The 71,185-nt window shown below is 49.2% G+C and overlaps 2 protein-coding genes across 3 annotated transcripts in view; one reads left to right on the top strand and one right to left on the bottom strand.

Annotated features, from left to right (window-relative positions):
- Positions 1-12,774: 12,774 nt before the first annotated feature.
- Positions 12,775-45,587, top strand: MYOCD (myocardin; the record flags this gene model as incomplete). Its single annotated transcript, XM_079544169.1, has 12 exons — positions 12,775-12,829; positions 21,344-21,409; positions 25,926-25,981; positions 30,067-30,142; positions 32,529-32,690; positions 36,838-37,013; positions 37,429-37,554; positions 38,049-38,323; positions 38,673-38,826; positions 40,197-41,150; positions 44,333-44,390; positions 45,019-45,587. The coding sequence occupies 12 exons, from the start codon at positions 12,775-12,777 to the stop codon at positions 45,585-45,587; spliced, it is 2,727 nt and encodes a 908-aa protein (XP_079400295.1).
- An 8,525-nt stretch (positions 45,588-54,112) lies between these two features.
- The window catches only part of MAP2K4 (mitogen-activated protein kinase kinase 4), a gene marked incomplete at its 5' end in the record, with an annotated part of 81,886 nt that continues 64,813 nt past the window's right edge, over positions 54,113-71,185 (bottom strand). For both annotated transcript variants that reach the window (XM_079544499.1, XM_079544498.1), the window contains 6 exons: positions 54,113-54,236; positions 55,239-55,284; positions 56,961-57,109; positions 58,059-58,136; positions 69,657-69,784; positions 70,191-70,242. In XM_079544499.1, coding sequence (XP_079400625.1) covers positions 54,123-54,236; positions 55,239-55,284; positions 56,961-57,109; positions 58,059-58,136; positions 69,657-69,784; positions 70,191-70,242 — 567 coding nt within the window. In that variant the 3' untranslated portion in view covers positions 54,113-54,122. The remainder of the gene's footprint in view (positions 54,237-55,238; positions 55,285-56,960; positions 57,110-58,058; positions 58,137-69,656; positions 69,785-70,190; positions 70,243-71,185) is intronic.

A 71,185-nucleotide genomic window follows, 5' to 3' on the forward strand; every position in this document is an offset into this window, starting at 1 on the left:
AACTGGTGACCAGGGCCTGGGTCAGGGCAGCTCTCGGAGCAGCAGGCGGTCCTGCCGTGCTCAGATTATGTCATTGGAAGCCAGAAAGGAACCCAGGTTTTTCACATTTTTTCCCCAAATGTCATTTCCATTAGATTGTCTGTTTCAGCCAATTTAAGCTCTCAACAGAATTCCCACCAAATTTTATATCAACTATTTTAGGGAAGGGTTTAAAAAAGTGAAAGAGTTTGACTAATTTTAAACCCAGCTTTCCCAGAGGACACTTAACAAAACACACAATGTCTAAAAACCTTTGCCGTTTCGAAGAGTTCAAAATAACATTCCAGAAGGGATCTTTAGAAAAATATTCCTGCACCGGTCCTGCTCCCACTGCTGGGCCGGGCCGCTTTGCTGTAATGCACTTTTGTTATTCATTTAGCTATCAAACGGACATTCACATTGAAAGCTCAGAGTAAAGGAAGTCTAACTAACCTGCTACCTTCTGCTTTCAGAACATTTAGGGGATGCTGAAGGGGCAGAGCCGACGTTCACTGGGAGCGGGGCTGAGCTTCCCCTGTTGCTGGTTCTGCACTCTGTGCTATGCAGGGCAATGGACTTTTGGATGTCTGCTCTCTCCCCTTCCCTAGTAGGAAATGGACGCGTTTAGAAATGGTTTTATTAAAAGAAAATAGGAAGGAGGCATTTATGTCACTCTCAGTGTTTCTTGTAGATTATCAGCTGTTGGTCTGGGCTGCTCATCACCTCGGTGGCACATTGCCTGCTTGGTGACCCCTGACGCTCAGGTGGAACTGCACGAGCGCTCTGAGCAGCCAGCCAGCTCCCATCCCCCATCACTGTTCTCCCTTCTAGAAGAAAGTTCCCAGCATGCATTTTCTGGGTAGCAAATACAAAGTGCTGTCTCCAGACAAACCCAGTACTCAGGACTCAGAGACTGACACTTTTTTGCAACTGCATATTAGACAGCAATGACAAAGAAATGCCAGCCAGAGGAATTGGGTTTGTCCCATTGCATATTCTTCAGATGAGGCTGTCACCAGCACATGTACTGGTGATGGCAGGCATTTGAGGCATTTTGCATTTGCATTGATTTGCCTGGTGATGAGTGTTAGTGACAATATTAGATGTTTTGGAAGGAAAATCTATTTTGTCTGTCTTATTGCTAGTTTTCATAGAGTGGATGCCCTTCAAACTAAAGCAACTAATTCTTAAATTTGTTGTTTTAAGAAGAAAAAAAGAAGCAAAAACTAAGATTTAGTATATTTGAGTCAACATAAGCCCTGAAAGTAATTACTAAAATACTAATGATAGAAGTAACTCATTACTTTATTTTCATTAACAGCAGACAATATTTCTTTTTGTCAACAAAGATATTTCAGATTTATTGAAACATAGTGGGATACGTCTAGGTCTTAAACATACAAACAAACTATAAATAGTTAGAGAAGATAAGAAAAGTAACTTACATAAATAGCCTAAAATTAATACAGAACCCAGGGATCCTTCCTTGCTCCCTGGTACATTTCACATTTCCAGATGTGCCTGGATGACCAGTTGGGGATCAGAGGTCTGAGACTGCATGACGTGAGGTTGCTCCTCAGACAGAACAAGTCATAATAAATGTCCCATGGCACATCCACTTTTCTATCGTATTCCCTGACCTGAGTCCTAGACTCACAGAATCTTCATTGTTGGAAGAAACCTGCAAGGACTTCTAGTCCGGCCATCTACTTACCACCCATATGAATAAGTACATGACATTCCATGGAGGCATCTTCCATTTCATCTTTCATGAGCCTGTCCTACCTGCAGACCCTTGTCAGGCAGTTTCATTTTCTAAGTGTGGCTTCAAACAGTTGTCGCTTTTGCACATCTGATCCCGCTCCCATCAGCACTGCATTGGTGTAGATGTTATGGTGTACCAAGGACCTCACTGTCTTTGTTGACCTTCACATTATTTTCTTGGGAGTTTAGTCAAGAGAAAACTTCTTGTCTTACAATCTGTGATGTTTTCCTGTAGGAGCTCTCTGACCCTATCTGGTTGCACTGCACAGAGACTTGTCATACCTTGTCTCAACACACATAGTTATTATTACCTCACATAAAGACCTCAAGACATCACCTGAGACCTTTGTCAGGAGATCTAGATTTATTAGGCTTAATGGCAGCACTTAGTACAAGACACTCCAGGTGAATTTTCTAGTGGCTCAAGTCAGGTTACAATTCATCACAGCCTCACTGTCCCACTGCCATCTGGAATAGTTGCCAGGCTGATGAATGTGTGCTGGGCCCATGAGAGTGCATAGAAGAAAGACATTCAAGACACAGTTAGCCACTTTGGTTGAAGCCATACTGGCCTGTTTTCAATTACCAAGTTTATTTCCAGCAGCTTATATCTATTCACCAAGTTTATATCCACTTAAGCTTTCCCATTGCTGTATAATGACTGCCAATTTTGTTCTCACTGGAACAGTTTGCCCAGGGAGATGTGGGTGCCCCATGCATGGAGGTGCCCAAGGCTGGATGGGGCCCTGGGCAGCCTGGTCTGATGGGAGGTCACCAGCCCACAGCAGGGTGGTGGCTGGATGGGCTTTAAGGCCCCTTCCGACCCAAACCATTCTGTGATTCTATGATTCCATGACAGTGTTGGGCCCACAGAAGGACTCTGCCATTAGCAGTCAACTTCACAGAATTTGGGCTGTAACTATATGGTAAACATTAAACACTTCCCTCTGGCCGTGATAAGATTGGGCTGAAGCAATACCAGCATACCTCACATGGCCATAGGAAGATGATGACAGGCTGTCCCAGCTAATGGAGCACAAGTTGGCAGTACCTCCACATCTTAGTTCTGTTAAGTCTTAAGACTGACAAGCTTTGTGCTTTGTTCATAAACACCACAGCTCTTTTAATGTATCTACATGGCCAGCTGGAGTGGATTTTAGGAGAGGGCTGAAGAAAAGGTGAGGAGAAGGCAAGACAGGGCTTGCTGCACTGTTCATCCCAGCTGCTTGTTACGTTGGTTATAACAAAACTGCCAGGTTTTCCTGACCTTTTTCCTTTACGTGCTTTCTAACAGCGCTACCCAGTACTGCTTGAAATCAGTTTCCACAACTTCATACCTGCTCATTTAGCAGGTATGCACTATATCACAGTACTGCCCTCGTTTCACCAGGAGTCTTTGGTCTTTATAACTTTCTCTACGCTCCTCTTCCCACACTGTATGGTGACCAACCTTCCCCTCTGTCCATTAGTCTCGGCCACTTCTGATGGGATTCTTCACTCGCATCCATTATCTGAAAGTTAGGATCTAGTCTTAGCTGTCATCTAGGCTTCCTCTCTGCTTGACGGAAGAAGAATGTTTCCTCCAAAGGCCCGTTGTCCCAGTCTGAGCTCAAGGTGCTAGATAAGCAAAGGGAATGGCCCTCTGCCAGCACCTGCTTTTGTCCCTGCCTGTACAAAAGAGAAGCTGAACTCTGGACCTAATTTGGAGACAGACACATTGGGAAGGATGAGTATGGATCTCACGAAACAGCAGACCTCATACTTTGAGGAGAGCAGACCCTTCTTACAGTGATGCCCAGAGCCCTTCTTCATCCCTGGGCAGCCCCCTTCCACCAGCTTGAGGACAGAACGGCACAGGTCAGGTGTAGACTTCTCACAGAGCCTCTTCCTTCCTACTTGGAGATGGGAGGCTCCAAAACCGCCTACAGAACTTTCAAGGAAGAAGTGAAAACATTCATTTCTAAAAGCAGATTTGTAGAAAATAGGATATTGTAAAAACCAAGGACACGGACCTCCTCTTGGTTCATTTTCCCTCAAAAGAGGCATGAAAATGCTTTTTAGCATCATGTGAATAATTATTTTCTTTCCAAGGGTTTGCTCTGCATCTGCGTTATTACATTAGGTCTGTGTTTACACAGTATTTCAGAGCCCTGTCCAAATAACTTTCCCTTTGTTTATGTGTCAACAGTAGGAAGCTCCCTGTTACCATCATTTTCCTGCTTTCTTACTGCAGAGGTATGGCTGCAAGGCCATGCAGCTAAGTGTTTTGAAGTGCCGTGCTGCGGCATCTCTAGCAGTGAGTCTATTCCTCATCACCCAGAGGAAAAAAAGCACCATACTTAAGTCTTCAAAGGATCTACCTAGCATTGCTTTCTGTTTTCATAATTTTTAAAGCAGTAGGTAAATCTGAGGATTACCTCAAACCTGCCCAGTTTGACTTTGTGTTTTTGGGGGTTTGATTATCTTGGAAGAAATTTTTTTGAAATCTCATGTCAAAGAGACCCTGAGGTGTTTTCCAGGGGGAGGATCAGACAGGGAGGAGTTTTTGGGGGGGAGGTGGGAAGCTCCACTGAGGCCAGCCCTGTCCCAGCAGCAGACACTGAGCAGCCGCTTGCTTGAGCACAGAGCTCCCTGCAGAGCCTGTGCTTGCAGCAGGCGAGCCAAGGTGCAAGACAGTAGCAGCCTGAAATCCTGTAAATAAACAACAGGAGCAGCTCGCAGCGCCCTGCTCTCACCACGGGCTGCTCAGCAGTGCTGTTCTGGCTGCTGCAAGGGACACAGTGCTCTGCATGGAGCACAGCAGCACCCGGCGCCCAGCGGCTCTGTACACAGTATCCTGACACATCTCAAAGTGCTCTGGAGGAGGCAGGGCCCTGCAGAAGTCTCTGTTTTTGAGCATCACCTGGGCACAGAGAGGTGGACAGGACTCATGTGAGAGAGCTGGGGTAAAAGAAGACAGGGCCTTCTGGGACGTTCTTGCAATGGTGAGGGAGCCCAGAGGGTTGGGAGTGGGGCTGGACACCATGGGCAAATACGTGCATCCATGGGCTCCTGTTCTGCCCTGAGCAGCCTCATGCACGCTCATAAATTCTTGCCAGAGACCCTGGGCTGAAGGGGCACTGAGGAATTTCTACACTGTGACAAGTCCAGGCTTGGGCATGAGGGGTGAGCAGCAGCAGAACAGGGAGCTGGCAGCATCTGTGACAGGGCCGGCAGCTCTGCGAGAGCAGGGACCCAGGGAAGCCAAAGGGAATCTCATCCTGAGCAGCTCAGGTGGGATCAGCATCCATGAGCCCCTGTGGCTGAGGAATGCCTCTGAGCCCAGAGGTCACCTGGGTGGGGACGGCTGGCAGTGCTGCCAGTGGGGTCCTCCAGGAATCTGACAATCAAAGTGAAATTTGGGATCCATCTGCACCCTCTTCCTTGGCCAAGGCAGGCAAGCAATGGCACAAGCTTCAGAGAAATAATGCATCTAATCCGCCTGAGTAATGCTAATGCAAGCCTCTTGATTAGTGTTTAGAAACCAGGCAAACAATTGATTTAAAATAATTGGTAAATTATGATTAAATAAAAACATTTATACAAAAGAGTTTGTCATTGATATGGTTAAATAAATATTTGTAGAAGTAACTTATACTTGGCCCCGTGCCTGGGCGATGAGCTCTCTTGGGCTGGCTGTGGTTTCATTTTAATAAAGACCAGAAGGCATTCCAGAAATACATAATGCTCCCAACCCATCCGATGTATATCAGGGGCTTTAGCTCTGCTCACCCCGACCAGCTTTGCACCGCTGGGCAGAGCCTGACACAGTCCCTGCCTCAAAGCACACTTCTCACTTAGGGCTGGACTGCAGAGCTTGGCGGGCAGGAGGAGGGGATGTAGATGGAAATGCTCAATTCACCGTCACTGCCCTCCCTCGATGCAGCAGAGGTAGGGCTGGGCAGGCTGCTTTGTAGTGAAACCTCAAGATTTAGAGCTGCTGCGGGACTTACAACAATACAGCCTTTATCTTACCCTTCTGGTGGGAGTTTTCCAAGTGCTTTGTGGAGGGGTTAGCCTCATTATCCATTGTTTAGAGATAAGGAAACAAAAAAGAGACTGTGACTTGCTCAGAGTCCCCCTGCAGAGGGAACAGCACCAGGCCACTCTGCTGGACGTGAATGCTCAGACACCTTTAGGTCTAAAGTCAGATGGTTTCTGCTATGCCTGGCCACAGAGACCCTCCCGCGGGCTAACAGGGCTTGTGCAGCCCCTGCAGACACCCATGTGCTGCCCAGCATCATTCTGCAGCATCTCAGCACTTGGAGGTCAGCAGAGGCAGTCAGCTGGGAGCTCCAGAGCTGACACTGCCTTTGCCATTGCTTTGCTCCCTTCCCATTTCCACTTAGCCAGCAAGCCACCAGAGCTCGGGGCGGGCGCATTAAGCACCTGCCTGCATCTTGAGCTCCAGCAATGCACTGCTCAACCTGACAGCATGTTCACAGCTCACAACAGCATGTTCCCGTCCCAGTGCCACCTGTCTGGTCACCTTCCTGGGCAAACTGGGCTTTGGGCCTTTTGCTCCCCACCACCTCTGTCCCACCGTGGCCCTGAGATGTGAGACAGAACCACTCCCTGCACACCCTGCTCTGTAAGCACAACAGGCAGAGTTTTACAATCAAATATTTACGCTAGTAGAAAACATTTTACATAATCTTTAAACAGCTATGTCATGTCCCTATTTTCATTCTCTGATCTTTCTGTTTTGAATTGGGATTGGAGAATTTAGAGCATTTGCAGAGAAGTAAATATTATGATGAAAACATCAGACAGCTTCATAGTAGCGTTAGTAAAGTGCAGAAGTATTTTTGTGTTCATGTTGTCAATTGCATAACATCTACCGGACCTTCATAAATTAAGAGACCTTGCTTGGATGTTTGTAGCATTGTGATAAATAGTTCACAGCTTGAATTCAAGCTGTCAGAACTGGGAAGAGCTCATGACATCTCCACTCTGAATTCCTGCCCTCGGGCTCACTGAGGACACAGAGAGGTGAAGGACCAGCCACAATGACTGGCAGTGGCAGATCAGCCAATTTAAGACAGGCAGAAGGGAAGGAGTGGGCTGCGTGGGACCATCCATACTCACAGCTCCCAACTGAAAAAATCTTAAGCTCTGGGCCAAGCCCTTAGCTAAGACCAAGCTAGGAACATTCTGAGTTTTTCCCTAGAGGCCACCTCTGCTTCACAGTGACAGAGACACTGCGGCTTTGCTGGCTCACACTCAGAAAAGCACTGCCTGTCCCAGATCATGGACAGGAGTATCCTACTGCCATATGAGACCCATAGAACTTCTTCTGTTACTCTCAGGCGTGCAGTAGACAGTCATTTGTTTGCAGGTTCCAGAAGGTCATGCCTGAAGCACAGCTGGAACTCTGCTGGGGCAGTCTCAGAGGAGGACGTTCCAATCTGCCCTAACTTCAGTTGGCTGCATTGGTCAGGGTTTCCATCACTGGGACCTATTAACAGGAAGATCTGCCCCCAGTCTCCCCATGGAGCTGTAGGGCATTAGAGAGAAGTGAAAGACAAACCACGCTCATGCTCCTGGAGAGAATGGTGTGCACAGACATGGCAGGGCACCAGCTTTGGGGAAGAATCACCTGCATGGACAGTTGTAAAATGTCTGCAGGACCTTTTTACTTGGCATTACATCTAACTCTATGCCCTGTGGTGAGTCTGGCTTGCTGAATTCAGGAGCTGCTGACACCACCACCAAGTGGCATCAACACCCACAGTAGCTGGGTTACACAAGCAAAATGGCAGGTGCAGGCTGTGCAGGCTGCAAGCTGCTTCTTGGGCACAGGGCTGGCTGGCTGGCTGGCTCTCCTGTCCAGTGCACCAGGCAGAATGGATCCCTTGCACAAAGGTGAAATGGCAGGAGGCAGAGCCCAGACTCATCTGGCAGCACAGCCCAGGCTGGGATCTAGGAGATATCACTGCTGTAGCTGCTGCTCTGCTGCTCTCAGACCTGCTGGACTCATGCTGCCCGTGGCACAGGCACTGTGTCACACACTGATCCTCTGAGTCCCCTGGGGGATCATGCAGAAACATCAGCTCCTTTCGGTCTTTTTCCCACAGATGCAAATCTACATAGAAACAAACAATCTGCTTTAAAATAAATCAGTACCATAAACAATAGGGTGTGCTGGGAGATTAGAAGGGACTGCTTCCTGGTATCTGGTGAGCAACACAGAGCTGATATCCTTGTGGCTCTGGGGTGTGACTTCTCAGTTCAAAGGAATTCCCTACCGTGAGTAATTTATGCTGGTATTTAAGGCTCCTTCACTCTTTCACTCACTGAAGTCAGTAAGACTTCATTATAGCAAAGGTGCCTATGGAAGTGCTGGAAACAGAAGAATGGGGAGCAATGCTGGACTTAGTATTTGCGTACCTACAGGCTTGTTTCATCTGCCAGAGTGAAGTGGCAGCAGTGGCCGTGCCGGCTGTGCTCAGAGCCGAGCAGTGCCATGGGGCAGCACAGTGCCTGGTGGCAAATGGGCTCACACACACAGAGGATTGGGCAGCATGAGCTCTGGAAACACATGAACACGTGTGGAACGGTATATGCTCTGTTCCCATGCTATCAAAAGCAGATAACCTCCAGGCAAATGGCTCAGTATCTGTGTCTGATCTCAGTTTCTGTGCACCCTCCTTGTCTCCGGTCTGAGATTTACTCGGGACAGCTTACCTCTGTTTCTTGAGGTTGTCAGGGATACATGCAGACAGGCTGACTCTCCCATAATGACCAGTGCAGGGGAACACCATCTCTGGACTATGAATTCAGCAGCTGAGTCAGCTGTGGAGACAGGTCCTCTCCTGGAGGTTGCACCATATTCTGAGAAATGTGGACAGTGACCAGAGACTTTGTGAGGTTTGGAGACAGGTTTTACTGGGCTGCTCCCCAGGGGTGGAGTGGTGGGGCAAGGATGGGAGGAGAGCACATTGGGCTTCAGCTAATTCTCTGAGAGGATGCCAGATGGACAGGTGGCCGTGGGCCACAGGTAGTTCAGAGCCATGTCTGATGGAGCGCATGAAGTGCCTTGCTGATCCCTAACATGTGTGCATCTTACCTGTCTTGTTTATCTTGCTGGTCAAGGGCAGAGCTCTGCTCTCATTTGGGATAAACAAATGGCAGACTATTTAAAGCATTCCAGGGAGAGAGGAACAGCCATTGCAAGCATCACCAGAAGAAATGAGGAAGGACAGGGAGCAGGGGTAACATCTCCAGGCATACCAGTATGCTGAGGACCGACTTTCCTAGCACTGTGTCTAAGGAGCTGTTGAAGTAGCATCAGAAGGGACTTCAGAAGAAATTTGCCATGAGTTAGCCAATGAGATCTCTGCTCAGACACCCCCAGCTCCAAATCTGTTTGTAGGAAGTGGAAGAGTCTTCCAGGTTTGAATGACTTCTAAGATATGGGAGTAAATGGTCATTTTTTAACACTAGAGTGTGGTGACTGTGGAGTGACAAAAGAATGTGTGTTTGGAGGGGACTGCTCAGCAGAAGCACCATTGAAGAGGGCTGATGATTCAAAAATGACCAAAGCAGTCAGAAGTAAATCTTCCTCCAAAGACTTGCAGAAGATTCTCTTCATGCTGAACACATGAAAGATAACACCAGATGAAATTCAATGTCAATAAATGCAAATAATTCATACAGTGGGAAAAAGGATCGACCTCTGTGCATCCCCACACTTCTGAGGCCTGCACTGGCAGTTCCAGATCAGGAAAGAGGGTCACTTCAGACTTGAGAAATGTCGTCCCCTTGTCCAATGGGTACCAAAGTGACTGCTTCAATGCCCTTCTCAGGAGAGCACAGAGGGGACTCCACCAGGTGGCTCCAACACCTCCTGGTCGGGCATCTGTACGGAGAGCAGCACCAGGCACCAAGGTTATCTGGAAGAAACTATGGTTTAACCAGATTGTGACTTTCCAGGTGAAATCATATGCACCAGATGAAGCACCTTCATTAGATACTTCAGTCTTTGTGCTTTTGTCCTTTCTGTTTTTAGTGTCATTCAGCAGAGTGCCCCCACAAAGAATCTGGGGATCTGGGAATTTAAGGAAAGGACAGTGATAGGCCAGCAGGCTTTAGCTGATATATATATAGTTTTCAAAAAGGGGGGAAAAAAAAGAACCAATGTAAGCTGTGACAGTCTTTCCCTTGATGAGCTTGAAATGCCCCAGAGGAGGGAAAAAAGCCGCAGCAGCAGCAATCAAGCACAGCTACTAGCCTTCAGGGCTGACTTTCATATTTCTAATGAGCAATTGTGAGAATTAATCCAGTTGAACAATCTCTGTATATCTAACTAAAAAGCTTTATCCCAGATGGCACGGATACCACCTTATACGCTTACCACTGCACACATTCAGAGTGACCCAGGCTCAAGGAACCTGTGCTTTTTGCATGACTCCATCTCTCAGGCTTCCGTACTTGGGAAGTTTGGAGGTTTTACCCTCCCTTCAGATCTGAAAGTAAGGAATTTACTTTCTCTCTCTCATGCTCCCCAGTTGGGTCAGGTAACACCCAAATCTTTTGAACCTTCTGGGATTTGACTGAACAGTTTACTAGCTGAAACATTAATGAACATACTGTTCATCCTTTTTCCCAGTTGATCATTGCTCAACTTTTCTACTTGCTTTTCTTGAGCGTTCCAGACTGTCACTCATTATAATACCTTGCTCTCTGCCTTGGAACAAATCTGAGTTTTCACCACACTCACACAAGAGACCAGGTGAAAAGTTTCCTGTAAGTCAAAAACTGAATATTCATATTGGTTCTGTTTTATCCACTACTTCATATGCATCTCCAGACTGCTCTGAAAAGTTATGGTATCATCTCTCTACCCAATTTTATGTGTCCATGCTAGAAAACAGAAGTACTTTAATCACTGGGCGAGTCCACCCAATGAAGGATGGAGAATCACGAGGAACCTGCAGGCACCAGAAGGAGTGTGGGTACCTGAGTGGGGCTTTCAATGGCAGGGAGAGTAAATCCTACAGGATTTTGCAGTGAATTTCCACTGCAAGAAACTGTAGCCTGAGGCTATGGGTGTTGACAAGCCCTGTCTTGTCCTTGGGCTGTTCATGGTGTGGTTCTGTTAAATGGTGTCATTTGCTTCAGGATGAAGCACTATTCATCAGGAAATCTCCATCAAACAGGACATTTCAAGTAGTGAAACAAGCATTAGGCAAGATTAGTAAGGAATAAACTCCTGGCCAGATTGCTGGACAGTACAGCAGGGCTCTGTTTCCAGAGCTCTGTTTCAGATCTGTGCTTGGACATGAATTTGTTTCAGTGATTTTAATCCTCTCAGACATTAAGAAATATCAGAGGTACTATGACAAGGAAGCCACAGGTCCAGCTCGTTTTGGGAATCAGCTCAGAACATGGAATACATGATGGCCAGGAAACCCAGCACTACACAGTCATCAGTGCTGTGTGGATGTAAGCAGGGCTGCTGGGGCTACGAGGTACCAAGGGTCTTTGGCAACATGAGCCTATGGGTCTGCAAGCCTTGAAATTTGTATCACCAAACCAAAATGCATAACTGGACTAACAGAAACTGTAGAACAGTAGCCATGGAAGGAAGGGAGAAAGGAAAGGAGAAAAAAGAGAAGGAGAAAGAAAGAAAAAGATAAACACCCATCACATCTGAAGAAGTTTTCAGGTGGGATTTTATGCTCTACAAGGATAGCTTCCTGCCCAGGTGAGTCCCATGTGTCCTCAGCTTTTAAGACTTCTGTTTCTAGGGAAAATGTGCTGTCAGTTCCCTCTCTTACATTTACCTGAAGTGAACCAGACGTGGGCTTGGGAAGGGGAACCTCAAAGGATCTGCACCACTTTACTCAGCATGTCTTCTGAAAGGTTTTGTTCTGTGAGAGAATGTTTGGTAGGTGGAGATGCTTCCTGCCCTGCAGCTATGTCCAGCTGGTGGCTGAGCCCAGCCTCCTCAGGGTCACACTGCTCATCTGTAGCATGGGAAACGTGGATCATGATTCAAACCCTGCCTCTTTTCTTTGGCATTATTCTGAGTGCCACAAGTAGGAGAACAAGAGGATTTGTCCTATGCACCTGCAAACATCTCAAGAAGTATGCAAACATCTCAAGAAGGCAATACTATGGGCACAGCCACGTGCTGACAAAGGTGGGCACAAAGCAGTGCAGCTCTGGCCATGCCTGTACTGCAGGAGGGAAATGCAGCTGAAATGCTTTCAGCTTCTCCAAGCAGTCCCTGGGTCCCCGGGAGGTTGGTGCAGCTAAACCAGGAGGTTTGTGCAGCTGAAGGTACGCAGCCCACCTGCAGGAGCTGGATGAGAGACAGCAGAGCACAGCGGCACCTCCGATGCTCCTTCTTCTCTCTGATGGAGAGGGCACTGCCACTCGTGAAGCCATGCCCAGCTGCCAACCCTTCCTTGGGCTCAGAGGGAACCCACAGCCCACACAGCGCATAGAGGTGCGGGGCCCGTCCCGCACCACGCTGCAAAGAGTTAAGCCTTCGCTCTGTTGATATTTCCAAGCAGCTCCGAAAGTCCCTGAGACAGGGAGAGCCCTGATTGGCTGCGTACCGGCCGGTAGTAATTAGTATCAGATATCAAACTTCTGTCTTTGCTAAGACCCTTTCCGATAGTCGCTGCTCCCCGCTAGACGATGACATCAGCCAGGACACCCAGCTGCTGGTAGTAAACTCCGCGCGGGAGGAGGCTCCCGCTAGCGAAAAGTTAATTAGTTCAACACAGCACAGGGGGAGCAGTTGGTTTCTGTGGAGGGTCAGTACTGGATGGGACCAAATCTTTCAAAGCCACTTGCTGCTTCTTACCAGCCAGCTGTAAAAGCACCCAGAGGGTCCGGGAGAGCTGGATGAATCCTGAGCACTAGCCGTGGCCAGCTTTTCTCTTTGGAGGAAGTTAATGGTTTAAGTGAGGGGCGTCTGGATCTGGTCCCCAAGACACCATGACACTCCTGGGGTCTGAGCACTCCTTGCTGATTCGGAGCAAGTTCAGATCAGGTAGGGGAAACCTCCAGATTTCTCTTAAAACTTCTCTCTCTGGCAAGCCGCAGCCACAGACTGTTTTGCATTAAATGTTTGGAAGCAGCATGCGAGCAAAATATTCAGGGGGTCATAGAGTTGTCACAGCTTTGCTCTTACAGAGGCTATTCTGCAAGTGGAGAAATTCATCTTCCCTTCTCTCTGCTTCTTTCTTCTTTTTTTTTCTTCTTCTTCTGGTTTTTTATTGTCTTCAATTTATGCCTGTGGTTAGTTTTGGCAAAATTGCACTTGCCGGGTCCCCTGCCCTGACCCTACATTATAGGATTTGGGCAGGAAGCCAGAAGGGCATCTGTGAAAAGCAGCATACGGAGCGCTGTCTGTCCGTCCCAGGTGCTCGGGGGCTGCGGTGGTAGCGGCGGTGGGGACGGGCCCGGCGCTCACTCTGACATGCAGGCAGCTGACTTTGTTCCATTAAAGTTGTGACTAATTGGAGAAAAATGAATTTGAAGAAATGCGTCATTTTTAGAAGTAAAAATAACAAATGGAACATGAAAAGTATTTAAAGTGACATCATCAGAGAAATAAAACCAGAGCCACACAATTGATCGCCACTCTCGGAGGGTTTGCGAGTAAAACATGTCTCAGTCGCGTAGGGCAGGGGGAGCTCCGCTAAGGGGCTGCTCAGAGGACGCTCAGCACGAGTGAAGGTGAGTGAAGGTGAACTATGGGACGGTCCCTTCTAAATCAGACCCTCTGCTGGATATTCATGCCTTTATTCGCTGGCTATATTTATAGTAAGTATGCTATGCTTCCGAGCGGGTGTCTCATAATGTTTGTTAACGAATATAACATACTGTAATATTGACAGAGCTTGCTTCAGTCACAGGGGCAAAGTCCTCGCTGTGAAGTTATCAGTGGGGATGTTGGGACAAACCAGCTGCATGTGCCCCACGCAATGCTGTGGGGCAGGACGGGCCGTCACGTTGGCAGATGGTCTGGCATGTCAGCCGTTCCGCATGTGTGTGTGTGTGTGCGCGCGTGTGTGTCTGCGTGCCTCCTTGTGCGCTGCAGATAATGAGATTGGAGATTTATGACACTGATGGTAGACATGAGTGGTGTTATCAGGATCTCTTAGATAGCTGGGTGGTCAACTTAAACTTTGTTTTCTCAGCAAATGCAAAGTTGGCAATTGGTTGAAAACCTAAGAGTGTGTGTGCAAACACGAGTGTCCTAGTTTGGCTCAATTATACAAAACTTGGGTCCAGGGCTTTGGTGTGGTTTCCATATCACTCTGATCTTACATTTCACTAGATTAAGTCATTCCTTAGATTTTGTTGGTATATTATGTTGCGTTGCTGTTCATTTGAAAAAAAAATCTGTAACAATTCCTCCAGCAACTACAAAGCAACACTGCCACCTTTCTGAAGCAAGCAGGATGGGCTGCACTGTGTGTCCCTGCATTCTTTGCAAATGAACCAGTATTGTTTTTGAGGCTCATTTCTGCTTTGTTTGTAAGCTGGCTTTATTGTGGAACCAACAGTGGGATCTCTAAACATATTTTTCAAATGATTCTTCAGTAAAAGTAAACTTTGTGGGTCACTGCGCCCATAAATTCTCGTGCCTTTCAGCATTTCTGGGGCAGTCAATTTGTGGGGCATTCTTTGGTGCATGACTGATTCCCACAGCTGCCACTCCTCACTATTGCCTGGTGAAAGACAAGATTCCCATTTGACGAGATTTCTCTGCCTATTTGTTAAGGTCGAGTCAGGCCTGCCAAGATCCCCAATGCACAACTGCCCTTTGCCGTTTGCATTGCCGCGGCCATAGGAGTGCCAATAGATCAGTAATGCTGCCGCCTTCTTTGGATTTTAGAAGCATGGAGGACAATGAAAAAAAAAGCTAGTATAATGTGGTTGAAGCAGTGAAATCTCTTTTACATAAGTCTCTTAGGGACATTTTTCTCTGCTGCCCCTGCTCCATGTGCAGCCTTGGTAGCTGCATACCCCAGAGTGACAGCAGGAAGTGAGGAACCAGCCAGGGGGATGCAGAGCTTCATGGTGCATCCTTGCTTTGGCAGTGGTCTTTCACAGGCAGGTATGAGGCTCTGCTAGCCCCCCGGGTATTGGCAAGATTAACTGTGCTCTGTGACTCATGATAAGTCAGAATCTCTCTTGAAGGATCCCATGCTAATGTCATTAAAGGCTGGGGTAAATCTTAATAACCGCATTTTTGTTGTTTCTCCAAAGTTTGCGTACACTGAACAGCAGAGAGTCATTTGTGTGCTAGAGAGTGCAAGAAATACATGACATACTTGCTGTTTCTTCATCCCAGAATCTCCTTGATATCTGTGACACACAGCAGGCAGATAGTTGGGTATAGAGGTGGCAGTGAGAAGGAGGTGGCATGTGAGTGTCCTTCCTGGAGTGCTTTGTGGGTGCCTTGCTTCCACCCAGCAGCAAGAGCAGCACAGAAGACTTTGCCCAGGGAAGGCCGGGCTGCTGGAGTTGGTGGCTTTTCCACACAGTGCCCTGTAATCCTCCTTCAGTCCCACAGTGTTTCCTCTTGCTCTTGTCTTCCCGGTGGCCTGTAGAGAAGGACCAGCACAGCTGTGCTATGTGGAGAGATGCAGTTCCCGCAGTGCAGAGCACCAGGAGCTGCTCCAGAGCAGCCAGATCCAACCACCAGCATGTGGCAGGCCGTTAGGTTTCCTCTCCCCTTCCTCCAGGATTTGTGTGCGTGTTTATTTTGTCTATTTTTGCCAAAGATAAATATACTGATCTGAGGTCATCCTGACAAATTTTGCTGGAATTATGATTCTTCAAGCCTGCCATGCTATCGCATGTGCTCCAGTTGTCAATGGGATTGCATTAAATCAACCAGAACATTGAAGGGCTGTTCCAGAAAGTATTTAACTCTTCCCAGAGACAATTATTTATGTGATCTTCTGCTTTGAATACAAACCAATTGTGCTCCAGACGCAGAGAAGTGTTGTCATCAGACAGAGCAAACAAAGCTGGCGAGTGCAGAATTAACCTTACCTCTGACCTTTGCTGTTCAGCGATAAGGAAAGAGAGTTTAGATGGTATAACAACAGTGGCAGTCCAGATAATTGGTGGAAAGTGGAAGTGTAACACTATAAACATGTCTCCGTGTGCCGTACAAGGGGCAATATCCATGCCTGGTTGTGGACGCACAGATGTGAATGTTCAACGAAGACTTGCTTGCCTGTATAGAGGAAAGAATTAGAGCTTGAGGTAAGATGGTCAAGATGGGAGATGAAATTATTCTGTCTGCCATGGTGGAGAGAGGGATTTGGACTGAAATCTGCAGGTTGTTAATGGCAGAAGACAGAAGGTCTTGGTAGGGTGGTAGACTGGACGTGGGAGTGGAATCTTCATTTTTCAAAGAAAATGTGTGTGCACATATTTCCTTTCCAATCAGGCATTCGTTCAGGTCACAGCCAGCGCCTATGTTCAGACCATGGCCTATCTGTAGCTGATAACAGTTTTGTGATTTCATAAAGTTTTTGTACAACACTGACTTGATTATAGACCATTGTTGGGTTTACGTTATCATTCCAGCATCTTGTACCTTGGTGTTTTAGCTGTCAAAAATCTGTTTCTCTGTCAGTTAGGCATGTGTTACAGCGCAGATTGAGCCATACCTCACTGTGCTTGAGGAGAAGGACGTGCAGACTGCTCAAAGGGAGGCTGAGGGGATCGTGCCAAGGAAGACTGGTGACAGCGTGTTCTCGCAGGGGTTGGGTTGTGTGTTGTGATGAACACAGCTGGTTGTTCTTTAGTGGTCTCCTGTGCCTTTCTGGTGACACCTGATAGTGGTGGGTCTGTGCTTCTTGTCACCCAGATGTAGTCTTTAGACTCTTCCAGTTGTGGACCTGGATATGGGTTTTGAGATGCTGTTCTCACTGATATAGCTGAGATTTCATTGTGGTGATGTGTGGCCTCCCAGGAAGTACAGAAACTTGAGGAAACACATCCACTCCCAAAGCACTGAGCATCACATGTAGAGGCAAAGCTGGCTGCAAGGCAGCTCCTGGCTGGGAGTGGCTGACGACAGCTGCCTCTTCTCCAGGGCTGTGTCTGCCAACTTCTCTGCATACACGAATCTCACACAGGTTGTGTCAGAGGCCTGGAGATGTGATGCTACAGAAAAAAAAAGAAAAAAACCCATTCACTGAGTCCCGGCTACCAGCAGAGCAGGGAGTCCAAGATCCATGGGGAAACTCAGGGCAGCAGGCCCTAAGCTGCTCTGATGGATCACTGCTTTGCTCTGCTTGTGGTGTCAGCCCAAACCCTGGCTGATTACCCAGCTAAGAGTGCTGGTGACTCCGCATTCATCTGTGTACAGCCAGCATGGCAGGGCCTGGTGTTTCATGTTTTCTCAGCTGTTGTTTGACATGCAGCTAAGCTGCCGTTGCTGCTGCTGCCGCTGCTGTTGAAAACAGGAGTCTCTCCTCCCCATCAGCCCATTCCCAACGCACTGCCACCTCCCTGGTGTCCCAGCAGAGCAGTCCTCATCCTGCACCCCACTCAGCTGCACTCATGTTCTTAAAAGCCCAGCTATGGGGCCAAGGACGGTAGGAATGAGCTGCTGGGTTGGTCAGCAGAGGTGACAGTGTCTTCACTCTTGCTTTTATCGGTATCACTGCCAGCTTCAGTTGCTGGTCAAACTACTGGTTCACATCTCAGCTATGCAGATGAGCAGAACTGGCCCAGTGGCTCCAGGTGATGCAGGAAGCAGCAGGCAACTGCCCAGCTGTCCCCTTTGCTAGCAACACTGCATCAAAGGAGGGTGAGAGCACAGCAATTGCACTGGTTGTGAATGCAGCTTCCAAACAGAGCTAAGGTGCTGGTGCAGCCCAGTCAGGAAGCCAGCTTATGGAGATCTCACTTGTAGCCATGTGCAGGAGCTGGGAGGGTCTGCCAGAGATGGGGCCAGGTGCTCAGACAGACATCAAGATGAAGTGGCATCCCTGCAACCCCACCTGGGCAGCTGTGAGGCTGACCTGAGCCCCAAGCAAGCCTTGTGCTGCCTCAGGATTTCCAGGGAACCAACTCTGACAGCCACAAAAGTGTTGGTGGGAAGGGACCTCTGGACTCCTTGCCTACTGCTGGCTGTGATTTAACAATAGCCAGCCATGTCTTCCTCTTATGAGCCCTGAGCCCACTACAGAGGCCTCTGTGTGCCTCCTGCCAGGGTGCTCTGCATGCTTTTGCACGCGGGATGTTCTGATGCAGGTGATGAGGCCCCTGGTTCATCCCATCCTGACTGGCTGCTGAGATGACATACGCTAACCTTCACAGCTATGCAATCAGATGAACCCTGTGCCAAGGCATGCAGGAGTCACAGCTATGGCAGGAAGGCCCCAATAGCTGCAGGCTCAGGCCACAGAGGTGAGCAGCCACTGCAGACTGAAGCCAGGTCTGCCTGCTCCTGGGAAGGGTGATTTGAACGGGGCTTTTCCAGAGCATCTGTAGTTCAGGCAAGGTCCAAGCTGTTCTTTTTGCTTCCTAAAGCTCTGAGGTCACCTCCTGGAGAGGATGATGACTATTGCTAGCGAGTCACAAGCAGTGATCAAAGTGGGGTCAGCAGAGCCAGCCATGACTGATGCCCAGAGGGCTTCTCAGCACCAATGACATAAGCCCTCCACAGAGAGTGCTTCTAGAAGCTGTGTCACTAAGTGGGACTTTGATCTAGGACAGAAGAGAAGGATATTTCTAACACAAAAGGATCGTGAGTAAAATAACTGGTTTGGTTCTGACCTGCCTTGCATTGTATAGGAAGGGATTTCTCATCAAGGGGTGCCATAGGAGCAAGCAGGGTTGCTGAAAAATATGAATATTCATAGTAAAAAATCATTCCCTTATCTGGAAGGTGACAGCAACCTCAAAGTGAGTCACAGGCTGCACTCAGAGCTCATGCCTCCAGACATAGCAAAGGAAGAGCACTGGAATGTGGCTGGGGTCAAACACAGCTTCAGTGAATTTCGCATCCTCTTGATGAAGCAGCTAAGGGGTATTGGCAGGATGGTTCCAGAGGCTCTTCCAGTCTGGCTTTTAAGCATTGTTAATCACAAGAGAAATACGCAAGGCTAAAACCACAAGCTGCAGTTCTCAATTGGAGGCTGCTGGAGGTAGTGGCTGCTTTTCGTCTTCCTGCAGAGGTGTTCAGTGTTACTGACTGACACTGGCTGTGACTATGCTTCTTTCAGATGGTTTGCATCAGGATTTGGAGATGATATCTTAAGATGCCACCACCTTAGAGTCAAGGTGTGCATCCTACTGAGGAGATCCGTATCTGAATTAACATTCAATGGATGAAATGACTGCTTCAATTCATTGAACTTGGGCTGGAAATGGTTGGCATTTGTACATGCTCATCTTCACATTATCTGTTAGCTTGCCCTGAATAGACAAAGCTGGATGAACTTTTCCTTCTTTACCTGTGATTTAAGAATGGGCCAGCAACTCTGTAAGTTCAGCGCTGAGGATGGCTGCTTCAAGGCACCAACACTGGCTGGGTACCAGGGGCAATGGGAGGGTTCAGACTTCCCCAGCAGCAAGGTTTGCCAGCATCTTCTAACCATCAGCTTCACCCTGGCATAAGGAGAACTGCATATGTGCGTCCTTTACCAGGTATTAAAGGCTACACTTCTCCCTCACAGTGAGAGTCCACCATTGGAGTCCTAAAAAGTGCTAGAATTTAGCAGGCAATCATCTCTTGTGAGGCCTTCACTAAACACTTGCTGTGATTGTGAGACAAGGTTTGTACAGGGGACATGGAAAAGCGACATGGAAAAGTGACACGCAATGGCATTTCAGGGAGCCTTGTGCTTCGGGAACTTCTCTGGAGGGGATTGCTATTCAGCTCCATCCCACAGCCCAGGGAAGCCGTGTTGTAAACATGAGCTGTTGGCAGAGCTCTGCAGGTTGCTTATGAGGACAAAAAAAGCTGTTCTTTCCTCTCTTCCCCTTCCAATACCAACTCTCAGGGCAGCTAAGGCTTCTCTCTGGTGCTATGCCAGTAGGCAGGAGATAAACATGCAGTCATATTGTGATTGTTGGTGCCCTTCTGCAAGCTGTACTGAGTTTCCATCAGGAAAATATGGGAATTTCATGTTTTACCTTGTAGGAGAGGAGATGGATGCACATGTGTTGATCTTTGTGGCAACAGATTTACAAAAACAGAGGTGTAGACTGATGTTATCCTTAAATACTGGCAGAGTTCCCTAAGCAATGGATGATCTAACTTTTGCAGGCCTGGGCCACAAAGATGTCCATAGCCTTGCACAAGGCGGGCTGCACTGTGCTGATTAATATTTGCATGCAGTAAATACTGAGCAATACTTCAGGGAATCTCTTCTTCATTAGATGCCTCCTCAATGCTCTACAGCTGAGGTCATGCCTCTAAGCCACTTAGTGACCTCAATCAGTGGTTCATTCCCATCTATCCAGAAAGATGCTTTGAACAGTGGTAGGTTCATGCAGAGATGTCACTGATTTCTCCTCACCACATTTTCTACTCCCTCTCAGCCCAGTAAGCATATTTGCATGCAGAGCTGGGCTCTGCACTGCTGTCATGCCTCTGGGAAGGTGATGAAGCTGGAAAGCTTTACTCATTGTCACTGCTGGGACAGGAGAGAATCTCCTGGTTATAAAGGTATCAGGAGAGGTCCTTAGGCTGTGAAAGAAGAGCCCTAGTATAGCAGAGCCAGTGACACTTGAATCAAAGCTTCTGGTAGCAAGGATTCAGCCTAAGGGTAGTTAACCCAAGAGTCCTGGAGAAGTGGCTTATTATAATGCTGAAGAACAAACACATGCAGTATCTATAGACTTAAAAACCTCCTGGGAACCATAATCTGCTGGCTTAAGGCTCCCACCGTGTTCTTATGGGTGGCAGCTGTGGTGCAGTATTAGTTACAGGTGCTTCTCCCTACTCTCAGCTCCATCCTTTCTGCTCTTAGCAGGCAATTAAAATTTATCTTACACTCATGGTGTGCCACGGTCACAAACAGCAGAGATGGCATCTACCCCTTCTAAGGGGCTTATGAATTTCTGCATTAGGCAGAAATTTAACAGTTTTGAGTAGTCACGGGAGCTGATCTGGCTTCCACACCAAACCTCATGCACTCAGTCACAGATACTCACACCATAATACAGAGGAGGTAGTGATGGACTTTCAAACCCCATCTTCTTCCCTGCCAGCACCCTCTGCCCACATGCAGACTCCCTTTGAGCTGAAGTAATCAGGCAGAAATCAGTGTCGGGGGCACCGCTTGCACCAGATCCAGTCCTATCCCTACCATCTGTGTGTAAAGTAAGGGCTGAGTTGGTGCAGACTGTGCAGCCCCTCCCTGGCACTGCTTCTTGGCTGCACCAAGTCTGGCCCCACAGCAGCAGGGATCAGTGCCAGGTCTCAGTGCCACACAGACCCCTGGAACATCATCCCTGACAGACATACTGGTACCTTAGGAAAATCCTGTGTCTCTTCCTGACACTCTGTCTCTCGCAGTTTTGCAGCTACGGCTTCAGCAGAGAAAGACCCGTGAGCAGCTGGCAGACCAAGGCATCATGCCACGTGAGTACCATTTTCTGCCTTTTTCACCCACCTGTGGATCTGGGGGTCAGTGTTCCTCCTGGGCACTGCTGGGATGCTCTGTGGCACCAGCTGCCTGCTCAGATCCCCAGTGCTCTGAGCAGATTGCTGCTGAGCTGGGCTTTGCTTCCAGCCCGGTAGCAATACTGTGCTCTGTGGTGCTTTAGAGTGGTGCTCAGCATTTGCCATGCAAGATACAGTGCTGAATTTAGGATTGCTGCTTAGCTTACACCATCCAAAAACTGAGCTGCATAGTGCCCTGTCCCAGAGGTCACAGTGGCAAAGCAAAGCACTTTGCAAGGGCAGAGCATCTCACATCCTCCTGCAGAAGTCAGGAGCTGCTGTGGAAGGGTCAGACCCACAGTACAGGGAAAAGTTGGAGAGGGATGCTAGAGTTCAAAATGTGTGTGAATGAAAATCCCCTTCTGCACAAGCAGAAACCTGTAGCATCTGTAGAAACAATCGTGAAACCTGTAGCACTACTGAAGAAAAGCTCAGGCTCCACGTGCATGAATCTGTAATGATCTGGGGCCCAGGTGAAGGACAATCCTGGTAGCTTTCCATCTTATCATGGGGGTCTCTGCTAAGATCACAGCTTTCCAGAAGCTGTGCCACGTTTGTCTCTTCTGGCTAACCTCAAAGACTGTGACACAGCTTTTGTTTAACCAGCAGAACAAGAGCTCTCTAGGATCATGGCTCTAGCACTGCCTGCTGCACCCTGCTCATCCCTCTGCTGCCCCTCTCTCATGCAGCTGCCTTCCTAAAAGATCCTGTTGAGGGAGCTGGCAACAGATGCCTTCTCATTACACTGTTGCCAGCATCAAGCATTAAAAAAACTCAAGCAAGATGATAAAAATCACATCTGTCAGGGTTTTAGGAATTATAAATTAAAGCTCTTCTCATTTTTCCTGTTTATTTCTATGGGCATTCAGATTCTGTGCTGCCTGACACCAGCAGGCAAGCATTTTAACTGTGGGACTCCAGGAGCTGGAGATTTGAGCAAAATGTTGTGGCATTTGTGATAAAATTTCAAGCACTGGCAATACGGTCAGTGGCCAGAAGTATGTCCAGTGTCTCCAAACCTGCTTATTTCATTCTGCACAAGTGGTCACACTCAGACAGTGTGCAGCTTACCCCTCTGCACGTGTATGCAGCTGCAGTGCCAGCCCAGCAGTTTGTGTACCTGATGCTGCGCTGCAGGGCTGGGCACGTGGGGCAGTTACTGACAGCTTCTTTACCCTTCCAGCTTCTAGGCTGACATTTTACAGTCTGCTTTCTGTTCAAGGAGACCATTTTGGGAAGCATGAGCACAGCTCAGTCACTAAAAACATTTTAAAAAGAGGCACTTTTGCCATTGTAAAAGCAGACATGCAGAATCCAGCTGCTGAATTTAACCTCAGGAGAAAGTGTAAGATGCTGGTGTTGGACAAGTGGGAATCCCAGCCAAACTTCCCTGTGGTCTGGGAACGTGCAGTCAGTTCTTATGAAAAAGTCTTTGTTTAACTTCCCATGTCCTGTCAGCTCTGAAGAGCTGCAGATGAGATGGGCTGTAAGAGCTGCACCAGGGTGGGATATTGATTCATATCCATTGCAGGTGGGCAAGAAATGAATATAGATGGTTGTGAGTCACTGTGGTTGAGAGTAGCTCATCTGGAAAGAGAACAGAGGGTCATTGCTGGTCTCTGTGCTGAGTCAGGTTTGGTGCCAACCTAGGAACACGTGCTTGATTCCATGTTGCAGGTCAGGTTTTATACAAAAAATGTCACATTTTCAGCTCATGCAGTCACAAGACTAAGAAACTTTGGTTTTTTAACTGATTCATTTTATATAGAAACCACAAAAAGAAGTGAAAGATTAGCACTGGATAAAAGCCTTGAGGGCTTGCTGAAACCCTTGCTGATGACCATCCACAGAACCTGCTGAGCTGTTCAGCAGTGTGGATTACAAGCACAGTAAGAGTGAAACTTCAGAGGAACTGAGAAAGCTGACTTGCTTTGGGTACTGAAGTCAGCAGTTCAGGGTGAAGTAATGGTGGTACCTGAGCAAAATGCAGTTAGATGGGTGTCCTTACCTAACCAAAGCCTGTTCTGTGTCTGGTTTGATTGGGCAAGATTAATGCCATCAGAGCCTTAGCTCTCTTCCTTTGGATGATTGTCTAAGAAATGTGAAACCTTCAGATGGTCCCATCACTGGAGAAGGCAGGAAACTGCCGAAAGGAGGCTGCTGAGGGGCAAAAGGCAGCAGTGCTGCTCTTCTGGACCAGGCTTAAAAGTGAACTCTGATGGTCAGAAGTTTGCAGGTTGCACATTGAAAAACTGGCAGGCAGAACAATAAACTCTAACATAAAAAGCTCTACAAATAATGACAAGCACTGACTGGTAAGCAGGGGCAGCCTCTGGGTCCCTTCAGTCCCGTGAGCGTGGGGGGAGGATGCATCTGAAAGCAAGGGAAAATCTATGTTTACTGAGACAAGACCACATTCCTGATGCAGGTATGTGTGCAGGTGAGAGCAGAACTTGTCCTGTTCTTCAGGCTCACTGAGTGAGAAATTCTTAGCTCATGCAGCACTGTATTACTGAACTCATGTCATTTTATTGTCTTAGTGAAACTGAAACTGGCCAGGCAAAATCTTTTAATTCAAGAGCATCCTTCTGCAGAAGAGAGGGCTGCAGGGACAAGTGGGGATGAAACCTTCCTGCATCCCGACCCAGGGGCTGCCCCAGACCCCAACCAGATCTGCCTAAAGGGAAGGGGTGGCAGTTTGCATCATCAAGGATTCCTCAAGGAAAAGTTCTCCCCAGTGCGATGGGATACAGAAATAGCTGTGCTTGAAGTAGGGACCCTTCTGCTGTATGCAGCCACCACCTCATCCTCTGACTTGAGCCTTACAGTCAGTAGTCCTAAAATTATCAACACCGAGCACAGCTCTGCCCTGTTGCCTCCAGACCTCAGCCATTTCAAGCTGCCAGGCCATTGCCTGACGAGGAATCTGAATAACCAGTGTTAGGAATGTCTTCATTTGTTTTTTCAGACTAATACAAGCTGCAGCATCCACATAATTCCTCCAAAAATCTTGGTAAATGGCTAAATTCTGCAACATTTTCCTCATGAATAGCATGGTGTTTGACTGGTCAGTGCCCCTAGCAAGCTCCCAGTGTCAGGACTTCGAAGTGAATGGAGCTGTAAAAGTCATTTCTCTTGCTACCTTCATTTTCTTGTATGCACCATTTTATTTTGCTTCTGGTTAAACTAGCTGTCACCAATCCTCATGGCTGCTCACTGGAGCATGGCACAGTAATGCTGGCTTGTCTGTATGTCGCTTTCCAAACATGAGAAGCAGGAATGTGTTTTGCTGTGATTCCCTGGAGGTTAGGGGTATTGCCTACCAAAAGCCAAGTCAGGCCCCCAATCATTTTGCAGCTTCCCTCATTCTTTTCATCGTCCTTTTCTAGTCTGATGCAGGACATCATGTCCTGTGTGAAAATAACTTCTGTCCTCATTGTATCCCACTCACAAGGTGGGAAAGGAATTCAGTGTTGCCAAACAAAGAGTTGTAGCAGGCTGTCTTTGTGGGTCAGGACACCTTCCCCTTCCCCGTCCCAATGGGAACATTTCATTTTGCTTGCTTACACAGACAGACAAGAATTTCTTCAGGGACTGAGAAATATTAACCCCTTCACCACACAAATTTCTCTTCAGTTTCTATAGAATCAGGCTAAACAAGGAAGTGTGCAGGGTCCTCCTTGACTCAGCACAGACTGCTCTCACTGGTCCAAGACCCAGGGATCATTTGCCTTTCTTTTGGGACCCTCTCTGGGTTAATCCTTAGTTCCAGTAGATGCTAAGATCTGTCTGGTCCTGGCCAGACAGCTGCCCAGGGAAGCACCATGTCACACCAGTGCTTCTGGGCAGAGGGCAGGTCAGTGTCCAGAGAGAAGGAGCCAAGAGAAGATGGAGGGGTGGTCAGTGATGGAAGAAGGACAAAGGAAAGCAGCTCCAGGGTCCTGGTTGCAGCACCCTTGCTGGAGGCTGTAATCCCATGGCCCCAAGTGGCCAGGCAGGTCTTTTCCTTTTTTTCTGCTGGCCTCAGTCACCTATAGGTGTTACTTGCAGGTGATGTTCCCACAGCCTGATGCTCTCCCTAGATCAGTTTGCCAGGCCTGTGGTGCCCCCCAGTCCCATTACCTGCAGGAGGAGCTCCAGGAAGAGCAGCACTTGCTCTCCAGCACATCCCCCTAAGCAGCACATCCCAAAGCCTGCACATCTCCCTGTCCATGTCCCTCCTGCACTCCCCGTCCCCTGCTCTCTTGCTGTGGCCTGGCAGAGAGCACAGGATTTCCCAGAGCTTTCCTGAGTTATTTTTAGTTAGTGCAATAAAGAGAGCAGCTAGTTTGTGTTGCTATTTTTATAGCACTCATTAAAATGCTGTTGCTGAATATCCTGGTGGCTGCTTGCTTCCACTCCTGTGCTGACTGCTCCTCTCTCTTTCCTGTTGCAGCACTGAAAAGCCCATCCGCATTCCATGAACAGCGAAAAAGTCTGGAGCGAGCCAAGGTAATTCCTACTGCCATCCCAATGAGTGAACACATGGGCTCGCTTTGCATGAGTTGTGGAGTTTGAAAGCACCTTTCACCACCCTGCCCTCATCTGGCTTCCTCTAGCAAGGCCCTATGGCCACAGACGAGGGTCAGGGCATCTCCCTTGCTTCAGACACGCTGGGGTCAAGCCAGGGTTCATGTGTCTAGGAGCACCCTTCTCCAGGCAGGGGGTTTAAAATTGCAGAGGGGACATCTGTCCCCTGAGCTTGGGGGTTTTAAAACAGTCCCTGGGCTTTACAAGAGCTTAAGGCAGGGTTCAGCCTTCCAGTAAACCTGCAACTACATAAATGTCCAACTACTTCAAGCCTCTGTTTTCCTTGCAGGGCCATATCCACGGCCCACTTCATGCTGTGCTGACTGCTCTCCACTCCCGCACAAGTCAGGGCATAGAGAACAGTCAGCATCAAACAGGACAGATGAGAGGCTAAGTATTTAGCAAGTGTGCAGGAGCAATGCGAGATGTCACCTGGAGAAAGTCCCCAGGAGGCTCATACTTGCCATCAGAGAGGACCTTTAGTCAGCAGCACTGCTGGTCCACTGCGATATCCCAGGGGCTAAGTGAGCCAGTCTCACACTCACCCCATTGCCTATCTGCACTCCGGCTTCCCAAAATATTGCTGAAGGCAGGGACGAGATAAGTAGCCATTTCCAGAGCACATTGAAACTCTGCGATGCGATCACACTTTGGAAAATCACACCAAACACTTTCTATAGCACCCAGCATGCAGCCCTGACCAAGCTGGAGAGATTTCTGCACACAGCATGGCAAAGGGAATAGTCACACAGGTTTCTCTTGAACACAAGAGTTTCTTCCATTAGTCTGCAAAATATGCTTACAGTCACATGGAAAAGGCCTTTGCAAGAAAGTATGGCTGTGAAATATGGAGAAGTGCTCTCCTGAGCTTAAACACACTCCAAATCACTTGCCCTGAGACTCCAGCAGTAATAAATGGCTAGCATAAGAAACACAGTCTGACTCTGAAAAATTAGCGTGCTTACGAAATTTCAAGCAATCCAAAGTATCCCTGAAGTGTCATATATTTTACATTTTTGTATACATTTGTGTCTCTGTCCTGCTCTTCAAAGGCTTTCACTGGCTGGTTGCCTGGGGGAAAGCGAAGGATGGTCTAGTCTATCCCAAACTGCATGCATTTTTAGAGCATGCTAATGAGCACACTGATGAACACAGCCTATAACAAAAATATATTCCTTTGCAAGGATGCCCTGCTTGTAGCCCTGACAGGAAAGGAGCAGCAGCTGTTTCCAGATAATTATTCAATAGCATTTGTTGTTTAGCTGATATTCCTTCAAACTGGTGTTCTGCAAACAGAAAGCAGATAACAGTAATGGCTTTCATGTGTTTTGAAAGCTCTTCTGCTTCAACTGATGCTAAAAAGAAAAAACACACCTGAGGTCTTTCTCCACTGTTTGCACCCCAGTGACACAAACACAGCTCATAGACAGTAAAAGGTCAAATGGAACTGTAATCACAGCAGAAAGTCAGGCTAGCATGGTGCCAATGCAGGAGTTAACATGGTGGTATCACGTCTGGAGGACAGTAATTCAGATTTAGCTCAAGTGAGGCCTTGATCTGACAGAGAAGTGAGTTGGGTGAATGTAACTGCACCCAAATGCAGGCATCATCCAGCTCTAAGCTGGCACAGAATCCAGGCAGACCTACAGGTGGTCCAAGCAAGGGATTGTGATGGTGAAAATAAGCTGGGGAAAAATTATGGGGGAAGGGGAAGAAATTGCAAAGGCTTCAGTAAATAAAATGTCTATTATTTGTTTAAACATGTCACTGGCTACGGACGAGGCTGGCGTTAGGCCAGGGCAGCAGACTTTGAAGTCGATGTCCTGTGGTAGATTGCTGGGCTGGAGGACAGAGGCTGTCTGGCTCAGCTTACACACAGCCTCTGCCTCACAGCAGCACAGCCCCAGCTAGGTCATTCCTGACAGATGTGCAGCAGCCAGCAGCCATCCCATCCACACCCTCAGCAACCCTCTGCACTGCACCCTAACCTAACCTGTGCTGTTACCATATCTTCCCTGCTTCCCAGCCCAAGCTTTTCAGTTGCAACTTAAGCCCATTACTTATCCTTCTACAAGCATGGACAAGCAGAGCCATTTATTTCTTTTTGTGCACCACGTTTTAAAATTATTTTGCACCCTGTTTCCCTACAGTAGGCGCATCTCTGAGCTGATCAGTCTCCTTTCCTCAGTCTCTCCTCATTGATCCCATTTCTGACTCAATGATTGCTGCTGCTGCCTGCCAGGTCCTTCCCACGTGTTCTTTCAGACGCGGGTCCCAGAGCAGGGCCTTGCTATTCCTTGTGTCCATTTGACATTCCCTGTGGCATTCCCTAGAAAGCTGCCTGCCAGTCCAAATTCTATCTAAGGTCACTGCCCACCGAGCACTGCAGAAACATCTCTGGTGGATTAATCTTCATTCCTTCCAGTGCTTGTGCAGCTGCCCCAGCTGATGCTAGCTGTGACCTGACCATAGTCATATTGTCCTTCTTTAACTGTATCCAATGAATTTCAGATGATTTCTTCAATTACTCCAAATCATTTTCTATTGCAATCTGTTAGTCTTGAATGAATCAGAGTTAAGCAGTATGTCTTCTATCATCCAAGGCATTAATGAAAAAATTGAATAGTAGAAAGAATTGCTGCAGAACATGATTTGATATATTCTTATGTTTACACTGTGAACCATTCCTAACTCCTTTGGTGACCCACAGTTACGCTCCTTTTTTATGCTTGTCTTATCCAGATCAAATTCTCTGGTTTGAATATGAGAAAATGAGATAATGTCAAAACATGCTTAGAGTCAAACTTTGTGACATACTTTGTTTATTCCTGTAACAGAAATCTGTCATCTCTCCATAAAAGGAAAATAGTTGCTGTGGTATCTTTTGTTCTTGGAGAATCCATCCTGGCCGTTACTCACCTCCTTGCTATCTTCAAAATCCCTTTATATAGATTGTTTGATTACTTGTTCCAATATCTCTCTGATTGGAGTCGTAATTTCCAGGTTTCTTCTCTCCATCTCTTTAAAAGCAGTAAATTATGCTCTCCCTGGCCCAGCTTCCTGGAGAACCAGAGATTGTTGCTGTTAGTCCAACCTGTATATCTTTTACCACAGGTTTTCTAATTTTCTCTAGCTGCTTGTGTTATTTTATATTTATCCTGAAGAGTTTAAACCTTTTAAAAAATGTGTATTTTTTTATACTATTTCTTCTAGCACCTCAACTTAGCAAACAGCTGATAATTAATCTAAGTTATTCTTTAGCTCTTCTTCACCAGGTAGTAAGCTTGCATCTGTAAACTTGAGGTCAACTGCCCCCAGTACCGACTTCCTTGGCACAGAGGAAGGTGTTTTTGCACCTCTGTATGCCCTTCTGTTCCTAAAGCCATGAAGAATTGGGTACAAGCTCATCACAAGCTCAGCTGCAGTGATCTGCAAAGTGTTTTTTCCCAAACCCACACTACAGATGGGGTAGATGGGGTGAGGAACTGCAGAGTATGTAGCTGCAGGAAGGCTAAGTCTTGTGGTTGACCTGGGGTGAGTGTCTGGGTATCCTCATGACCTGCTCAGCCTTGTATCTCATTGCAGAGTGACAGGCTTCCCACAGAAGTAATTGCTAAGACTACACCATGGCACTGCTGTAGTGCAGCTCTCAAAGATGATGTGGGTTGCTGAGCCAGCAGATCTGCCCCTCCCAGTAAGCAGGGCTCTTCCTTCCCATAAACTCTCATAAGATCTGAGGGATTAGAAGCCCAAGGATAATTGGCCAGGACACGGTGTAGTTGTGAGGATAGTGAACATTCAGCAGCTCTGTGCATGTTGTTCCCTTTCTGAAGAACTTCTGTTCAAGAATCAGCCAGTGTCCAGGTGAAAAAAAAATGCCATTTGGGAGCTCACTCAACCTAAACTGTAATAAATCCAAAAAAACATGGGACAGCACAGAGGCACCTGCTCTCTGTACCTTATTGATGCTCCAGTCAGGTAACACTCTCTGCATTTGTGTTCTGCAGACTGAAGATTATCTCAAGCACAAGATCAGAAGCAGGCCTGAGCGATCAGACCTGGTCAATATGCACATTTTACAAGGTAAGACTGCCTGGGATTTTCCTACATTCTTATCTCTCCTGCCCCACCTGAGTTCCTTTCAGGACTCTCGTTACTATTTACTTTGCCCCAGCTGCTCATGAGAGCCACTGTCAAAAGGGACATGCTGTATAGTAGCCAGTCCAGATCCCGTCTTTGGGTGGAAGACACACTTTTCCCCTGTCAGGAGGAGACCCAGGCCTTTCTAACCTTTGTTCATCTCCGGCAAGGACCAACGTGAGATGGTCCAGAAGACAGTGGGGTAGAAAACAACTATGAAAGAGAACTCTGTTAAAGGTGCAGAGGTCCTGCGCTTCTGGAACAGGTTGCCCAAGGAGGCTGTGGATGCCCCATCCCTAGAGGCATTCAAGGCCAGGCTGGATGTGGCTCTGGGCAGCCTCTTCTGCTGGTTGGCGACCTGCACACAGCAGGGGGTTGGGACTGGATGAGCGTTGTGGGCCTGTTCAACCCAGACTGTTTTATGATTCTATGATTCCAATCCTCATGAAGTGCAAACCTTGGGCACCTGTGGTAGCACACAAGCCTTGTAGCAGGTGATTCTCATATCTTCCCAAAGCTGGACGTGTTTTTTATTTTTTTGCCATAATTCTTATGGTGATGCTGAACAAAACGAAATGAAAGCTGATGGAAATAACAACCCTATAGCATTGCTATATGAGAAGGTTGAGCTCTGCTCTGTCTGTGCATTTTCCCCTTCCCCAGCCTGATGTCCCATTGCAACCAGGGAGCTGGCGGTGCTCTGCTGCATCCCATCACAGGCAGCAGATCTCTGCAGTGTCCCCCATTATCTCCAGAGATAAGGAGCTCCTTTGAGACAGGGAGGATTGTGCAGTCTCCCTCCTCGAACCCTGTCAGTCCCCAAGAAAAAGCAGATTACTTTCTGGTGACTGTAAAGGCTGGCTCCTGCTCACTCTGTGGATAAAGTCCGTATTTCTTTTTCCTCTGGCATGCCGGAGGTCTAAGCCAGGAGTCTGATAGATTCATGCCAATGCCATCCTTTAACTGTGTCTCTCCATCCCTAAAATGAGCCAGCATCATTGCCCATTTAACAGGTAGAAGTGTCTTTCCCTTAGGTTAGGCAAGTACAGACTGGAATTGGGCTGGAGGCAGTAGAAGAGATGTGGAGCTGCAGTCACTGAGCACTGATAGGGCTGGCCAGATACAGGGGTGGTGCAGAGCATGCCTAGTTGTGCATGGAGCACCTGGCTGTGCTACCCCACACACACTTCTGGGCTGAGGCCTCTACTCACTCATGGGGATGTGCCCTGGAGTATCATGGGCTTATCTACCCAGCTGGTTCCTAACAGGTCACAGAGGTGATTGAAATGGGGCAGCTGGAATATGTGCCATCATCTAAATGCCTTCCAGACACACCTTCTGTTACTGCTCACCTCAGGGACCTCATGCGGGTTCCACACAATCTAGTCTGAGGCCAGAAATGACTTACATCAGCTCTCCTGACCTCCTGCAGAGCATTATTCCCTGGTATCAAGCTTGTGTTGAGCACAATATCTCTTCCATAACAGTGTCTAGCCTTTGAAGGCAGCATAGCTTAGGTGCAGCCCTTCTTAGTTTTGACCCCCAAGGGGTATTGCAGTCTAGTTTAGGATCTTGCTCCCTCTCTACCCAAGCTGATGCTATGAGAGGAAACAGAACATCTTTGTTTGGGGAATTACTGTTTGCTATGGTAATTGGTTACTGCTCTGTCACCTCTCAGTAAGTGGGAGCTTCTCAGCTGGATTTGGTTTGGCAGTAGTTTCCAGATCTAGCTGCCTTTATTATGCTCCTCTCCACCAACTTGTTTTTCCCCTGGAGGCCTGGAACAGTGTCCTCACACTGCCTCTAAATGTTCCACTCCTGAAGCTTCAGCTTTTTACCTTCCAGAGCAAGGCATTTACTCCAATTGTCAAACACTGTTAATGGTTCTTTTCTCCAGCTGTTCCACAGAAGTACAGATCTGCATTAGACCACAAGAGCCACTGGGCTCCTGGCAGGCAGGAGGCAGAGTCCACTTAGCCTCTCAAGTCAGTCACAGCTTAATGAAGTTTCCATTGCAGATCATTCCTGGGCCTTCGGAAGGATGCTTCAGCTGCTGGCTGGGTTTGAAAGCCTAGGTTAGAAAACAAAGGCTTTTAATTGGGCATAGAGAAGCTTGACCTCAGGCTCAGGGTCAGGCTCAGGCTCAGATCCACATCTCAATGCCCCATCTTGCCTCCAGCCTCAGAGCAGCTCCTGCTGGACACTGAGCTCTGCTTGTGTCTTGGCTGCAGCCCAGAAATGCTGTGCTGAGGGGAAGCATGCTCTCAGCAAGCAGTGTGCTTACAGATGGCCCTGGTCCTGAACTGATGCCTTCCATTTGGCCTTTTAGACTCAGCTGCAGAGGGGTCCATTCAGTCCACTCAAATGAAGCTGAAAAGAGCCCGACTGGCAGATGATCTCAATGAAAAGATTGCTCTCAGGCCGGGTCCTTTGGAGCTGGTGGAGAAGAATATTATTCCTGTCGACTCAGCTGTGAAAGAGGCCATAAAAGGTAGTGGAAGTGAACGTGCATTTTGTGTTGTGTGCGTGGCACGGGGCAGGGGCCGGAGAGATTACAAGGACGCACAGCAGTGACTGCCTGGAGCTAAGAGTAGCAGCTGCACATTACTTAAATTTCCTTATTTTTACAGTAAACTGTCCAGTCCTACACAGCCTTACTTGGGTCCATGAAAAGAGAGTTTTCATCTTAGGGTATCTGTGATGGAAACACGAATCATTTTTCAGCCATGTATTCTCAGGGAGAATGCATCCTTTCTTCCCCCACCTGCCCCATCCAAGACTTTGAGTTCATAAATGATACTGCTGGAGAGAGGATGTTCCTTCCTCACTGACATGGGAGAGGGCTTGGGCTCACACATGCAGACATCAGGCCAACCTGGCCCTGCTTGTGCCCTGCCAAACTCTTACATCCCAAGCCCTGGTTCAGTGAGGCTGCTGCTTTGTTTTTCCACTGATGTCAGTGGAATGCAAGGTCCAACAGAGTAGAGGGAAAGGGGTGCCAGTCTTCTGGGGAACACAAGGAGCTGACTGCATCCCAAAGGAGAGTATTCTCTTACTATTTCCCAGTGCTTAGTTTATGCCTAAACTTAGTGTTCCTCCACCACCCACATCCCAGCTGGAGGGGGGAGGCAGGATCCCTTGCAGTTATTTCCCCCGTGCTGCTGCAGGAAGGGCAGTGCATGGGCTGAAACAAAGGAGACTGGTGACTCAGAGTTCACCAGTGCCAAAACAGGGAGATCTGAAAACAGAGAGAAGAGCAGGAAAGCCTGCAAGGTTGTTCAGTGCCAGCCCAGCAGCCCGTATTTCTGATGTCTGGGCTCATCTCTGTGTCCAAATTGGACCTCAGGCCTCAAGTGGGGCACTAAGAGCTATTCTGCCTCCAGGAACTCCTTGTTCTGTTGCTCCTCATTCCTAAATACATGGGATTATTTCCATTGGCATAATCCCATGACAAGTATCTATTCTGGGCTGAGGGAAAAACAGGGACAATGGCAGAGCTCTGGGACAGGAGGGGTCTTTGAACAGCAGGAGCGATGCAGAAAATGGGAACTGAGGCAGGAAGTACTTTGACTTTGGTTTCATCTCAGAAACCAGCAGATACAGCGTGAAATAGTGCAGGCTTAGACAGACCTCTTCCCTGTCCTCCAGTCATTCCTGCTCTTCGTTTCCCTGCTGCAAAGCGCACGTGGGGTACGCGCGGCAGTTTCTGCAGTCTGGTTCTTGAGCCACACCATTTGCAGCATTTCACAGCTCTTGCCTTTGAAGGTGAAATGTTCCAGGACTCTGTCTGAAGAGGAATTTTTAGGGAGAGTTCAAGCAAAATCTCCTTAGCCACTTATCGAAGGAGAGAAGAGCGAAAATACAAAACCATTAAAAAAATCCCTCCTCTTATAAACAATCAAGGCAGTTTGAGCATGATTCACTGGAGCTGGAGGCTTGGAGGCCAGGCAAAGCGTGCTTGAAGATTTTGAATGTTTCTTTCCATCTGCCTTGTCTGCAGCTTGTGGTAAGCAGAGATTTACAAGACAAAATTGTTAAAAACAAAAGTCTGGCTTTAAATCATTTGCTCAATTTTGAAATTTCTCTCTTTCATAATCCTCTTCTATCAATCACATGCTCAGGAAATACGTCCTGGAGGCCAGTTTTATCCCACTTTGGGTGAAACGTGCAGCATGTAAGGTCAGGCATTTGGGCATTTGGGTGTCATCAGAAGCGAGGCTGAAGCTGCACCAGGGCCCTCAGGTTTCTGTAGAAGCCACAAGCTGAGGGATCCTCAAGCTGATTTTGAAAGTTGGAGGCAGTTTGCTGTGCTCGTGCCTTGGGGCTGAAGGTTGAACAAGGAGCAGAGATGAGCACTGGCACTTTTGAACGTTAAGCCTTTTGTTTTTGCAATACCAGAAAGATGACAGGGTTTAAAATCGTTTTCCTTTAACCTTGGAATCTCAACTGTTTATACAGCGGAAAGTTCAGCTGACGTGTTCCTCTAATCACCTCCGGCAGGGTGAGCAGAAAGTGCCAGACCCCAACAGAAAGCCCTAACGTCCCAGTGACAGGAGGCCGCCAGTGCCCTACATAGCTGAGCAGTGATATAAGAACCTTTTTTTATCAGGTCCTTGTCATCACTTTGTCCAATATGTTTGAGAGGACAATACCCAGTGCATTAGAAACAGCCCCAAGCAAACACCATTCTGCCTGAGATTACAGCAGAGACATGGGATCATGAAATAACATGGCCAGCCCCGGGCTGAACGAGAGCAACAGATAAGGGCAGCACTCCCTGCTCCATGCAGGCCCCCAGTATCAAACAGCAGGATGCAGCACATTCCTGTCATGCTCCAGGCTGCTGCTGTGTCCTGAAGGTCCCCTGGACTCTGTGCTTTGGTACGTTTTCTCCTCACATGTTTGTGGAATGCCAGCGCAGTGGAAGTCTTGCAGATCCCCAAGTCCCTTTTTCTTGGACTGATTATTCCCAGCAGAGGATGCCCACACTTGTCTGTAGACATGGGGAGCAGCTTCCACCCAGTCTGGGGAGCAGACTGCACTGCCTTGCACTTCCTCAGGGAAAGTAAAGCTTGGGTACCGTGTCAGATGGCAGCTGTAGAGGAGAGAGGACAGGCCCTATCTCCAAACACAAGGAAGAACACCAGGCCCTGTGGAGCAGGAGGAGAGAGCCCCTCCCCAGCACACTATCGATCTCATATCCCTGTGCCTGTCTGCCCCAGAGTTGCCATGGCAAGGATGCTCTTGGGTTGTCCAAGCAGAAAAAGCAACTCCTCTTCAACACCAGGGTCCCAGAGGAAGCTGGTGCTGGTGATATGCACAGCACTCAGGATGGGGACAGGCAAATAGGACACAGAGCCATGTTGTCACAGGATACCAGCAAGCGCTGTCTATGCGGGATCTCTTCCCAACAGGAGCTCACGGCAGGCAGCACACCCTCCACAGGGGTCCAGCTGCTGCTGGTGGCTCAAAGAGCCTTCCTGGGGCGGGCAGCCAGGGCTCACCCACCCTGGCACCACAAGCTGGGGCAAGCAGAGATAACCTTTATCTTTCAGATAGGGCAGGGGTCAGAGCAGGAGGGTGCGTGTCAGTGAGAAGGTGCACATTGCTAGACCAGCAGCACAGACAGGTGGAGGTTTGTCCCCAGACCCTTCCTATTTCCCCATTTGTCACTTTGCTATCAGTGTGCCAAGCTGCCTGACAAATGCCAGATGTAAGCACGAGGAGATTATGAGCATGGCCATGCTGCTCCTTCCTCTACCCCCACCTGCAGCCCTCCCAAGCCTCACATGAGAGCTTTTCTTTTTCAACACTTCATTTATCAGTAAAAGCCTGGGGTCAAGAGCTCTTGCCCATCTGACTAGGAGATAGTATGCTGGGAGCTTTGCAGAGGGGAGAAGCAATGTCTGGGGCAAGCTTTGTGGCAATCAAGAAGTAATGGCAGCGACTTGAAGCATTTCATGTGAATGAAGCTCATGGACAGACACCAGACCTGGAAGCCTCTGTCCAGATGTTGACTCTTTTGCCAGGAAAGGCTGTGTCACCCTCCAGGTGGATTTCACCTTCAGTTCTTCTGCTGAGGATGGAGTTCCATAAGTGTAATCAAGATGCTTGGCTGATCAAGGAGACCCTTGCCCCTCTCGCCATTGCAGTCCAATGGCAGGATAGGGTAGCCAAGCTGCTCCTGTGCAGCCCAGCAGGCCTGTAGTCTCTGAGAATGCCTCCTGCTCTGCCAGGCCACGATCCTCCTAAGAAATGTGTTACCCACCAGCTTCCTTCATTCAGGCATTGGGCCACGGCCTGCAGGCTCCTTTCCTTGCCATACCACAGCCTTGTCCTTGGCTTGAGGTGGGATGTGCGTTTGAACGGCTCAAGCACCTTGTCCTGCGCCCAGATCTTAAAAAGATTGGCACACATGGGAAGCAGAAGCAGTCCTCTGGGCCCAGACCACAGGGTGCAGACGTTGCTGTGTGATCTGAGCAGCCCCCATGCTCCTTCCGCTTACCCCATCCCGCCCACCAGCAGATGCACCACTGTTGTGCCCACACAGCTAGCTGGGAGCAGGAGGCAGGCGGCCATTGCTGCTGCAGGCAGGGCAGCCAGCACATCCCTGATGTCCACCTCTCTTTGCTTGGCAGGCACGCAGGTGAACTTCTCCAAGCCATCTGATGCATTTGCCTTTGAGGAGGACAGCAGCAATGACGGGCTGTCCCCAGAGCAGGCCAGGAGCGAGGACTCCCAGGGCTCCACAGAGTCGTCAGCAGGCACCAAATCCTCCGAGCTGCCGCCCTCGGCCCCCTCGGGGCCGTCCCAGGTGGGTGGCACCACTGGAAAGCAGCGCTTCCCTGCTCTGCTGGGGCAGGGGCACGGCTCCCCAGTATGAGGGCACAGCTGGGCCGGGGGGGATGGAGGGGCTGCAGGGCTGGATTGGGGCACTGAATGCAACTGGGAGGGCAGTAAGGCAGCACCACTGAAGCTGGGCTTGAGGGAACTGGGATGGACTGGGGGAAATGAGAATGCTGGGTTAAGGGGCACTGGGATGAGATGAGCTCCAGGCTGGGAGGACTGTGGGAGCTGGAGGGACTGGGTTGCCCTGAGGTAAACTATAGGAGATGGCAGGTCAGGCCTAAAGTATCCTGGCGAACTGGGAACACTTTGGGCAGAGGAATGGGTCCAAAGGGCCTGCGCCTGCCCCACGTTCCCTCTCACATTGCACCTCTCCCTTCCAGGATCACCCCCGTGGCACTGAGTGCAGCACAGCGGAGCTTGCCTCAGGCCAGAGCGGCCAGTGCAACAGCCCCAAGCAAGCAGTGGGGCAGGACAGCCCACCTCTCCCAGTGCCCTCTGTGGTGAAGGTAATGTCTGCATATCCGCACTCCCTGGGAGAGGTAATACCTAGAGGGCAGGTGGCACAGCCAGGCCAGAAGTACGCATGTGCTGCACCCCGTGTGCCTGGGAAGTTTGAGGGCTTGGTCTTAAAGGTCTGGAATAATGAGGAGAGATGGATCCCATTTTGTGGTTATAAAAGGTAGAGCTTTGGTACTTGCTAGAGTTGACTGCTCAGGTCCTACATTGGAAACATTCCCTGGGTTTGGGAGTTGGAAATATAAGGTAATGCAGAAATACTATCAAGGCAAGGAAGGCCTTTTTCCATCCCATGTGTTCTTCAGCACAGCTGGGATTAGATGTTGCCCTGGAGAAGTCCCTCACGTGCATGATTAGCTGCTCGTGGAGCTGGGCTGTCAGGGTGCCAGCAGGACCTGCCCCTGCTCTATGCAGGCCTCCCAATTCCCACAGGAATGTCAAGAGCTCTTCTCTCAGCTAATTCCTTTTCTTCTTTAACCAACAGTCAAAATCATCCAGTGACAGCAAGAACCGTCACAAAAAGCCCAAGGACACCAAGCCAAAGGTGAAGAAGCTGAAATATCACCAGTACATCCCTCCAGACCAGAAGGCAGAGAAGTCCCCTCCACCTATGGACTCCGCATATGCAAGACTCCTCCAGCAGCAGCAGCTCTTTCTGCAGCTCCAGATCCTCAGCCAGCAGCAACAGCAACAACAGCAGCAACAGCAGCAACAGCAGCAGCACTTCAACTACCCAGGGATGCACCAAGGCCAGATAAAGTGAGTGATGATGTGCCAGTAGCAGGGCTTAGTACTATCTCCCTCCAAACATTCCTCTCCCATTTCCACTTGTGCCAGTGCATTGGAGATAAATACATGTAAGGGAAACATAGCAACCTCCCAAAAACCTGTTCTGACTTTGTGCACTAGCTGGGGAACCTGTGACTTGCTGGTAGGATACCAGCAATCTCCTTGCAGCCCAAACTGGTTTTCCTCGGGTTTGGCAGTCCTTCAGGTCTCATACAGGGGATAAGAGCCCCAAAGGAGCACGGAGATGGTACGTCATAGCAATGGGCACAGAGTCTCCAGAGGGCAGACTTGTTACCCCGTATCTCCTTTGTTATTTCAGGCAATCAAATGAGCAAATGATCAAAAGTTCAAATGCTTCATCAACTTCTGTCAGCAGCACCCCTCTTTCTCCTGTGAAAACCACCTTTTCAGGCCAGACTTGTGTCTCATCTATCAAGCCAGGCCCTCTGCCGTCTAACCTGGATGATCTGAAAGTAAGTGAACACTTTGTCAGCACAGGAGCAGAATTTTATAGCCTGTATGTTCGTTGCTACTCTTATTTGTGCATTGTAAGTGCAACAATGCAGGTTGTGCTGACAGGGACTGAATGTATGTTACAGACCAGCATGCACCACCACACTGTGAGCAAACCAAGGTGTACAGCACAGTGGAGCAGGAACTGGTCAGGGTGGTGATAACTAAAAGCAGGGATTTGCTCCTATGTGGGCATCACATGTGTGCACTGGTCCAGTGGATGTATCAGCAAATCCTGCATCTTGAGACAGCTGCAGGCCAGGACATTAGGTCCAGGACTAGAGGACAATCTGTGTTGCTGTTCTGACAGCTCATGACCCCACAGCTTCTGTAGTATTATGGTGGATATCTTGGATATTGCCAACAGAATAGACAGAAAATAGGTCAGCATGGCCTTCACACCCACCCAGTGACTCAGCTTCTCTGCAGCCATTGCCCATGCTGAGACCATGATGCTGCAACTCCTTGCCAGCAGTCAGGCAAGGTCCACTCACTGCACAAGCAGGTATCTCCAGAGACTGCAAATGTGAACACTGAGTAGTATTTAATCCTCTCATGTAGACAAGGGCACAAAGGATTGGGGTTTCTTAGTAGAGCTTCCGCCATAGGAAAGACCAAGTCTTTTTAGAAGCAGAGACCTTGGGGTAATGGATTTCTCTGTCACTATTAGATGGGAAAATAAAATGAGATAGAAATAACATGAGTGTGGCCATAGAAAAAAAGTTCTTCACTAAGAGGGTGGATAAGACTCTCCAAGCAGCCATTGTGGCACCAAGCCTGACAGAGTTTGAGAAGCATATGGACAACACTCCTAGTTGGGTTTGATTTTTGGGTAATCCTGCGTGGTGCCAGGAGTTGGACTCACAGGATAGTTCCAACTCAGACTATTCTATGATTTGTGAGTCTATGATTCTATGACAGTGATAACATTGATTAGATACCTGAGCCTGGTTCAGATGTCTGAACATGGAGCAGCTAGCTCCAAATGTATGCAGTCGTGTTGTCTGAGCTAAAGAATGCCATCATCTTGTTCCTGGGCTGTGTTGAAAGTCCTCCACTCATGTGGAAACTTACTGCTATCAAGGGAATCCTAGTTTACCTCCATGGCCCAAAGACCTCCGCTGGCTCATGGAGAGCAGTAAGTTTCTAGCAGAAGGAAGGTTTTCCCATTAGGAAGGCTCAGGGTCCTGTAAAATATATGGTGATCAAGGCTGTGTGTGGTGACTGAGCACCTGGGGAGCCAGAGCAGGGAACCTGTGATGTCAGGTTTCTAAAGCACTTGCCTTCAAGGGAAAGCATCGGGAATGATTGTTGGTGACTTTTCTTCTAGGTGTCAGAACTGAGGCAGCAGCTCCGAATAAGAGGCCTGCCTGTATCAGGTACCAAAACAGCACTGATGGAACGGCTGCGGCCCTTCCAGGAGTGCAGCAGCAATGCAGTGCCAAATTTCAGTGAGATCACAACTGTCACCTTTCCAGTCACTCCAACAAGCACCTTGTCAAATTACCAGTCGCAGTCTTCCACAGGCATGTTGTCAAATGGCTTCTACCACTTCGGCAGCACCAGCTCCACTCCACCCATCTCTCCAGCCTCCTCCGACCTCTCTGTGAGTGGCTCTCTGCCAGACACATTCAACGACGGGCCCATGTCTTCTCCACAGTTTGGTCTTCAGCCATCTCCGGTTCATGGTAGTGCTGAGGAAAGCCTGATGAGCAGCATGAATGGAGGGAGCATCCAGCTGGAGCTGGAAGGGATTGACACAGAGAAAGACAAGATGCTGGTGGAGAAGCAGAAGGTCATCAATGAGTTGACGTGGAAGCTGCAGCAAGAGCAGAGGCAGGTAGAAGAGCTAAGGATGCAGCTGCAGAAGCGAAAGAGAAGCAATGGCCTTGAGGAGAAACAACAGCCCTCCCAGCATTTCTTCAGTGTCCCCATCAAGCAAGAAAATGCAGTGTCCAGCTGCCCGTTTGCATCCAAACAAACTGCCTTGAAAGGCCAAGCCAGCAGCTCGGATAAGTTAAGTAACTGTGGGGTGCCGCAGCTGTCTCACATTGTAAATAGCCACTGCTTGGAGCCCGCGGGGCAAAGCACCATCACCTCCTCGACATTCCTGAGCCCGCAGTGCTCCCCCCAGCACTCTCCACTCGGGGCTGCAAAGAGCCCTCAGCACATCAGCCTGCCGCCGTCCCCCAACAGCCACTATCTCCTGGCAGTGTCCCCCGGCTCACAGGCAGAAGGGCGCAGCGCATCGCCCCAGACCAGCAGTTGCCTTCGCACGGCATCGGTAAGTGGGGAGCACCCCAGCTGTCATCTCTGTGGTGAGCACGCACGGGTCTGTGGGCATTCGCACAGACGCCTCCGAGCTCTTTTCTGTCAGTGCTGGCACCTTGATGGGCACCAGGGGGCGGCAGGAACACGATGAGCTGTCTGTAGGGGCACAGAATAGCTGAGAAGGAGAATGGGTTGGAAGCTGATGGCACCGCAGGGTCCTTTGCAAGGCATTTCCTAGAGAGCCTTGCTGCCTCCACATCCAGTTGCTCTGGGGGGCCAATCACAGATCCTCTGCCCCATGGAGCCTTGGCACAGCTCCCTCTGCCCCAAGTGAGCACTGGCAGAGTTCTCTGTGCCCTGCAAGAGTCCTGGCACAGTTTCCCCTGCCATGAGGAGACCTGGCACAGCTTTCTGCCCTGGGGAAGCTTTGGCACAGATTCTTCTGCCCTAAAGGAGCCCTAGCTCATCTCTCACTCCCCTCAGGGGAGGCTCTGGCTCAGCTTGCTGTGCCACTAGGGGAGCCCTGGCACAGCTCCCTCTGCCCCATGGAGTCCTGGCTCAGCTCCTTCCACCTGGGGAAGACCTGGCACAGCTCCCTCTGCCCCAAGGAGCCCTGGCACAGCTCCCTCTGCCCCATGGAGTCCTGGCACAGCTCAATCCACAATCAGGAACCACCAGCACAGCTCCCTCAGCTGCTGGGAGGTCCCTACTCTCCTGGGAGAACCCTGCCACAGCGCAGCGGGGCTCATCAACCTCTTGCTAAGCCATTGCATCTGCTAGCAGTGCAACAGTGTATTTTGACCAGTGAGTTGAAGGAGGGCAATTCTCCCAATCATATGGAAAGCCCTTTCTTGGCAATAGAGCAGGACTTGCCACTGGGGTCTGCAATCAGGGGCTTGTTCCCCTCAGGCCACTAGCACAGCAGTGTGGCCCTTTCAGTGTCTCCACTCTTCATTCAGCCCTCAGGATGAGTGTGAAAGCTTGTAAAGGGGCACGTGCTGCCAATATACAAAAGTAGAATAAATGCCACTGATCACAGCCCCATTTCATCACAACACCCTACCTGGGGCAGCATGGCACCTACTGTGAAACACCCAGTACTCACACAGGACAGCTCCTGAGCTACAGTCCCACAGCTTGCACACGGAACAGTGTGCTGTGTGAGTGTGGCAGGGCTGCAGGGTGACAGAGTAGGATGCAGCCTATCATGAGGACAGTGATGTGCAGGACACAGGCAGTTGGTCTGTCAGTGAGATGGGCAGAGAGGAGCAGTGCTGTAGGGGTGAGACAGGCAGAGAGAGTGCTGCAGTGGGGCAGGCGGTGGTGTGCAGAGCTGTAGGTGGAACAAGCAGTGGGGCTGCACTGTGATGCAGTGGGCAGTGGGTTGCAGCCCTGTGGAGCAGTACTCCAAGAGAGGCAGTGGAGCTGCTCTGAACAAACAGGCAGACACTGAGCATCAGCAGGAGGAACAGCACCTCAGGGGCTCCTCCAGCTCTTTCCCCACTGCCAGAGCACAAGGGGCACGCTCAGGGAGTGACTCTGCAGTGCCCTGCTGCTCATCCTGGTTGTGAAATCACTGTCCTGGGCTTTCCTCATGAAGGGCACATGTGGGCTTGAAGGCAAAGAAGAACAGCAGCTAGCAGGAACCAGACCTTTGGGTGAGGAGTGAGGACCGTCCTGGAAGGGGATGGCCTCTTCCTGGCAAAAAGTTGGCACCAGTGCACAGCTGTTTGGCATGGGCACGGGGAAGGCCTGGCAGTGACTCTTTTGGGCTGTCTGCCCTGCCAGTGCTCCATGAGATCTCCTTAAACCAGTGGTGACAGAGAAGGTCCCCAAAAGAAGGAGGTGAGAGGCAGCTTGTGGCTTGGGGAGCATTGCTATCCTGGATACAGCTACTCTCTCTCTTGCTCTGCACATTTACAGCTGAGCTGAGTTCTGGAGAACCATGCTCATGGTTCTGCATCCTTCTGGGGTCCTCAGAGCTCACCCAAGGAGTTATTCCCCCTCTGTTTCCTGCCCAGAAACCAGGCACTGTGAGCTGATCTGACCCACAACACCCTTAGTTTTCCTGGTGCTGCTCTGGCTTCAGCTAAGGTGATGCAGATATCCTGCATGCTGAGGAGCAGAATCTTTTCCCTGTGCATCAATTCCATTTCCCTGTATTTCCCCCACGTAGATGACTAAACAGGCAGGTCAAAAGTTTTCAGTTTCATCCCCAAGTTTCTGTAAGTCAAGCACAGCCCTCTCAGAGAGAAAGCAGCCTCCACCCTATCAGGGTTCAATAAAGCAGGTAACTGCATGATTTTTACTTTCAACAGGGCAGAGCGGTGCAGAGTGGTTAAGGCAGCTGCAGGGACTACAACCCTCTATGGGGTCTCTGAGGATTACAGGCCTTTTTCCATAAGAGGCAGCCTTTCTGTGGAAAGCTACTAAATGATTGTCACAGAGCAGTCAGACACCATGCTAAATGGGGTTTGTGCAAGTGGAAGTTGCCTGGGGTCCTGACATGCCACACAAATGCCCCAAAACTCAGGGGCACTCCTCTTTGGGGTGTTCAGTGCTATGTGACAAATAGACACATGAGCCACTCTTCAAGAAACCTCACCTACCCTCTGTAGCCCATTGGTAAAATCCCACCCCAGACCATCTGCTGCCCTTAGCCATATCCTGGAGTGCTGCTCCTGTGGGGAAGACCTTCTCCACCACGTGCAAACCCATCACTTCTTGTGAGAGCCTGCCAGCAGCCTCAGTGCCAGTCATGATGGTGCTTTTAGGAACATGGAGCAATACCACTGACAGTGATGAAAACTGGCTTATGCTGGCTGCGAGATGTGTGGGCAGTTCTTCCAGTCTGCAGTCAGGGAGAAGAGGATGCTGTTTCATTGTTCCCAGTGCAGAGAGTGGGAGCAGGCACGTGTCAGTGCTAGGTGCCAGGTCCAGAAAATCTGTGTCCTCATTGCTCTGGGGAGAGGCAGTCTGCAGCAGCTGCTGAGCACAACTTGGCTGCAGGTCAGGGGGAACCTATTGCAGCGCTGTTTGGATCTGCTGCACTTGTCCTTGATCTCCCAGTGCTCATCCGAATGCCACTGCCAGACCCCTGCATCTCTTGTGGGGTCCAGAGCCACCTGCTTGGTGCGTGGCCGGAGGGACTCTCCTCCTAATGCCCTCTACTCTCCTCTTTGCCGTTTGCTGCAGCAGATGACTCGAAGTCAGCAGATGGACGAACTCCTGGACGTGCTGATTGAGAGCGGAGGTACGCACTGCTTCTCTGACCCCTCCAGGGCTTCCCCTCAGGTGTAGGTCTGCGGGGCCCTGAGCTCTCGGTGTGCCTCTGGGAGCTGCTTGAGCTGGGTATGGCTTTCATTTGCTGCCCTACACCAGAGATTGACTCCAAAACCACATGGGGCCTGTGCTGGTGAAAAAGCCTGCCAGAGCCTGTGCCCACAGAAGCCTGAGATCAGTGCAGGCGTCCAGGCTTGGGAACCTGCTCAGAAAGGATGGCAGTGTGCAACAGAGCCTCTGCTGCCCTCCTCTCCCAGTGCTGCCAGTGCCATCTCCCACACAGAGCAGGATGTGCCCTCCCCTGTGCAGATTGCTACCTGTGCCCTTCTTAATGCATGACCATCCCCATGGGGACAGCTGCCAGTGCTTGTGCCCTGGAGACAGGTTCCAAAACTGGGGGAGCTGAGATCAGGAAGAGGGAATGCGAGGGGCTTCCCACAGGGAGGATGGGTGGGTGATGCCAAAGGGATGGAGTTGGGTGTGGGTCCCTGCAGGCATGCCTAGCCTAAGAACCTTGCTCAGGGGCCTCAGCAGTGCCTCCTGCTTAGCAGTGACAAGGGCTGCCAGAACACCTCAATTCCCTCTTGTTTGTTGAACAGAAATGCCAGCCAACGCCAAGGAAGATCGGTCCTGCCTCCAGAAAGTACCTCAGATAACAGTGTCTACAGGGAACTCCAGCACTCCGCTCCCAAAGTCGTCTGCTCCATTTGAACAGGTCTCCACCACCCAGCTCCCATTTGAGCACTGTCCAGGTGGTGGTGATGCTCACCTTGAGGTCCTGCTGAATGCCCACAGCCCGCTGGGGAGAGTTGGTGAAATCACCCTGCTGAAGATGGGAGGAGAGGAGTCCCACTTCGAGGGGATGATAGAGGGGTTCTCCAGCAAAGCCGCAGATGAACTGCTCACATCCCAGGAGATTTTACAGACTCCCCTCTCGCCCATGGAAACGCAACTCTCCCCTTCCCCTGCTGATGGCTCCGGTTTACAAATGAGTTTCACCGAATCTCCATGGGAAACAATGGAGTGGCTGGACCTCACCCCCCCCAGCTCCGCCACTGGCTTCAGCTCACTCACTCCCGCAGGCCCCAGCATCTTCAACATTGATTTCCTGGATGTTACTGATCTCAATTTAAACACCAGCATGGACCTCCACCTGCAGCAATGGTGAATAGGAGGGCAGTGGAGGCAGAATACTGTGCGCCCACAGCAGCCAGCGCAGTGTTTCCACCATGCTGGAGAACACGTAGGGCTAACACGCCACATTCAGGGGAAACTGGAGCCATTTTCCCAGCGAATAAACTTGTTTGAATTTTCAGTTACTGCAAACTGACAGCACAACAGCTCTGGTACTTCGTTTTCCTTCCACTGGCACATCTTCACAAAGGATACCAAGTGCCTTTATCAACACTCCTTTAGATTGACAGTTGTCTGTAACTTTGTTTTTGTTCTTTTTATCTTTCTCCCCCCAGTTTTAGCAGACACTCCCGTGAGAACTGGAGCAGCTCACGACAAAACCACGTGGTGAGGCGAGCTCACTCAAGAAGCAACAGGGAAGCAAGCACACAGAGGTTGCTGTCCTGCTCCCTCCTGCCATTTCGCAGGGCTCCCCTCAGCCTTGCCCAGGTCAGGAGGGCTGGGAGCAGAGAGGCATGAGGGCTCTGCCCAGCCAGGGCAGTGAGCCCCCTGTGTACAGCCAGACTCACCTTGTGCCCTTCCTCCTGCCCCCAAAGCCCCGGAGCTGTGCCGCCCCAGTCCCTGCACAACTGTATGAGCAAGCGAGAGATGGAGCCTACTGTGTTCATGGTGATGCCTTGGGATGTTCTCAGACTGTCTGGGGGGCCGAAAGCCGAAGAGCTGTCCCAGCTACAGTCTGAGCTGAGTCAGGCTGCAGTCCGAGACCTTGGAGCAGAGGTGTGGATGCTGGAGGCAGCCATTCAGGCCGCAGGTGCAGGTGTTGAAGGGATGTGGCATTCCGGTGGAGCTGGCATGGCTCAGCTCGTGTGGTACAGATAAAGAGATGGGTAATGTGTTGTGGTCCAAGGTAGGAGCAGGTCATGTGGACAGTACAGCACAGCTTTGGAGGGGCTGTCCCTGCAGAGCTGCAGTGTGGGGTAGCTTTTCACAACCCAGCAGGGCCGTCAGGAGCAGCCCCCCTCCTGCACATGGGGCAGGGCTGAGCAGGCCCTCACAGGGCTGTGATTTTGTGTGAGCATCTGCTTTTGCTGTCTCCGCTCTCTGCCATCCAGAAGGCTTCCTTCTTCCCTTCTTCCTTGATCCTCAGCAGCGATTTTCTTCTCTCCTGAGTTTACTCCGGCATCACCCAGCTCAGAGCAAGGCTGTCTGGAGAACAGCTGTGAATCACTGAGCCTAGAGGAGCTCGTTCTTCTGAAGCCAGCGGAGATGGATGCTCTCCTGTAGTGATGCCTCCAGTTTGAAGTCACCAGCATTTCTCCTGCGAGTCTCTGTGCAATATCCTTCCTCAGGCTCCAGTGAGAAGGAGCCTTCGCTTCACTTCTTGGCAGCCACCAACGAACTTGCTGCAGACTCTTTGACGGACACGTCGGCTTTGCAATTCTGGTTTTGCCAAAGTAAATATTGTTGCTGACAGAGATTGTTAAACTATTTACAGACTGAGTGTATTTAATATTTGTGTTACTGGAAGGACAGCGCATCGGTGACGCGGCGCTGTGAGGTGCACCGTGGGCTCACCAAGCAGCCCCGCAGCCCCTGCGTCCCTGGCTCGTGGCGATGTTGCATGCTGTATAAAGAACACGGCGGTAGCTTTTAAGTCACTATTTAAAGCATCACTTTTCTATTGTACAAATGGTCACAGTGCACTGCTAGGATAGACAATCACAGGTTGCGTTGTTTTTTTTTTTTAATTTCTTTTTATAAGGGAGAAATTTTTAGAAGCCGTTCCATGGAGAATATTAATAGCACTTGAATCAGAGTAGTGTTAGCTGCTACACTGCGCCGTTGTACAGGGCTTTCCAGGTAACTTTCTCCTCTCAACAAATGTATTTCCTTATTTAAAGGGATGCTGTCAGCTTCGAACTTGTAAACAAGCACATTTCCTTACCTATGTTACCAGCAACACCTTCATTATTAAAAACCCCTTTGCCTTGCCGCTCTGCCTGCTCACAGTCTCACGCTCGATTCCACCCACCTGGGGCAGGACAGCTATCGGCCCCCCAGCCCCCCACCTTCATTTGCCTTTGAAGGAGATGGATGAGGGATGGGTGTCCATCCCTCAGGACAAACTGATGGCTGCAGCACAGGACGGCTCAGGTCAGAGGACCCTTAAAGGTCATATCGTTCCGACCCCTGCCGTGGGCAGTGTTGTCACCCACCAGACCACGCTGCCCAGAAAGGAAAATCTGTACTTGGAGATATGTATGCGACTCCTGCAGCCCTTCCCTTGTGTCTGTGGGTTCTCCTGGGTCTCTCTGGCTCAAATCCTCCGGACATAGGCACGGCCCTGTGCTCCCAGGGGGGATCCTTCTCCCCTCACCCACTCATGACCATGTCCAGCTTCACCGCATCTCTCCTCAATTCACAGTTTTCCCAGGATGCTTCCTGCCTGCCTGCAGGGGATGGGCTTAAAATGTGGGATGATCCAGAGACACTGATCCAGAAAAGTGAACCAGAAAAGATGTAGGTGACGTACCAGCTAGTTCCTGTGTGGCTTTTAATCTCTTAACCATACACTGCATAAAAAATCCCATTGTGATAAACTCCGTAGGCTGAGCTGAGCTCTGCAGCCCTGTGCCATGCCAGCTCTGCATCCGGCAGTGCTCCTACTCACTGCCCCGTGCCCTCATGCAGGGCAGTGCTGGGCTGCTCTGTGCCCGCTGCTCCACTGCTCCAGAGCCAGCACCCCTGGTTGTGCCCGCCTGGTTTTCCCACACAGCCCTTCCCAAGGGATTTAAGGCCCAGGGATTTTGCTTCCTGCTGCAGCTGAGCAGCAGATCCCATGATGTCCCATGCTGGGTTTTACAGACACCCTCTTTGTTTAAGGCTTTATATAAGGCTTTGCTCTACCCCAGTGACATTCCTTTGTGAGCAGTGACCACCACCTCCGAGCTGCCTGCAGCTCTGGGCTCTCTGATCCCCCTGTGCGGTCATTTCAGGTTCAACTGATGTGTGTTTCAGTAGGGGCAGGGCTGGCTCTTCCTGCACAGAGTAACTACTCATAATTGTTAGTTATTAGTTGCAAAATAAATACATAGCTGTGTGTTACATCACACAATTCTAAGAAAGCTAAAACAAAGCAAGTAATGGTTGTGCCCTTGTTCGATAATTGCTGTTAGAGCTGAATGAGCCAAAGCAAAGCTCCCAGCTGGCCACAAGGAGCCCAGGTGCACTACAGCAGCAGAGGCCTCACCAGAGTCTGCTCAGCACTTCCTGAGCTGCTCAGCAGTAAGAAAGATCTATCCAGGGACATGTGAACTTCTCCCACTCCATTGGATGAGTCCTTCCAAGCAATTCCTCTTCCTAGTGCCAAGCTGAGCCAGAGCAAGGAAATGGTCCCAGCACCTCTCACTGGAAATGCACTCTGAGCAAGCATTCTTGCAGGAACCAGGAACTGGCTGCACTTCAGGATGGTTTACACCAACATCTTGGAACTGGGATCAATTGCAAATGTCTTCAGGAAATCACTGTCATGTGGAGAGCCAGAATTGGGAGGGAGGGAGGCAGGAAGGAAGGCAGGAAGGCAGGTAGGAAGGCAGGAAGGCAGGACTTCTGCAGATCCCTGAGCTCTCAGTGTGCCTCCTGGGTCAGCAGTATTAGGAGTGCTCATGAACAGCTCTGCAAATACGTGGTGGCACTCATAAACACCCAACAGCCTCTCAAGACAAACCATTTATAGCCAGTACATTGCAGAACTGCTTGGTGTGCTGCACATAGGTTTTCAATCCATTAGTCTGACGAGAAACCTGTCTTCCTTGGAAGGTCAGGCAGGACCTCCTCCCCTTCTCACAATATCCAGCCAAACACAAACTGGGGTGTTGCTGTACTATTTGGCTCCATCAAGGTGCATTCCCATCTCGCCAAGAGAGGAACTACCTCCATGGATGGCTATGGCAGCAACTTTTCCTCCCAGAAAGCAGAGAAAGAATTGAGGGATTTGGTGGGATGTGTGGGAGACAGCCCATGGTCCCATCCGACAGCCAGCTCTGTATTTTACTTCCAGTACAACAGTGGCACAGTGGCCACCAGAAAAGGGAGTCGTGCTTCAGCTTCCATCTACACAGCCTTTAGCAAAATGGCAAAAGTCGGGAGCTGCTTTCTGTTCTTATTCACCAGAGCAGCCATTCCACCTTCCGTAGGGCCCTTCACACATTCACAGCAATGACCACACTTGGGGTTTGTGTCTAGATTCATAGTGAAAATTGAGCTTTTTTCCAAAGTGGTGCCTATGGGGGGAAGGCTGGCGAAGCAAAGATGAGTGGAAATGTATACAACACAACCCACAAGTGCTGCAGATGAAGTAGTCAGGGTGCCCGTGTCCATCCACACTGCTTATGTCCACGCAGAAAGGAGTTTGAACGCATCAAAACCTTGGAGTCTTGGAGTCCCATAGACACATCGTAAATGTCAATGAGCACAGTACCTGTTTCATGGGTGCTATATAGTACCTGGTGAGGGTATCAGGAGTGCTTTAGCCCTGCACACAGGCATAAAGACGTGAGGAAGTGGTATGAACTGTGAGACTGGGCCACTGTGCATGACAGCAGCCCTTGGTGGCTCCAAGCCTCCCTGGAAGTTAGAGCTGCACCTCAGCCATGGCTGAGTACAGAAACTGGGGCAGCCTCCAGTCTATGCGATGGTACAGAGGGAAAGCAAGAGCTGAGACGCATGGACCTTGTTGGGTTATCTGCAGGAGGATTCCCAACTTCAGGGTTGGAGGTAGCCATTGTAGCCCACTTGTACCAGGAATGCTGGACTTGTTCAAGGCTCAGACCAACAGCAACAGCAGCAGTGCTCGGGCACAGGTCCTGTCCAAGACACAGAAGATGCATCTGGATGTGGGGTCAGAGGTTTCCCATCCCATGTGAGCAATGATGTGATGACAACAGCCCTTGGTGGAGGCAGAGAAGTCCAAGTGAGTCAACAGGAAAAAAGCTCAAGCGTGGATTCTATGGGGCAACTGGGAGAACCTGAGGTGACGACACAGTCCTTCTTACATGCCACACAGCCACAGGGGGAAAGAGATCAGCGGGGTCCTCTGCATCCCGAAAAGCATGGGGATGCCCAGTTCAGTTCTGCCACATTTCTTTCGGTTTCTTGTCCACTGATACAGCTTCCTCCAGAGCAAACCTCAGCACACAGAGGCAGCTGTTGGTGCAGAAGGAACAGAACTGATGTTTGTGGAGCTGGGAGGAGCAGGCCCTGCAGCATCTGGCCTTGCTCCCCAGTGCTTGGTGGGTTTTGACTTTTGCCTATGAATCACTGAATCTGGAATCTTGGGTTATGGATGAAGAGTGGGGACAGCAAGCAGCCCAAAAATGTCCCAAGTATTGTGCTAGGAACAGGAACCTTCCAGAACAACCTCGATGTGTCAGAACCACAGAATTTATTTAAGCTGACAGACTTCAATCACCTCAAGTCTTTCTCGCTGTGTATCTCCAACGCAAGTCCTTCTCTGGCTCCATTGCCTGCCTTCCCTTCTCTTGACAAGATTGTCACCCTTCAAGTGAAGGCACTGGTGAGAGCCAATGCCAGGTTACTCCACCAGTCCCTAAGAACTGAGCTGTGATATGACCAACAATCACTGCCAGCATGCTCTTGTTCTTCTCTCAACAAAACCTCGGTCCCATCGAGTCAGTTTGACGTTACAGGAATGGACAGCCCCAGCACTGTGTTCATCTCTGTGGGGTTGATTACGGGATCCAGTTCTGCTCAATCACCTGGAAGGCTTCCAAGTCCTCTGAGGCCTCCAGGCACAGACCCGTATCCCAGCACCCAGAGGCTTGGCAGTAGAAATTACCCAGGACTCTTAAATCTGGATGCTGCAGACAGTGAGTGCTCTCCCATACATACAAGAAGCCTGTGAGGCCGTGAGCATCACTGCCCTCTCCCCAGGCTGTGGTGCAGCCACTGGCCCTCCTCACAGGGACAAGATGTCCTGAGCCACCTCTGCCCCTCCGCCTCCCCCAGAGGAAGGGCTGGAAGTCAGGGATTTCTCCGGCTCGTAACACATCTCCCCACTTATGCCTGACCTGACACAATGAAAATAACGAGGGCACGGTCGCATCCTATTTTTATTACAACTGACCTGCAGGCAAAAGGATAGAACTATTACATAAACACTCTGATCCATGTATAATATCTTAAATAGAGAAGGAAGTCCAACCAGGGTAAAATACTCTGAAGCTCTGTGAAGCAGTTATGTTCCTGAGCTCCATTTTACAGACAATAAGGCAACATCCCTGCACATCGTCTTTGTGATCATTTTTATACATCTTTTTTCCTATGGTACAAGAAAAAAAAAAAGTAAGCAGAGTACACAATGTACAGTTCTTTCACAGCTTCTGAACACTATACACTTATTTTTTTATAAAGATACAACGCAATAAATGGTGCACCCTTAATAGCTGAAATCGATGCATGTTAAACGTGTTCTGCACAGCGGTGCCACCGCACAGCGCACGCCTGACTCCGACTCATTACTGCTTTAGCCACGCTACGGACCGTGCTCCGATTTAACCAGAGCACCGCTCACTGCAGGACATTCTGCTTTTTTTTTTTTTTTTTTTCCTTGCACAGCTCAGCGCTGCCCCACTGGCGCTGCAGGAGCGCTGCCCGGGTTCCGGGAACACCCAGCTTCAGCCGAGCGCAGCTGGAGACGCAGCGCTGTGTGCCCTCTGCCGGGTGCTCACAAGCGTGGCCTGGGCTCTGCGCTTCCCCAGCCGAGCAGCAGGGGCAGGATGCGCTGTGCTCCTGCTGCATCCCGGTGGCACCGAAGTGCGAAGCCCCATCCGGGCAAATCTCACTCCTGCTGCTCTTCACATCCATCCCTCTGCCAAAGCTTCTCGTGGGCTGCTCGCGTTTTGGCAAAGTCGTATCGAGTGCTGAAAAGTGGACAATTCAAACTGGAAATCACAGCCTCCATTGGATCCCCAGCATGCTACTGCGTGTCTGAGAGTTGCAGTAGTTCAGAGGGGTAAAAAAAAAAAAGTTTTCAGAACTTCAAAAATCATCTCTGAAAAAGATGCCAAATTTAGAAGATAAAATGCCACCTGATCTAATTCATCCAGTCCCAACCCCTGCCACGGGCTGGCTGCCCACCAGCTCAGGCTGCACGGGGCCACCTGTGGCCTCAGGCACCTCCAGGAACAGGGCAGCCACAGCCCTGGGCAGTGCCATTCCAACACCTCGCCTGGTCTTGCTGGGCCAAATGAAAACCCAGGTGTTTGACCTCATCTCTGCTACCTTGTAAGGTTCTCAGCAAGGTTCACTTTAAAGTTCAACAACATGAGCTTCCCAGGGTATCAGCCAAAAGGCGAACAAGGCTTCCAACCGAGCAGAGCATCACATTTGCAGCAGCAAATGGGCACAGATTCAGCGTGGCAGGAGAGCCATCCTGCACAGTGCTGAGAAGGAACTGCTGAGCTCTGCCCATGTTAGGGACACACGGGGCTAGGAAGTGGCAGTGCTGCTGGCTGGGCTGTGGGCAGGGAAATGGAGCTAGCAGCAGAGCTGGGGACAGTGAAGAGCATGAGAAACATAGACTAGAAATCGCAGATGTTCGTTTCTGGCTCACTGAAACAGCCACAGACTTTGTGAACGGCACTTGTCGAAGTCAAAGCAAAGCCAGCTGGCGGTGAGTGCTGTGCAGCTATAAATCAGGTCACAAGCGGGTTAAATTCAATCGAGTAGTTTAATAATTCTTCAGATCAAAGGTCTTATCTTACCAGGTAACAATTTACAGGACGCCTAGTTAAGAGCGAAGAGTGGCTGGCTTGGTAAAAGGAGAAAGAATACATTATGTCCCATCTCTGAATAGTTTAATGTTAGCCTCTTTCAATGCGACATATTTTTGGTAAAGACATATTCACTATATTTAACATGATCTCTCTTTTAACAGGAAGTTCAGCTGAGCACACTGTCCCCAGAAAGTACGCTGCGACTGTAAAGCAACAGAATTTCATAGCGGTAAATCTATTGCACTTTGTGAAGAATAAAATTCTCCTTTGCCTTTCTAGCTCCAGAAGGCAAAGCATCTTGTTGGTTAAGCAAGTTCTTCTCCCTCCAGGCAAAGTCTCTTAATGTTCAGACAGACAACGCCTAACTTTTGTTTGTTTGCTTTTTATTATTACTTGAAACAACAATTGGAAGAATTTGAGAGAAAAATCTTTCCAGTAGCTGCTGAGGAGTCTCCAAGTTTTGAGTCTAGAAATGAATTTTAGGTGCTATCCAATCACGGTCAACAAATAAATGTACTTATTTCCACATTTCATGAATATGTCCACAAAAGAGCAGATGAGGTCTCTCTTTGACCAACACTAACACTGTGTGATCAGATATTACAGGGATGCACTTTATATGTGACAACAGTATACAGACAGGATGGAAATAACACCAATATTATTGCACATGGTGTCTGGGCGAGCATTAAAAACACTGCAATATGTGATGAAAATTCTTTACAGCTTGTTTTCTCTCAGCCCTTTTTCTAGAGTTTGACGTAGCAGCAATATCAATCAACATACATTGGAGAGCTGGGAGTTGCTGGCATTTGATCCAGGATTTTACAAACATAGCATGCAACATCCACTGTGCGTTCCTCATACATCAGAATGAAGGGATGTTTCTGGAATCAGATAGAGAAACAAGCAGGTTACTAAACTCGCCTTTCAGGCTGGATACCCCAGATACAAGCACAGCACATGGACTTGCCTGGTGCAAGACCCCAGTGCTTGGCAGTGAGTGCAGGACACCAGGACATGGCCTGGTCCATGGCTTTTTGCATGTGAGGTATCCTTATCTTAAACACGCAGTAAAGAGGTGGGATGAGACTTCACGGGAGACACACTGAAATACTTTCATTAAAGACTTCATCATCAGCCTTTTCAGCAAGGAAGAGACAGAAACAACAGGGAGACACGACCTGGAAGGCTGAACAAGAGGTGAGGATCCCAAAACAGTTGTTCTGAACTCTGATCCTCGGGTTTGCCCAGCACAACAGCTGGGAAATAATGACATGGTGACTGTGGGCCAGGACACCAGGCAAACTCCCTTCCTACAATACCGACACCATCAGGCACCCAGGACAGGTTTCCCCCATTCTCTGCAGGCATGGCTTCCCAATGCACAGAGTTCCATAAAAATACGTGGCTGCCAAGTGTGACTTATCCAACCCCAAAGCCCAGCCAACCACCTTCCTTCGCAGTGTATCTCATACATTGGAGGCAGTGGCGTGTGACAGCAATCTGACAGGGCTTCTGAGTGCCCCTGCCAGGATCTCAAGCCAAGGCAGAAGTTGCAGGGCACACCCTACATGTCTTACCCAATCCTGCACACTTCAGAGACCACATGGGTCAACTATGTCTGGTTAGAAAACCTACTCCAATATGGCACCTCCACCTTCACCCAGCTCCTAGGACTGGGTATTTATGGACAGACACCTACAATCTTGGCCATCATATGAGCCACACAAGCCTGACAGGGTGGCAGGGAGGCAGTGCTGTCCTACAGGCTGCAGAGCTAAATCTCCGCTTCCATCAGCTGAGAAGACACAAAGATGTGACCCAGCCCTGCTCTGTGCTGCGCACAGCCACAGCAGCTGGGCTCAGCAAGCATACTCTGCACTCACCAGAAGCTCTTTGTACTTTGGCCTTTTGGACTCGTCCTTTGTAAGGCTAAAGAAAGCAGAAAGAGAATTAGGAAAAGGTAGGGCTGAGGAAATGGTTACAGACATTAAACATACATTTTTACAGCAGATGATACTGAATCTACAGTTGTTGTGGAGGAACTGAGAACATCCCAAATCATTCAAGTCCAGGAACGTGGTTTTCTCCAAAAGTCACCCTTTCCAAGCTGCAAGTCATCACCAGACTCCCTCCGCATACGGGTGGAGATGCTAGCATGAGCACAGACCCATAGTGATCAACAAACCCCACTGAGGATGGGCCGAGGAGAGCTGCGAGCTAAACCACATCGTCCCCCCCAGGGCAGTGGGCAGACAGAGCTCAGACAACACTCTCAATAATGGGGTCGGTTTTGGGTGGTCCTGCAGGAACAAAGAGCTGGATCGATGATCCTAAGGGCTCCTTCCAACCCGACACATTCAGGGATTCCACCATCCTACACTGCAGCCTTGCCATGCAGCTGCCATCTCCCCAGCACAGGCGCAGCTCGCTGGCTCCTGGCCTGCAGCACGGGGCACAGCCGGGCTGTGGTGGGACAGCAGGAGGCAGCAGAGGCCACCAAAGGCCCCACAGCACTGGGCACACAGACACAGCCTGACCAGCCACCCGCTGCTCCCTCAACTTTCTAACATTAGCAGAAATAACCTTTTCTTGCAGATCTATCACAACCAGCAGACAGCAACACTGCACGACTCCTCTGTCATTTTTCCTGACTCTTCACAGAAATAGAAATTATTAAATGCACATTCGTGGGGTGATGCCCCGGGGATCAGTGCCATCACTCACCACCAGCACAGCCTTTAGGAATAGTAGTGCTTCACCTGCAGGCTTACGAACATCAGCCTGTGCTTAACTCAAAACTACTAAGAAAAATGTCTGTTACAGCGTTGCTATGAGGACACCATAAATACCCCAACAGAACTCTTCACAAAATTAGATTAAGCAAAAAACAGACTGAAAACTGTTCCATGCTCTGTGCACTGCAACTGTCCCAGAGCAGCAGGCCCTGGGAGCTGTGAATGGGTGGGAAGGACAAATGGACCAGTGAGACACTTTTCCAAACACTGCTGTTCAGCACAGATGCCATGCAGGTTCCTCTCTTGGGTCATCTGGAGCCAAATCCAACAGCATAAACAGGGGCAGGAGAGCAAGCTCTTGCTTTTAGCACCCTGTTACGACACTGCGACTCTACAGAGGAGTGTGTGGGAAACCTTCTATTGCCTGTACTGAATGTGGCAGGGGAAACAAACACTGACTTTCTGATACATAGTTTCTCTGCACACAGTTTTTGTCTGAAAAATGAAAACCATTTCGATGTTTCATTTTCTGCAGTAAGAAGCTCTTATTACAGACACTTGGAAAACAGAATCTGGATTCTGAACACTCCTAATTCTGAAAGACAACACAATCCAAACCCAAACCCTGTTCCACTTTGAACCTGAACCCTTCACTTCTCTGGTGTACTGAAAATATAGAAAAAAGATCTCTTAAAAAGTAAAGAACTCAAAAACCTCCCATCCCCTTCCAAAGAAGAGAAATGTGAAAATAAAATCCTCAACCCCCTGCTGGTACAGGAACATGGAACCAAGTGTTGGCACATGACTTGACAAATACTTTGCAATGACAAAAAAATCCAACTCCAAGTGCTTTGAGTAGGTAACACTTACCACAAGTTGACGAAGTTGATGAAACTTGGGGAGAATTCCCTTTCCTCTGAGTTACTCAGCTGTGGTGGGTCTCCTTTTACTACCTGCGTCAACTGGTCAAACACACTGTTCCACTTGGGGTATGGGAATCGCCCTGTGGCCAGCTCATACTGCAAGAAGACAGTAACAGCAGCAGATAGGTTACACAATCCCAAGTCCTTTGAGGGTAACAAAATCTCTACAAGGAGCCTGAAGGTCCCAAAGGAAAATTAAGATGAGATTCTCCCTCTTATCTCCTACGGCTGAGAGTTCAGCTGAAAGACAAGGAGTTCTGCTACCTACATCATGACTGTGTCCTAACTTACCCAGCTAATATTTAACCCAGCTATGCTGAACTTTCATGTGGTCGATGTCTCTCCTCTACTGACTATAAAATGAACCAAGGGTCTTTTAAAGACACTTCAGAAGGTGAAAATAAAATCCTCCAGTCCCTTCCCAGATATCATAATAACCACCATGGAAAAGGGATCCCGAGAAAACAAGCATTTTAAAACGGCTGAAGGGAGGGCAGCCCATTGATAGAAGCTACTGACTCACTGCTTCTGATTTCTCTTCTACTTCACCACCCTGAGAATGGGAAAACTTCTCAAGCAATCAGTATTTGCATTTTGCAGTGTTGTGGTTAGTCAGAAATCAGCAACTGGGAACCAGGATTAACTGACAAACTGCACAGCTGGATTACCCCAGACACCAGGGCTGTGAGAGGCTTACAAAGGCTGGGTGCTCCTTCTGCACCACCACGATCACCATCCCTCCTGACATCAGATTCTGAAGACCAAATTCATTTACAATCCAGCACCTCTTCCCAGCTCACATCTCTACCTCTGGCTATGGCTGCAGCTAAACGTACCCTCAGGGGTTCAGGCAAGCCATGTGCCTTGAAGGGATTTATATTCCTTCCGAGCCAGGAGGTGCCCAGTTCATAACATGTTTCACTGCAGCAGAGCCGGGCTTCACTTCGAGCACATTTGACAACAACCAGCTCTGTCACACTGCCAAGCGTGTGACACCCAGCAGGGAACTGCCATGCAGCAGAGGGCCTGAGCCCTGCTCACTCACCAATGTAATCCCCAAGCTCCAGACATCTGAGCGGACATCATAGCCTTGCCTGGACGCGCTGGGATCTATCCTTTCCGGCTGGAACAGAAAGAAGTAACATTCAAGCACTGCGCCATGCAGGACAGAACGAGACACATCTGCAAACTTGGGAAACAAAAGTTCATCCCACCAGGACGACATTCAACCCCAACAGAGAAACACCTCATGTCCCTGAAGGTGTTCCAGACCTGCAGAGATGTGGCACTGAGAAATGTGGTTTGGCTGGCATTGCGGTGATGGGACGGTGGCTGGATGTGGTGATCTCAGGGGTCTTTTCCAGCCTCAACGACTTTATGATTCTGTGATGTCTTCATGTTATCAGGCCTTCAAATATTCAAAAGATCTTCCCACAGAAAACGTGGACAGCACGGTGGACACCTGCACCCCAGAGTGATCAGGGAGCAGGACTTTCTCAATGCTTTGCATGTCATCTTTATGAGAATGCCTTTTTTATCACAAATGTAATAATTAAAATGCTAAAAGAAACAGGATCACATTCTGATTTGACTGCAAACAACAATAGAGAGACCTGAACTGTAATTCAATACTAAATTATCAGCTGCAAGAAATATTAGGAAAGCCCCGACTGCTCTGTGAGCTGCATTTCCATAAGATTTCACGACAGATGCATACTGATGAGCGCCATGCAACCAACAAAATCCCTTAGTGCAACCTCAAACTTCCAGTGGACCACTGCGTGTGTGAGAAAACAATCAGGTCCCCACAGCAGCTTCCTAGCCCCAGAGCCCAAGGCAATTTTGGCTGCTCTGTCCTGCTGCTAGCTTTCCTCTTTGCCAACCTCTGCTTGCACAAAGCAGCCCCAAATGTGCTTCCAAACCTTTTCCTTTCCCTCACTCATCAGGATCTTCTCTAACAAGGGCACACACTGAGGTCACCAATCAAACTATCAAACATACCCCAAAGAGAAAGGGAAGAAGTCATTTTCAGCAAGATTGACTGACTCTACACGTCTTTGTTACCTTCCTGTTTACACAACGACTTGTTAGATAGGGTATCACCTTCCCAGTGCCATCGGTGTGTTTTCTCACCCTCTCTCCCAGTTACAATATCTGCTTTGAAACAGGCTGGGTTCAAATGCCCTGAATGCTGTCTTTCAGGGTCACAGAATCACAGAATCATTAAGGTTGGGAAAGACCACTAAGATCATCTGGTCCAACCATCAACCCACCCCTCCCATGCCCACCAGACCAATCATGGGCTGCCTGAAGAAAACGTGGGGCTTTGTGGGTTAACAGATAACGGCAGTGGGAAGGGAAAATGCAATCTAATATTCCCTGATGGTTTCGAGATGCTGGAATGGTCTTCTTGGATGGATCAAATACTACAAAAGGAAACATGTAAGAAATGGGTTAGAGGGCAATATTAGTGGTAGGTGGCCAGCTGGACGAGATGATCATAGAGGTCTTCTCCAACTTCTGTGGCTCTGTGATTCTATTATTCTTTCCTGCCCTCTCAGGTCTGTATGTTGCCTTGTTTTCTTATCCTTTAATTATGATTTTCATTTGTTTTAACCTCATGTTTTAGATTTTATTGATGGGGTACTGCTGGATGGATTTTTCGATAATCCTGGTGGAAATGAGCATAAAGTAATAAAATTGGTAAAATTAAACTCTCTTGAATTATCAGTTCTTCATGTACTCACCTGGAAGCTCAGTCAAAATCTATCACATTTGCATTACACATAAACCCATGCTTCTGACTTCTCACAATCCAGAATTCTATCCTGCCTGGATAAGCACAGTCTTTTCATATTGGTTTCCATTTAAACAGAGTACTGAATCAAATTATAAGGAATTAATAGCTAACACAAAAACAGGTGGAAAACAGAAATGTAAAGACAATTTCTCCAACATTTTGAACCTGAGATAGCAAGGAAAACATCCCAAAACAGTAGAAGGGATGAGGATTTAAATGGAAAATGTACTCTGAGATCCTGTCACTCATTGATTTGAGGGGAAGAAGGACAGATAGCCGGTGACCATTCAGGATTTGGATGCTCTTGGACATTTCAGGAAGCTACTGGAGATTTCAGCCAGAAGTAAAGCATCTAAAGGAGGAGCCAGTGGGTGCACAGAACACTGGTTCATATTCAGGCTCGAGAAGAACAAGAGGAACTCGTCCTTCTACTCTGCTCAGAAGTAACAGGTCCAACCAATCCAAAGTGCTCTCAGCACGTTTCCATCAACAGTCCAAAAAGGAAATGGAAAATGCCAGCACAATAGAGGACAGAAGAATGTGGCATCAACAACATGCAGTGTGGAACCTTCTGCCATGGAAGAGTTTCTGGTGACTCTCCCATAAATCTCTCAAGGACGATGCTGTGTCTATCCTGTCCATTCTCAATGTCATGCTGTAGCTGCAACCCCCCCACAGCCTTGTCTGCCCACAGCTCCCACACAGCCCCCTCCAGTATGTCTGATCAGCAGACACACAAGAATAGCCTGACTCTATCAGCTATGAGCAACTGAGTCCCAGCCCAATGCCATGCCAGGGTACAGCACTGCTGGTACTGTGGCCCCATGACTCTACTGCTTTCCCTCTGTGCAAAGCTCTCCTTACCTCCATCCCTCCTGCCAGACCCTGGGGGCATCATGCTGCCTACCGGGTTCCAGCAGCAGGTGGGAAGATAAGATCTCTGAGGTCCCTTCCAGCCCGAACCTTTCCATGATTCTGTTCTATGATTCTGTAAGTCTGAAGTACCCACACAGGGGCAGCCACCCACCACGAACACACAGAGTGTGACGGAGCAGCAGGGACTTGGCTCTACATAGCCATGGCACAGCTAAAGGCAAAGCACGATGGACCAAAATAAATCCCCTGTAAATACAGAGCAAAAAATCCTGGGCATTTTCCATGTAGAGGACATGGGAGCAATCAGCACCAAGCACTCAGGGACCTAGGATGAGAACTGCAGGCAAACCTCAGTTCTTGCTGGATGTCTTGCTAATGCCAACTGCAAGCAAGGAAAGGAAATGGCCGGGACAGACCAAGCCCTGGATGTGCTGCTGACCGTGTGAAAAGGCAGAGTAAATACAGCACAAGGACAGCCTGACACAGGGCTCCCTTCACTTAGTGCCCACCTGAGCACCAGCATCTGCACTGACAAAAGAGCAGAAATGGGAAATGCTGATGCTCCCCTCTCTTCCCAGCCCCAGATAAGCAGACACGTGCAATTTGGGGTGGGACACAAGAACAGATGCACATACAACTTGCTGCATTTCTCAGTTGTTTCATGTTGCTGAAGAACAAAACAGTATTCCTAGGAAAACAAAATTCTTGAAGCTCAGATTTGGATTTTCACTAGTTAAATAATCAGGGAATTTCTATCCTACACACGCTGCAAATTCAAAACCGCCTGCATGGCACGAAACTGTACTTAACACATCCTTATTTGCTACTTAAACCAACATGTTCCCAAAGTAGAAGACAATAAAAAGGTTACAAGGAGTGAAGAACTACCAGAAAGCAATCCGTGGAATCCAAAATACAGAACAGAACTGACAGGATGTAAATGCTCCCCCCCCCTTCCACCACAGAAACACATGGATGTGAGCTGAAGCTGCCAGCCTCCAGTGCAGCCCACCTGCCCTCAACACAGCAGCACGCAATGAGAAACACTGGACGTGAAGCCCAGGGACTGCCCTGCCTTTGGTGGATGATGGGAGCAGGTAAAGCCCTGCAAATCTGGAAGCTGCATGTGATGGCTGCAGATTAGAGCTGTCTCTGCCAAATTCTGCTACACAGCATACAGTGAGCTACAAGCCAGCAGCCAGAACTAATAGACCTCCACGGCTCCAACAGTGACTGGATACAAGTCTTGCATGCAAGAGACAGAGCTCCCCAGCACACTTTTCTGCTGCTTTGTTAACCAGCGGATCAAATATGTTTGTGTTTAGGCAGTGCTCCAGAAAGTGCTGTTTTCCCAGCGGTGATAACCCCATCACCACGGCTTTCTCGTCAGCAGGGCTGTGCCCTGCGAGGGCTCAGTGCTCACAGGGAACCACGTGTCACTGTGCAGAGCCACAGCAGCCACGGGGCAGCTGAACAGCTGCCTGTGGGGCTGTGCAATAGCAATGGAAACCATCTTTAGGAGCATAAATAAACAGTTTGGGAAATTCTTCTGCTGTTCAGTAAAGGAAAATGCTGCCACTCCCTTTTCACGTTGCTGTATTTCTCAAGAATATTCCTGCAGCAAAGAGCAATTTGTTCTTCCTTTAGGGCTCTCCCTGCACAGGCCTCACACAATTGGTTGTGTTGGAGTTGGAGCAACGGCCAACCTCAGTGAGAGCCCAGGCGGGAGGGGAAGCAGTGTGCTGAGCAGGGCAGCAAGGGAGCACTGACCTGCTGGGCTCCCAGACCTGCTCCTCTGCTAACTCCTCCAGAGTGCCAGCATGCAGTCTCACCTGCTCACCAACACCTCCAAATGTTTTATTCCACAAAGGAGCTCCTTCCTTGGCCTCTCCCCAGGCTGGGCTCACCCTATGGTTAGGAGGGCCCTCATCTCTCACCTCCCCAGAGCACGCTCACCTGGCTAACCTCCTAGACAAGGGGAAGCCCTGCTGTGCAAGGTGTCTGTGCCCAGAGTCCTCCCTGCTGCCTCTTGAGCAGAGCTGGGTGCCAAGCAGCAGCCCTGTACAGAGACACAAAGCAGCACCCAGCTGCTCCTGCTGGTGCTGGTGCTGCTCTGCAGGATGACTCGGGGCACTCTATGAGGTGACACTGAACTGTGCTACTGGCTGCTAAAGAGTTGAGGTGTCTAATTTCATTTGGATCTTGATTTTTATGTGCAGTGAAGCCCAATAAGCTTCCTGGATCTCCTCAGAGGCCTGAGGGCTCTCAGAAGGTGACCTCAGTGCTGCATAAGCCTTGCTCTAAGAACACAGATGTGAGTCATCCACACAAGGAGTGAGACAACACAACCACATTTTTCTCAGGTTATACCCTTCCTGCCCATCAGGTGGCTGATGAGAAAGTGATTAACTTTTTCTTTTCTCTGGTCTGTATCGCAGAGCCAATCACTACAGGGATCACAGAATCACAGAATGGCTCCATTTGGAAGAAACCTTAAAGATCACCTACTTCCAATCCCCAGCCATAGGCAGAGTTGTCAGCCACCAGCACAGGCTGCCCAGGATCCCATCTGACCTGGCTTTGAGTGCCTCCAGGGATGGGGCACCACATTTCTGGCAGGCTGTGCCTCACTGCCCTGCAGGACCTGCAGCATCCCACACAGCAGCCCATGCTGCAGCAGGAGGAGACCATGCTCCTCGGCCAGAGTGTGACATAGCAGAGCAAAGGCAAGATGGTGTGATGGGTGGAACAGCTGAGAGGGAAGCAGAGAACACAAATTATTCTGTTTTTGTTGGTGGGAGTCATGGACAAGCAGCTTCTTCCTGTTTCTCCATTTATTATCTCTAGGATAGAAGTAGTAGCACTGGGTTCTACACCTTTTCTACATCTACGGATGAATAACACTACATAAGAGGTAATAGGAGCTTTATCGCCACAAAGAAAGATTGCAGCCAAAATATTCATCCACGCTTTAACTTTTTAGTTCAGACATTCCTTCCCAAATCCCCTCTGTTCTTTGATTTCCTGCTCCTCCCCTCTCCCAGGTCAGCCACGAAGCCTGTGGCTGCACAGAGATTATCAGCAGAGATCATGTTTCTAGAGAATGGCCTTTCCTCCCCTCCCATTTCCTTTACGTATTTACTCCGAGAGAATGTTTCATGTAAAAACTTCTCCAGCAGCATTTCCCAGGTGGGACGCTGGTTTCCAATTGCAGGGGATCACCATCTCCTCCCACTGGCTTTCCTAACAGAGCTCCTCGATCTCAGCAGCAGGAAGATCCCAGGGCAGAGGACAGGTGACCAGGGGCTCTCACCGGGCACAGAAAGATTGGAAGGAAGGTTTATGAAGCTAATGGGATCCTGTTGGGGTTGACACCATACATCCTTTGTGACCTTCACCACCTTGTTAAAAATGGTCATTGTGTACTAAAGAACTGTGAATAAAGTAGCATCGATAATTTGCATTAGCAACTGGCTTCATTGAGAGTGTTCAGGAGTTCAACTTCCTCATGCTCTTAAGAGGACCAATTCAGTGCAAAAGACAGCATTTATAACAGGACCTCAAAGGTGCCTTGCCTTGGTCTACAGCTAACATCCACCAAAAAATACAAAATTCAAGTTGTTAAATTGTGTGTAGTATTAAAATATCGACTGTGTGATATGTAAGTGCTCCTGAAGAGCAAGTGTGATTTGAGCTGCTTGGTAAGCTGGGTTCTGACTGCATGCTGACTCATCCAAACAGAAACAGAAAAAGCAGTGCTCAGAGGTGACAGACAGCATTCTAGAAAAGGACAGGGGAGCATGAAATCCCAGAGAAGCACCATCATTAAAGGTGTGTAGCTGGGCAATGCTCTCCTTATACGATCCACTGCTGGGGTTCCACATTGGGGTCTATGTTTGTAAAAGGATACTGAACACCAGGAGGGAGTACAGCATAGCCACAGAACACAATCCAATCTGTCTCAAGGACATAAACTGCTCAGCCTCTTAATCCCCTCAAAGAACAGCTTAAGAGGTGACTGCCTCAGTCAGAAAGTACCTGCTGGGGAGAGAGGCTGTGGCAAGGGAAGGACTTCTTAATTCTTTAAAAAAGTAGAAACAAGAGGCCACAGTCATCCATGGCTTCGAAGAAACTTCACTGGGTTAGCAGGGTTAAGCTCTGGAGAGGCAGCATTTTAGAGGGCTGGAAGGTGCTGTTTCAGCACAGTTAAGAAGTAATTTCATCCCAGAACTTCTGGATGGTCAATTCTGCAATTGTGGTGTGGATGCTCTTGAAGTCCTTGAAGTAATTGTGAAAGACTGAAATGCAGGGAACCCAGTTATTTTTTCACAGTATTAATGTGAAACCACAACACAGGCTTTCAAGATACACAGGAAAAAAGGGAGTCCAGCAAAAAAGCAACGCAATGTGAAGATTTCTGATCCTGGAGAACTGTGCAGGCCACACTCAGCTGCACCCAAACCTCAGTGCCAGGGTGACTGCTGGAACTGTCTGGTGCAGCCGAGCAGCTCCCACAGCCATGCAGGACACTGCTGCTCTCAGCAATGGGACACTGCCATGTCATCCTGCAGCAGGATGCCTCCCTGGCCTCAAACACACGAGCAACAGGAACCAAGCAGCTCAAAGACAACAGGAGAAGCACAGCTGTGGACCTGGGAGCTGTGTGACCCTTTCCTTCTCCCTTTGCTGCCTCTCCCCACAGCAAAGTACCCACACCTCTCTGCAGCACGCTCAGTGCCGCAGTGCTGCTGCTCTGCACAAGCTCTGCCCTGCATGACGTAAGGAGCTCAGTTTGGACAGGAGAAGTCCCACGCTGGGCAAACCTCATGGATGATTTTAGCTTATGAATGAGTAAGCAGAGGCATGTTCTCAGCTGAAACCGCAGAAGCATGTGGGTGACATCAGCAGCACACGAGAGGGGAGGGCTGTGCTCAGAGCTCAGCACTGCCCGCGCAGCACACAGGGATGGTGCTGCACGTCTCACTGCTTCCCTTCAAATCTGTTTTCTCAGCCATGAAATGATGGCTGAGTGCCAAGTTTGAGATTCAAAAAGAAAAAATGAAACTAAAAGAAAAGATAAACAAGAAATCCAACGCACACAACACGGATCAGGAGAATCATGGAGGATTTCAGCTGCACAAAGGCAAACCAGCAGGCTGCCTGTTCAGTTAAATGAATGACAAAGCCCAGTGAAAACCTGGGCGCTGGGTCAGGAATGTGAAGCTAAACCCAGGTTTCTGCCCGTGCCATCCCAGCCCCACAGCCCTCCTCCTGCACCCACAAAGAGGCCACAGAGCTGCACAGAGACAGCCCTGCTGCCTGTCTCAGGAATTCCTCCTTTTCTGTGCATGGCCAAGCTGTGTGCAAGCTCTTAGCATGTGGGGACGCAGCCCCCAAGGCCACAGAGACAGCAATGCCACCTCAGCCAAGGAAGAACAACACAGGGTGCCCGTGCCTGGCTGCAGCAGGCAGCTCCAAATGGAGCCAGGAGGTCTGGCAGGAGGACTCAGGGACAGTTGTGTCTGTCCTGAGAGAGGTCCCAAAGGAGTGGGACAAGGCAGGACACCGGAGCATGGATCCCACATCCATAGCCCAGCTGCTTCCAGCTTGGCCTCATCACTCCCCTCTGACGCAGAAATTGGGATTCATTGGGCATTAAAATGGGTAAAAGATGTTAATGCTGCAGACTGTCATGTTCAGCATGGCACCTCTGCAGGCCAGGAGCTGCGGCAGGAGACAAGGCATGGCTCACCAGGGAGGCAGGGCCACCCGCCAGCACCCTGGGCACTGCTGCCCCAGGCACACAGCTGGAGGCTGGACTGGAGGGGCTGACATTGCAATGCAATGAAGCTGACTGAGAGCTGCTCCACACTGACAGGGCAACCAGGTTCTGCTCCCCCACAGAGCCCTGCTCACACCCCTCTTTTGTGCCACCATTCAGGCTCTGCACCTTCTCAAAAGCCAACTGCATAAAAATGCCATCTTTTGAGAGGGCTTGCTTTCTTACTGCTGATCCTTGAACTGGCTCTCCATGGCTCAGGGGAACAACGAAGCAGAAGAGCAGCAGCTGGCAGGATCAGGGCTGGCACCAGCCTGCAAGCCCAGCACGATCACAGTGCAAAACCTCACCTAGAGCAAATCCACAGTGCTGGCAGCACAATGGGTCTCAGGAGGGCTCAGCATCGTGCTTGCCCACAAAAACTGCCCTGAGGACCAGCTATCCTGGGATGACAGCGGGCTCCAGCCTTTCCCTTCTTTCTTTCAGAGAACACAAGGCATATTCACTCCTTCTTTCAATGCAATGACCACATGGAAATTCAAAGTCAAAAGCAAAACAACTTTTCCAGAACTGGCAGCTCCAAGGCTGACATGCTGCGTTCCACGACAGCTCCAACCATTTTGGTTCAAACACAAAGCACTTGCTTGGCAGCTGGATGTGGCTCCTGCTGCCCAATCAGCCCACTTCCAGTCAAACCGGCAGACATCCAACGTTACTGTTATCAGTGGCTATTTGGAGATCTGGCTCCAGTGAACACAGTGTTATCAAGCTCCTCTGATGGGCAAGTGCTCATGCTACAAGAACTACTGAAAGTGCCAAAGGCCGAGTAGGCAACATGCTCTCATCATCACGAAACATGGTCCAGCACCCCTCATCAGACTTACCCTGGCTGAGTGCAGGCACACCATGGAAGCCTAGCTAGCACCCTTCACCTATTTCACACTGAAGCCAATTATTTACCCTTCCAAATGAGCGCGATGAGGGCCTGACTCACTTCCAGGTAAATTTGGTATCACTACAGCATCAGCCTTTGCTGCCACAGAGAAGGAGCTGGCATTTGTGTCTGCTTGCTGGGGACATCTCCCCGTTTCCCAGGCTTCCAGTACATGGGAATGCACATGGACTTGGAGAGGAGTCACTGAGTCGGAGAGAAGGGAAGAGGCCAGCAGTCTCCCACACCAGTTGCCAGCTGCTGGCTCATCCTACAAACCATACACCATGCCAAAGCTCTTATAAACACAACTGAAACATTTTTCTCATTTAAAAATCCAACCCACTCTGGAATTGGTGATAGAAGTGCACAAAGAACACAGTGCATATGGAAAGGGAGGGAGATCAAGAAGTATTATTGACTCACGCAAGTCCCAAGGGAAATGAAGAAGCACAGCTATTCACAAACACACCAATAACTGTCATGTAGTAATTAAACCAATAGTTTGAGCAAAGTTGACTATCTACCCAAAATTCTAAGCAAAAGCAAAAGGAATACAAATTCTCTTACTTATAGTCCACTGAACTTGTAAGGGAGGGACGGGGGTGAGCAAGACCCCTATATACAGAACTGATGCACACCTCAGAGAATAGGGGAAAGTCAACAGTATCCCTAACTTCACAAGTGATGCAATCAGAACTGCCTAGACAGGGCAGTAGGATGCCTGGGAGCAAGGTATCACAAACCCTGCCCCAGCTCCTTCCCACCCTGGGCCCTCTGCTTTAGCATCCTAAACCCCATCAGCGCAACAGACTGAGCAGCTCCAGCTGGTTTTCTTCCCTCCAAGAAAATGCAGACACTTGTCAAAAGGAGACATGCCCCTAACTCTCTCCAGACCACCCAGGTCTTCAAACAAAACTCCCCATTTCACTAAGTTAGGTGGTTCTGGAACTTGCACACCAAGTGGTCTCCAAAAACAGATTTCATCAATTCCAGCCAGCTCATTTTGCTATCAGAACAGTCAGAAGAGAAGTTCAAATACTCAGAAACTCAGGCTCCTGTTTGCACAGATCAGAATTAGGGCAAACAGGTTTTCCTGGGACACCACAGTCAGATAAAAGCCATGTGAGAGCAGTTAGCCAGACCAGATGGGAATTATACTTTCAAAGGGAGAGATTACTTTCACTTGAACCTCTGTAGATAAGACAGTTCAGAAAACACAGTATTTTTCAGCATATTGAGGCACAAGGAGTTACAGTTCCGCTGGAATTAGTTACGTTTACAGCAGCAAACAGCTCAGACACAAGCCACTCCTCAAACTCAGGTAAAACCCAAGAATACTTTTTCAAGGCAGCCTGATGTGCTGTGTATTTGAACTCTCAGACAGCTCTGAAAGTCACAACCACAGTGCTTATCACTGGGAGTACGAGGGAAACAAACAGAGCAGGACAGACTCCCACGAGCCGCGGCTCAGAGCGAGCGATTTCCATGCAGCTGCTACCACTGCTCTCCAGAATTACATTCTCTTGGAATTAAGTTATGGCACACTTTGGAAATAAAGTGTTTTTTTCAAAAATCACTGCAATTTTGAACGGCGCGGATAAAAAATTTGTTGGATGGTTGCAGCCAGAGTGTTGTTGTCAATGGCCCTATGACCAGGTGGAGGCTGGTTACGAGTTGTGCTCCCCAGGGATTTGCCCTGGCAGCAGCACTCTTCAACGTCCTTATCAACGACACAGACAGAGGGACTGAGTGCATCCCCACCAAGCTGAGTGGCGCACTTGATACAACAGAAAGAAGGGATGCCATCCAGAGGGATACGGACAGGCTTGAAAAGTGGATACGTGAGAATTTAATGAGGTTTAATAAGGCCAAGTGTAAGATGTTGCACTTGAGTAGAGGTAATCCCATATATGAGTACAGACTGGGAGAAGAACCCACTGAGAACAGCCCTGATGAGGACTTGGGGGTCCTGCTGGACAAGTAGCTGCATGAGCCAGCAGTGTGCTCCTGCAGCCCAAACAGCCAACAGCACCCTGTGCTGCACCAACAGAGGGCTGGTGGCAGTGGGCAGGGAGGGGACTGTCCCCTGTTACTAACTGTGCTTACTCTAGAGTTGTTTCTCCTGGGCAGGGAGTGCTTATCGCTCGTGAACCAAGCCGGCACTTCGGGCAGACGCTCTGAGCCAGGCCTGGTGAAGAGGGTCAGGAAGCTGCACAGCCCACAGGCACCCAGCACCCAGCTCAGCCCCACTCACCGCCATGTACGGCCGGCACCCTGCATCTCGTGTTTTGGCAATGGAGTCCACAAGCTGTCCACTAATGCCGAAGTCACAGAGTTTAATATTTCCATTTCTGTCCAGAAGAATATTGGAAGGTTTGATATCTGTAAGGGAAGGAAATTTAAACTGTTAAGTCTCAGCTGGAGGCTTCCATTTCCCAAAGGGCAGCTGCAGAGAATCAGCACCAATAGTGACTGCTGCACATGGCCCCTGGCTGTGCTCATGACCACTGAAGGTCCAACCAGCAGCGACAGGAGATGGAGTGAGCCACCCAATGACCCTGAAAGCCCAGTACAACAGTCCAACCCCTGCTTGGTATGGAAAAATGTGGATGAGAGGGGCAAGGAATCAGCCACCAACCCCTGAGATCACAATGCAGAATCTGTACTGCTCCCCATGCTCCCAATTGCGGCAGGGCCTGTGCTATTTACACTGTGACTTGATGCAAAGCTTGCTTCAAATTCTTGCCATTAGCTCTGTAGGCAAGAAGAAGAAAATACATTAACTTACCTCTGTGAATGATTTTCAAGTTTTCTTTTAAGTGGTTTAGTGCTTTCACAGTCTAGGAAAAAATACAGATGAAAAATAAGCAGATGTCATGAAATTCCTGTGATTATTCAACTTCTGGAGTTCCAAGAGCAGGGGAGAAAAACACTAAATACAAAAAGGCATGAGTGCTGCAAATAAACTATATGATTAAAACGTTTTTCTCACAATTTTTCCTGCAAACAAAAGGTGATATTAAAAGAGGGCAAGTAACACTTCAAAATAGGAAAGCAAGAGATGAAGTTAAGTAATTTCTGACATTAGTTAAATTAAGTAAGAACTTATTTTCAGCCCTGTGCTGTACCTTTTCCATAAGAAACAAATGCCCTATTCTGCTGTGCCCATTCCCTTGCCTGAGCAGCAGCTCCTCATCTCAGTGGTATGAGGAGCTGCACACTGATGTGATTTACTCATTCACCACCAAATGGAAGAGGTACTCAAGAAGCCTGATACAGGACAACTAAAAAAAAAAAGTTTTAATTTCACATAGATCAGTGAAACTGATAGAAGATTGACTTAATCATGACAGCAAGAGGATGTCAGTTCTGCTGGTAAGCTCTCTGAAGTTGTATGTCTGTGAGGACAAAAAGCCTCAAAAGCCTGCTCCTTCCTGCTTGCATTTCCTGGTGCACACGCTCCCTCCTGCTCACATAATAAACTCTTGTGTCCAAGAGTTTAGGTAATGAGAAGCTCTGGCAAACTCTGCTGAGCCCAGCCGGGGCAGCTGCAGTGCTGTCCCTCCCGACTGCCTCCTTTTGCCCTCCTAGTGCAGGCTCTGCTTGTCACCTGAAGCTACCACACTCTGCTGAGGAGCAAACCAACTGGTTTCTAGGCAGGTCTGTGGAGGAATGAATGGATGGTCTTCCTGGACCGTGCCAGAATCCCCTGCTCCCAGACTTGATCCCAGATCTCTTCAGCTCAGGGGAACAGAGCGCTAGCATGAAATCAAGGGTGATCTG

Source organism: Tetrao urogallus (genome assembly GCF_951394365.1).
Source record: "Tetrao urogallus genome assembly, chromosome: 18".
Lineage (NCBI taxonomy): Eukaryota > Metazoa > Chordata > Aves > Galliformes > Phasianidae > Tetrao > Tetrao urogallus.